General features: G+C 48.0%; 1 pseudogene; it reads left to right on the top strand.

Annotated features, from left to right (window-relative positions):
* Positions 1-34688: 34688 nt before the first annotated feature.
* Positions 34689-68716, top strand: LOC129072260 (L-lactate dehydrogenase B chain-like; annotated as a pseudogene).
* The last annotated feature ends 3373 nt before the right edge of the window (positions 68717-72089 follow it).

The raw sequence follows: 72089 nt of genomic DNA, 5'->3' as shown, positions 1-72089 counted from the left end.
ATTTGAGAAGAAAAATTTTTAGTCTCTTTCTAATGCTTTGTCTTTCACATATAGAGACAATGCTCCTAACCTGTCCCTTGTCTCAAGACAGGGGAACACGGAGTGCACAGAGTCACGTGGACATGCACACTTGGTGACAGCCGCAGGGATGCATTCCAGGGCTCTGTCCGGGTATAGATCAGGGATCCTTTGATGGCCAGAGCCCTAGTCCAGATGGAGGCTGGGGCCCGGGCCCAGCCTATGGCTTGATGCAACTACTCAAACCTCACAGGCATCCTGTGACAACCCGGCGTCCTCGGCCCTGGAATCTCCCCGCAGACCGAGGAGACCCAGGCTGGCTCTTTCCGACCCATGCCCTCCGGTGTGGATCGGCAGGGCTGGATCGGCAGGGCTGGATCGGCAGGGCTGGATCGGCAGGGCTGGCCTGCCTGGCGCTGGAGCTGCCTCAGAACCCACACTGCCGAGAGGCCTGGCCAGCACCCACCTCCCTCGAGAAGCAGTCTGTATCCTGCCCTGGCACCTCCTCTTAGGGAGGTTGTCTGAGTGTGTGCTGGGGATGGCAGTGTCTCCTGTCAACATCCAGGGACGCGACAGCCGAGGCATGCCCACTGGGTTGTCTGACTCTCTGCCTGGGCCCATAGGTTGCTTTTCACAATGGACAAGAATTAAGGAAAAGGAGGGAAAAAAATCCCTTGGCTGGCTTATTTTCCCATCAAGGACCCCTGAGACCAGCGGCCTAGACGCCCATTTATGAGAGACCTGTAAGAACCCCCGCTCCAGCCAGAGCCCAGCCCTGCGATGAACGATCAGCCCTGCGGGTCCTGGGGTAGAAAGTGGGCACTGAGTGGGATGAGGAGAATGAGGGAGAGGGTACAGTTCCCTGGGGGTAAGGGAAATGTGCCCCTGTTTTGACCAAAGATGGAAGACATAGCAGATTTGGGCTGTGCTAAGGCTGCCTCATTCTACAACCAGGCATGAGCTTCAAAACATGGCCTGCGGCCACAGAAGTAGTGTGCTCTCTACTGGTAAGCCTGCCTCCTCCTGGTAAGCTGGCATGTTTTGTACTGACTGAATCTCATCGCAGCAACCTCCCCAGTGTTTTGAAATCATGCTGGGAAACGTTTCAGTGCAGCTCTGCGGACAGGAGCAGAGAGTCTCCAGGGAAGGGTATACACAGGCTGCTGCTTCTACTGCAGGAAGTGGGAACCTGGGGCCCTCAGGCCAGGTCTGTGAGCTGAGAAAGTTCTTACATTTTTAAAGGGCTGATAAAAAAGGAAGAAGGAGAAGGAGAAGAAGAAAGGAAGGAAGGAGGAAATGAAAAAAGGAAGGAAGGGAGGGAGGGAGGGAGAGAAAGAAAAAAAGAAAGAAAGAAGGGGGAAAAAAAGACATGTGTCACCATTATGTGGCCCCCAAAGCCTGAAATATTTACTCTGCCCCTTTAGGGAAAAAGTTACTGACTCCTGATCTCAAGCAAAGGGCTTGAATTTTAATCGTAGTTCATAAATTTAGGCATGAAGAAATACATAACTTAAATTGTTTGTAATTTTACTTCAAGCTTCTTTGCCAGGGTGGCATAAGCTATTCTGCTAAGTTAGAGGCCCCTTCCTTACCCTGGGGTCACGGCCACACTCTTGTGTAGCCCCAAGGCAGCTGGATGAGTCAGCGTCAGCTGGCCACACCAGCTTCCCCAGGCGCCCTTCATCCTCTCTGCTCCTCCCAAGTCCTGCATCCTGTGCATCCAGCCCTTTCCCGTCTGCCAGCTCCCTCCTGAGGCTCTGTGGCTTGTCCAAAACCCAGGAACTATTCGGCCTCTTCAGGGGCAGGGATGCCATCATACCTGGATCTTCTTTCTCTGTGCTTGGGACCACCCAGAGAATTGGGCACAGGTCTGCTCTGCTCCCAGATCCCCAGGGAGGGACCGGGGATGTTCCACCTGGGGCACGTAGGCAACTATACTTTCACCCCTTTCTCCACCATTTTGTTGTTGTTTTTTTTCCTTTCCTCAGTATTTGGAATTTATTCTGTTTCTCATACCAGATGGTCGCTACTTCTCTCAGCCTCCTAGACTTGAACATTTTGGTCTCAATGTCCAAAAGTACTTTCTTTTCTCTCTAATAGCATTATTTTAGAACATAAAATCCAGGAAGAGAACTTGCATCTATTTCCTTCCCACCATATCACATCTTTTCTCTGAGACATCGTACACAGAATTGAGGGCTGCTTAGAACTGGAGGGGAGGTCATACTGAAGGAGGAAAAGAGAGGTCTGTAATGTTTCACAACTATTTTCTGACTGCTAAGCTCTGGTAATTGATTGGCCTACTTAGGCAGTTGCATGCTAAAGCAGCTCTACTGGCTCTCAAGAGCCAATTCTTCAATTTTCAAAAGTTTACAAGCTGATGGTTAAAGCATTCATAATTTGAAATCAGTCATGGTGAAGTATTTACACCATGGATAGTGGCAAATGCTGCAAATCAGGCATCCCCTTCCCTCCAAAGAACCAGTTGTTAAACACTGACCACCACACCACTGCTTATACCCTGCCTCATTCCTTAAAGGTTTTAATGTGCATTTTCCAAAGCTTAGTGTATTAGAGAGGCTAATCACTGCCAGTACCACTTACGCCTACTTCTAATGGAATTTTTTTCTGCCCATGGTTTCTGTGAATAAGCAGCTATATTCCATAACTCTTGACCCCACAGCCCTGCCCCACTCGTCTCCACACACAGCATGGCTGGCCAACTGGACTGGGGTGGGCACTCAACACAATGCCAAGCTATGCACTGACCAGAGAACCATGTCTTAGAGATGCCGGCTCAAAAAGATGAGCCTGTAGAAGATTCAGCTGATGCGTCCCACCCCCAGATCAAGGCAATTTGCCTTGATTTCTGGCTGGAACAGCAAAGCAATGGCTTGTCCGATTCCTGTGGGCTTACAGTCAGATGGTTGCCTCTGCCATGGCAGATGAAGGGTTCGCTCAGTTCCCTCAGGGGGCTCCCCAGCGGCACCTCACCTTGAGCCTGCTCTGCTGCCTGTTGCCTCCGACGTCAGGATAAGAGACATCACCAGACCCAATGGGAGCCCACGTCAAAAATAAAAACCGGAAGTGTCAGGAAATAACATCCCATGGAGTGGGCAAATGTTAACCAAAGGAAAATGGGCACCAACATACCAATTCTTATCTCTTCCTCCCCTTTGCATCTAGCCTAGATCAGTGTTTCTTAACCCCAGCACTACTGAGATTTTGGGCTGGACAGTTCTTTGTTTGGGGAACAGGCAGTCCTGCACATTGTAAGATGTTTAGCAGAATCTCTGGGCTCTAACCACCAAAGGCCAGTAGCACTCCGCTTTGTCACGACTGTCAAAAATGCCCCCAGATGTTGTCCAATGTTCCCTGGGGGACAAAATTACCATCCTGTACTCCTGCCATTGAGACCACTGATGTAGCGAGACTGTTGGGAGATGCTGTGGTTTCATATGACCCCCTTGAACGATAACCTTCTATACCAAGAAAGAAATCAGCCTGTCGGAAACTGTGGCTCCTTTCCCTCCTTTTCTACTCACTCCCCTTCCCCCTCCCCTCCTGCTTCCTGAGATGGCACTTCCCAAGAACACAGGAGCTTTTCGCTCAGGTGCTGTTTCCTAGAGGATGTGGACCAAGGCACTTGCTAATCAGATTCCACCTCAAGAATCTGAAGGAGCAGACCCGGAGGAATGTCGGTGCTTGGTGAGGGAGGCTGCAGCCGGAAGTGTTCCCGTGCTGGGCTGAAGGAGCCCTGTGGGCGGAGATCAGCGTGCAGGAGCCCCGGTGAGCACAGCTGAGTCAGCCTGCAGAGAAGGAGCGGAGCAGGAGCACAGAGAAGCCTACCTGTTCGGAGAGGGAGGGCAGGAGTGAGCGAGAACAGGGGTCCCTCTCACTTCCTCGCTGAAAATCCCCTTCCCTTCGCTTAGCTTAGATGGCTCTCCATTTCTTACAACAACAACACCAAAAAAAAGCCCCAACTGAAACATTTGGAAAGACCCTAGTTTCCCACAGGAAAAAGGCTGATTACAGGCTATTTCAACTGATTTCATCTCAACTAAAGGAAGGGCATTTTAACAATTAGAATAATCTTTCCCAGAATGGAAAGACACAAAACAAAACCCAAGGAATTCCCCTGTCCCATGTGGGCTATTCCGAGAGAGGAGACAGCCAGTCTTACATCAGGGACACAGCTGTCACACCGGTGATTCTGGGAAGAAGTCTGGGTGACCCTCACTTTCCTTCTCCCCCCGACTCTGAATTTCCATGATTCCTGGACTTAGATTCAGAAAACCAGGTTCTTTGTGCAGACTCTCTGGCCAACTTGTCATGTGCCCCTAAGCAAACCTCTTCCCTCCATCTAGGTCTTATTTTTCTTATCTGTATAGAAAAAGGTTTAATGTTACACTTTAGAAATATTTGAAAATCATTACATTCTCATGACGGATGTCAGAATTAGGAGCCCAAATAGCACTCGCAGGTAAGAGCATAAGGGTAGTCCATGAAGAAAGAAGACCAGCGTCTGAGTCCAGGAATCTGGCTGTATTCGCACAGGTTGCGAAGAACGTGACTTTGCATCAACAGGTACAGAAAAGAACTAGGAAAAGACAGTTACCTTAATTTCATTGCATCAGGAGTGTGATGTGGCTGTCAAGAAACACAGGCCACCTGGCCCACTTCGATAGAAACACAGGGTCCAGAATATGGGAGGTGCTACCTCTCTCTCCTTTACATGACTCCTCACCCATCTGGGGTACTGAGTCTCCCACACTCTCCAAGGGATGCAGATAAACTGGACTTGACCAAATGAGGATGGCTTAAGGCAAACCAGGCAGCAGCGTCCACTACATTGGCAAACACGTGGAGGAGCAGAGAGCGCTCCTCCCAGAGAAAGGAAGACAGGGGAACAGGAGCGCTGACTTTGGGGTGCTGAAGGGTGGCCATGGGTCAGAGCGAATGGGCTTTAGTTGTGTGGCCCCATTGTCCAGACCTAGTTCAAGAAACCCAAAAGGGTGGAAACTACTGAGAGATTAATTGTCTCTGAAGCTGCGTCTGGGTTTCCTGTACTTGTGGCTTAGGCTGCCTTAAAAGGAAGGGGACCGGAAGGATTCTGCAGAGCCCCGACTGAAGCAATGACCGTAATCACACAGCCACCGCTTGCTGAGTGCTTCCCACATGGTGAGAACTGAAATAAGCACCTACCCATGTTTTATCTTTCCAGCAACCCTGAGAGGCAGGTATTACCCTCTCCAGTTTACAACGAAGGAAACCGAGGCTCGAAGATGTTAAACAATTCGTGGATAGAAGATGTAGAAATTAAAACCCTGCCCTCTGCCTCCACGGTATGTGCTTAAATGCCACTGAACTTGGCCGAGGTACCACTAACCAGATGGAAATCTCAGCTCAGACCAGAAAAATGATAATAGCCGATGCTTGCGTGGCACGTGGGATGGGCGGGGCTCTGTTGTGCTCGTTTTCCGTATATCACACCACCTGCCACAATAGCCCTTGGTAACAGTGACTGTTACTATTCCCATCCCGAGGAGGGGAAACTGGGGGACCGGGGATTTAAGTATCTGTCCAAGGTCATTCGTTAGGAAGTGGTGGAGCTGGTGTGCTCTTAACTGTCACGCTGCCCTGCTCCCCACCAGAACTCGGGCTGGAAGATCTCTAAGTGGCCATCTGGATCCAGCATCGGTTATTCCCCACCAAGGAGAGGCACAGACCAGCCCTTTCCCCAGGGTTTACCACACGCTCTTGACAAAAATCACAGTTTGGGAGGGGGTGCTCTGCACCCCTCCTGTAGCTTTCCAGCTCCAGTTCCATTGGGACACAGACACCGGCTTCCCTGGCCAGCCCTTCCCAGAGCCGCCGCCTCCAATGCCTGGCCCTGCCTCCTGCCGCCTCGCTCCAATCTCCAACAGGGGCGGCTATTTTGGGTGAGAAATGGGGCAGGCAGAAAAAATTTCACTCAACCAATTAAAGAATCACTGCATTTTTCATGATTAACTTCACGTTCACAGATTGAATGCAAAAAGCTGTTAGCAGAGCATTTCCATTCCTGTACCTGACATGAGCAATGGGAATATTTGTTCTGCCCGGGAGGATTACACCTTCCATTAATCTTCGTTTTATTGAAAGTTTAAATAACAGACAGACACAATGTGATCAATTAGCTGTGTAATTCCAAGGAGATGTCATAGTAAAATTAAATCTCGAGCACATTCGCAGCGAAGATGCCTGCAAGTTCTCTCCAGTCTCCCTTCACCATCTCAGTGTGTATATTTTAATTGAAAGTTTATTCTGCTATGTGCCTCGTCTACTAAATTTTAATTTAACATTGTAATGAGAAGGGTGTTTCTAAGGAGCTCTTCACACACAAGTTGAGGAGGTTCACAAATTAAGAGAACAAGTGAATTTGCTGCACTTTCCAGGGAAGCTGTGAGGGGAGAGAAGACCCCCAATCCTTCGGAGAGGATCCCAGAGCCTCGAGGGCCAGCGTTGAGGACATTTAGTACGTGTGGCAGGTGGGCCAAAAGGTGACTGCAGCATAAGAGCAGCAAGGGTCTTGAGAGGCTGGAATCTCAGGCCAGGCCACTTACGGGGGCAACAAGCAAAACATAAAGGCTCCAGTCTCTTCTCTCTAAGTCTGCCTTCCTGTAAACCTCTATCGTCCCCTATAGGCAAAACCCTATAGGAAACCAAATGGCCAAGCGAAAATATGGTTTGCAGAGTCTCAGCCCCAGCTTTGCAGAATTCAGAAAGACAGGAAGTGATAAGCAGTAGCTTAGCAACCAGTATAATACTTTTGGGAACGTCACTTTGTCTCTCTGACCCTTAGCTTCCTCAACTGTAAAATGGGGATAATGATACCCATTTGGGGACTGGGAGGATGGTTTAGAAAGTACAATACAAAAGTAGGAAAGATTGTTGGTTTCCACGGCCCCAAGGAAACATCACAAAGGAGCCTTACCGGAGAGGCGACCTCAACCAAAAATAAATAAATAAATAATGATGTCATGTAGCTGAGGTTGCAAAAAGGCCTTGACTTAACTGGGAGGTGGTCTGAGGCTCAAGCTGAGGACGATTAGGAACAGAATCTGCATTGTCCTCAAGAGTAGAACAGCGACCTGGTCTGTTCCATCAAAGTCAGAAGTCAACCATTGCCAAGGTCGCTTCCCTGGAACCTTGAATTTCAATTCCCCCAAACTGTGTCCAACACTCTGTCATGGCCCAGCAGCCAGTGCAGCCCCCGGCCCCCGGCACACACTCGGTAAATGTGTGGCTCAGAAGTAGAGGGAACGAGAGAACTGAACGCACAGGCTGCACTTGAAGCAACTCCTGGTAACAGGGGGTATTGCAGTTCAGCTCTATTAGGCCACATACAGGGTGGGGCAAAAGTGGGTTTACAGTTGTTCACATAGAGAATAATACAGTACTTAAGAACACAAGAATAAACTGTGTTTTGTGTGCTCACAACTGTAAACCTTCTTTTGCCCCACCCTGTACATGTCCAGGAATATGTTCATGTCTAGAAGCTACTAATATGGGACCAAGGGGTTCCTACAAAAAGGGAGAACATGACAATATTCAAGATTTAAAGAGCTCAATGGCAAAGAGGCGGAAGGAGAGGCAGCCTCTCTGACTTTGTTGCCTCCCACTTCCTGCCTTGCTCACTCTGTTCCAGCCCCACCACCTTCCTGTCTTTCCTCAAACACACCACGGAGACCCTGTGTCCTTGCTGTTTCTTTTGCCCAAAATGCTCTCTCAGGCCTCCTAACGACTTGCTTTGTGGTCCCTACTGAAATGTCACCTCCTCAGATGAGACTTCTCTGACCACTGAATCTAAAATAGCAATGATTTCTGTCACCCTCGCTTCACTTTTCTTCATTGCACTTATTACCTGCCATTGTATTATATTTCTATTCATTCACTTCCATCTGCGTCTCCAGAATATAAATTTCCTGAGGGTAGATGTCTTTATTGTTCTCTATTATATCCCCAGCACCTAGGACAATATAATAGTCATTCAAAAATTATGTGTTGAATTATTAGAGAAAAAAGAATGTGATGTGAATTAATGACCATACTTTGAAAGCAATTCCTATACCTCCTAATAGATTTGGTATAAGTTGTACTGTGAAGACATTTCTCAGTTAGGACTTGGCAAGGGTCCTTGTGAGAAAGAAGCCGCACAATCTGGAAATCAGGGATCCATCAGGATAATTGGTTCTGCCATTGCCCTCCTCTCTTCTGGTCCTCAGTGGTGAAGTGCACTCCACGGCCCAGAAGAGGACCCGTGTCTGCGGTAGAGGGAGTGTCTTGCTCTCCGGCCAGTGGCCACAGGCCCCGAGAACTCTGGGACAGGCTGTGGAGCATTCATCAGTGCCCCGCATCCATTATATGGTTACCCTCTCTCTGTGTCCACACAGCGAACAGCCATTAAATCCTCATAATAATACATCTCTGCCTTAATAATAGAAGATAATGGGGAGCTACGATTCACTTTACAGAAATTTGTTTTGCCGCAAAACTTGGCTAAAACAGAACTCATTCTGCAAAGCAACAACCATCTGAATTTTCTGTCATCGGTCCCAGTCTAATTTTAGGTCATTCCAGACAGCTAACGAGCAAAGTATTCAGTAAGCTGGTGACATAAAAGATTTTTTTTTTTTTTAACAATTAGGCTGGAATATACTTGGAAGACCAGTTTTCCTCTTGAGTATGGTTGACACTGTGTTCATCAGACATAAGAAACATGCTAAAGAACGCAGCACCCCTTTTAGGAACTCCAGTCCAAGTTGACGAAGTCAAGACCAAGTCTGCGATGCCTGTCAGAGTCAGGATCTCCCAGCTGAGCCTCCTGCGTCAGTGCTGCAGCGAGTGCCTGGCCGCCCTGGTTAAAAGGGCGGGTAGGAGAAGGGAAAGAAACAGCTCTCTTCATTCCAGGCTTCCTTCTCCTCCCTCAAGCAGATGCTGTCACGCCTCGCGGGTGACATGCCTCCCATGCCTCTGGCACAAGAACCTCCTGGATCTTTGATACATTTGGCCCCCACATGAGTCCCTCCCCAGAATTTTCATTCAGGGCAGGACAGTTTGCCCCCCACGGGGTCTTCCCAGCCAAGCCATCCCACAGACCAACCACTTTGTGATGAGCTCACACACCTACCATTTATCAATTTCAGCCTTAATTGCTTGTATTGTGCTTCTGGCCTCAAGGGAAATGTTTCCCATATCAGAATTCTTTGGCAGGTCTCTGATTTTCTTATCAGAAATGTCACTCTGACATTGTAAATACCAACTGTGCCTTTCCCATCGGTTGCTTGGATCTGGGCCTTCCTCCTTCCAATGAACCTTCAATGATGACAACCTGGCCTGTCAAAAACAGGACACCACACAGCGTCCTCCTGAGAAGCACTCTGCAGACCCCACTGAGTCTGGCCCTGAGTGCTGGCCTCGACGTTTTGCCCACCGGCTCTCCTCCCTAAGCCTCTGCCCACATAGCCTCCACCTGAGCCCTTCATTGCTCCGAGAATTTCCTCAAGGTCAGAGTAAGGCTGACCCAGTTCATCACCTGAGGAACAAAGTCATAACTAAGATGACGGGGCCTGGGGAACAGGAGCCCAGTCTCAATCAGGTCTCAGTGGTCACAGAATCCAGCTGAGAGAATGTAACGGAAGAGGCCCGGCTGAAGGGACTTCTCCCAGGGCTGTGACTGATAAGGGACCAAAGTCTAGCTACAAAGGAAGACATTACCACCCATGAGCCTTAAGTGGCAGAAGGAGGGAAGTAAGGTTACTGGAGCCCAGTAAGAGCTGGAGCCATGGAAGAGGGCCACCAGATAAGACACGGAAGGCTCCAGTAACGTCTAGAAACATTGCCCAAAGCAGGGAGGAAGATACACTCCATTTCTCTTTCTCTCCCAATGCTCTCCAATCTTCTTTTGGCAGCTTGCTTATCCAGCTCAACAAGGGAATCCTGGGTGGTGTCCTCCATATGGGTCAGCCGCCTGGGGCACAGAACAGGTCAGAGAAGGGCAGAGTATGGACCTAGGATGTAGGGCTGGGTGCAGCGGTGGGCACAGAGAATAAAAACCACCAGCAAAGTCTGGTTATAAACACCTGCTCCCCTGGTCTCCCTCCTGCTCCCCTGAGTGTGTGTGCCTACCCACCGCCACAGTCCCTATCCACCTGTCCTAGCTTAAGCCTGCAAGGACACTGGCAGACCTGGGTGCTCAGAGCCTCCTGTTTTCTCTCCTTCTTGAAAATTCCTCCCCATTGTCTTTCGACAAAAATTCCTCCCATTCCCTTAAATACACTTTTTACCTAATTTGTTGGTCCAAGACAGCTTAGCAGAGCCTACAAGCACTTCAGTAATGTCAGCAAAGAAGCAGAAGGCAAGACACATGGAATCCTCTCCTAAGATTAGAGACATAGGAGCCCCGATAGGCACCAGGCTCCACAATGTGCCCCTGCCCCAGAGCCAGGACTACAGAAGCACGGGCTTCTCCACTGGGCAGCAGGCGAGCTGGGTTCTCCTCCAACACTGACGCCAGCTGCCTTCTAGTGCGGTTCGTTCCCACATGCTAACGTCCTGCTCAAAGGAGCCTCCTTCTAAAGCACGCACAGGGACTGGAAGAAGCTGCCATTTTGCCCTTGTGGTAACTGGGTTGGCTGCAAATCTGGCACCGAAACACAGACATCCAGCAAATGTGCGTGGAACTGAACTGAGCTCTGTAGAAGCCCCAGGGGTGGGGCCTCCATCGTGCCGCGTGCCCCATCCCCAGGTCGAACCCTAGTTCCTCTCTCCTCCTCCACAACCCAGCACATTCCTGGGTTGTGGGAGCCCTTTCGTGGGGTGCTCACACGGTGAGTCGACTGTGAGAAATGAGCCTGCTGGCCATTCCACAAATGCCCAGCTTTGCCTGACAGCTAACGAGCTCTGTGGCCAGGAAGTGCAGCAGAGTGAAGGCCCAATTACGGCAGAGGAGAGCCTCGGAGAGCCCTGTGCAAAGGGTTTAAATGTGCTAACAAGCCATTTCAGAAGGGCAGGGAGCCCCTAATGGCCTGCCTGCTGTCAGAGAGGCAGCAAAAGGCTGGAAGCGATCTGCCGCTCCATGCTGTACCGACGATTTGTCATGAACTGTTCTAGTTCAGAATCATTCTTGCTGACCAAAAAAAGAAAAAGAAAAAAAAAAAGTAGGGACAGGGGTGGGGGGAAGCACATCACTAGGCAAGGAGGCAAGCACAACCATCAGGCAATTTTTGTAAAGCACAGCGCTGGGTGGCTTCCCTTCTGCTCCTCAGACACCTGTAGTGGCTCCCCATTGTCCACAGACTAAAACACTAATGATGATCAGGAAAGTCCATTCCCTAGCATTGGGTTGCTCAGAGGTTGGTCCCTGGGTCACCGGCATTGGAACTGCCCTGGGAATTTGCTTTAAACTTAGATTTTTACGCCCCCACCCAAGCTCCTGTGTTGGAATCTTGGGGTGGGCTCTGATGTTTAACGAGCTGCCCTAGATGATTCTCAACCCATTCATTCATTCATTCATTCATTCCCTCCCTCATTCAGTGAATCAGTAAGTTGTCAGTGAATAGGTACCCTGTGTGAAGCACTGCTGTGCCCTGGGGAGAAGAGATGAGCAAAAGACACTCACTCTCAGTTCCCCCAGGGGGCTACCGAGGGTGGACGTGAATGCAGTCACCACGCAGGTGAATTCACATTAATTACAACCTGAGGTGCAGCTGGAGGGCACGCCCAGTGCCTGTGACGCCAGCACTAGGTGGGGTTAGAAGCTCAACATCAGAGCCAAACCTGGGTCTCTCTCAGCTCCACCTCTGACCCTGAGCAAGTTACTGCCCTTCTCTAAGCCTCAGTTTTTTCCTCTATAAAATGGGACTAAGGGTGCATACCTCCTACTTTTGAGAAGAGAGAGAGAATCCACGGGAAGTGCCCAGCACCGTGTCTGCGGGACCAGTGTTGGCGTCGTGGGGTTCAGGCGGGTGTTTGTGGTCTTGCACCACGGCCTGAACTGATGCTCAGGAGAGCTCAGTGGAACTGACCTCAACTGCTACAATTTCTCCTTGTCATGCTTGTATCATACTGATGATTTGAAGAGAATTTCACTTGGTTTTCATGGTCCCTTCCTTGCTTTCTTTGGAGGCAGCCACTTTAAACCCAAAGACAGACCAGGTCTTCCCCTCACATCGTCGGTGGGCTGAGATTCTGTCTCATGACCTTGGCCAAGTTACTTGCCCTTTGATCAGGGCCTCTTCACAGGAGAACGAGTAAGCTGGACTACGCGGTATCTACGACCCTCCACGAGGCGATTGGCTCCTTCTTTTGCCAGACAGGATATTTTTAACATCTGCAATTATTTTATTTAAGAATGCCATTTGGCACTAAAAGAGTAGGAAGGACGTTATTTTTAAAAACAAAAAAAGCTAACCTTCCAAAAATAGAAATGTTGGTAACATTACACACGTATTATATAAACGTTTGTTTTTTATTTTGACTGGCTGGTGAAAGCTTCCTTTACAGACCAGCCTCAGTGCAGAGACCCACATTTGGGACCAGTGGCCCAGTCTGCGGATGGCGGTGACAATGACGGTAATGGAGATGCCTATAGTGAACAACTACAGAGCTCTCACTATGTTCTAAGCACTTTACGTATAACTCATGCAACCCTCACCATAATCCTATGGAGTCGGTTTAATACTGGCTCCACGCTGAAGAAAAACTTTCCAAAGGTCTGACTGCTAGAAAACAAGCTGGGATCTAAATCCAAGCCATTTGACCTAAGAGTCCATACCCTTCACCACTCTGTTCTGCTGATAGGGAAACTGAAGCCCAGAAAGGAAAAGGAGTTGCTCAAGGTCACAAAGCAATACAAGGACTGACACGAGCGCTCCTCCCTTCTCTCTGTCCCCTGAACCACAATGGGGCGATTTGCTCCTGCCTTCCGTGAACCCCAAACCAGCTGCAAGTGCCACTGCAGGCCCCTCGAGTAAACTCCTGGAAGGAGCCCAAACAACTTCTTTACAAAGAGTTAGCCCATTATTTGGATTATCTGATAGCTTTTTTTCTGCCCGAATGCTCCATCCAGCAGATCACGTTGCCTAAGTAAGGCCTTCAGGAGCCGGTCAAGCCTGCCAGGCCTCCTCTTCACCACCAGGCAGGTGAGCTGTGATGAGATGGGCCGAGGCTGCGGTGCCCTAGACAGAGAGGAACAGTGTCCAGTTCGTCACCTCAAAGCCATTACCAGACACCCAGCCACCTGGCATCACCCCAACCTCCCTGCAACAGAGCCGCATTTCAGCCTCACCTGGAAGTCAGGTAGGGCCCCTCGGATGCTGAGGGGGAAGCTGTTTCCTTTCCTCTCCTCGTGCCTCCACCTCTTCATCTGGCTTTCTCCGAGCTTCTGCTGTGTGTCAGGGCACCCAGGGATGCACCAGAGCCAGGCCTGGAGTTGCTCATGGCTTGGAAGTTGAAACAGATAAATACACAAGTAACTCTGTGTCACAGCAAACAGGTGAGCAAACACCTTGGCAGCCCAGAAGAAGATGCACTCTCTTCGGTGTGCAGGCTTCGGTGAGGATCATTCCTCCTGAAACCTGAAGGATGAGTGGGTGGGTCCGGGCGAGGAGAGACCTTTGGTAGACTGTCCCCTGCTGAGGCCAGCAGAGCCTGCTGAGTCATGGAACTTTCCAACGTCAGAAGCAAGGTAAGAAGCCCTGTGAGCCCTCTCCCGTCCCGTGGGGGATGACCAACCTCTGCGCCTGTCACAAGCGAAAGATGAATGTTGCCCGGCTGGGCCACGTCAGGCCACCCCTTGAGGGGGCTTAATGGTGGGAAACAGTGAAGAGACGCAGCCGGCCGGCCCCAGGACCGGCTTCTTCAGCGGGCAGCATTCTTGCATCGTACTTGGATTCACGGAAGCATAAAACAGGCAATTTGGGTTTGACCTCAGAGGTTACTCTTCTAGGCTGGGAAGTAGCAATCTGGCCCAGTAGAAATAACAATCCTTTAAATTTGCCTAACATTATGTAGTTACACTTCATTTCGTTTGGCTGGTACCTGCAGATGTAATCAGTGTTCACGCTCACCCCTGTGATTGCCCAAAGTAATCCTGTGTGGAACATGGTGCAAACCAGGCATCAGCTCCCCGCCGGGACTTGTTGCCCTGATCTCATGGGGCTCCTGTGCCCAAAGCCTCTGGATTTGAGGCTGGGGGATGCCACAGTTCTGGTCCCTTAGCAGGAGAATGAATGGCCCTGAGTAACTGAAGGGGATCTGAGATAACAGGCAGTCTTAATGAACAGCTCACACAGTGCCCAGCTCAGTGGTGCACAACGGAACTGACAGGAAATGCCTCATCTCTGAACACAAACGCAATGTCCAGCAAAAAGCAGGCTGCACAGGGGACGTGCTCGGCTGAGAAAGAGAAAAATGACTGTGACTGGAGGCAAAAGCCCAATGCCCCCCAACTTGGCAATTGATCCTTCTTGCACACATGGAACCCTGGCCAAGCATGGGACCCAAGGGATCTCTAGGCAGAGGGATGGGGTAGCTAGTGAAAGGCGCTTCAAGACTACCTGCTGCACACCCCCTGTGGAATGGCGGGGCACAGTGGATTGGTGTCTGACTTGTGTCTGAGCAACGAAAAGGGCAAATGGTTGGCCTGTGGCAGCGATGTGAAGAGCTGAGGTGAGAAGACTCAGACTGGGTCTACAGTCCCCAGAGAGCTGCCTGCAGGGACGAGGGGACTGCAAAGACAGTCTGTGGGAGCGAAGGTCACCAGGAATCGGAGGCTGAGGGAGCGCCATGCTGCCCACCAGAGAGAGGCTGGTAGGAGATACCGCAGAACGGGGATGGGGGAGATATACTGAATTACATGTAGGTCCCAATTATTCATGCCTTTGTAATGGAGTGATACAGTAACTCCCTGGCTATGGCCTCATGGTGAATAGAGGTGACTGTCTTACCCCTCAACTTTGAGCCAGGCCAGTGACTCGCTATGGACAAAGGTTTGTTACTGAAGCAAGGACTACAAGTGTGCTGGCTCAGTTAGACTTTCTCCCTTGCCCCTTGGTGATCCACCATGGAAAGGACATGTCTGGGTGGCCGCTGGACCTGGGCCTGGGCCCCAGAATGAATACAGAGGAGCCATGAACCAGGCTCACAATCTGGGGCCGACCCACCAACTAAGCACCGCCTATGGTGACAGAATCACAGTCGGCCTGCAGACTCATGACGCTGAGAGTTAAATGCGGGTTTTTAAACCACTGTTTGGAGCCTTTTGTTAGGCTGCACTATCCTGCATAGTTTGATGTTACCAGGGCTCTGAAAAGTCCAAAGCACTGGAGAAAGAAAGGACTGGCTATAAACAGCACGCAACACCAGAGAAAATAATTGCGAGAGTGCCCCCCCATCCCCCTCCCGTCATAAAGACCATTCCTGCCCTCTGACCCCTTCTTTTGCCCCAGGCCACACCTCCTGGCCCCACCTCATTAGCTAGTAGGATGAGCAGGGGAGAGTGAGAGAGTGTGACGGTCAGATTTAGGTGTCCTCTTGCCTAGGCTACAAGCCTCAGTTATTCAACCAAATACTGATGGAGGAGTTGCTGTGAAGGTTGTAAGCTTGAGGAAAGTCCACAATCCACTGACTTTAAGGAAGACTGTCCTAGAGCATCTGAGTGGGGCTGATTCCATCAGCTGAAAGCCTTAAGAGCAGCGATGAGCTCTGGCTAGTGTGGCTTAGTTGGTTGGAGCATCAATCTGTAACTGAAAGGTTGAGGGTTCGATTCCTGGTCCAGGAATGTACAGTCCCCAGTCTGGGAGCATACGGGAGACAATCAATTGATGCTTCTCTCTCGCATTGGTGTCTCTCTCTCTCTCTAAAGGCAATGAAAAAAATGTCCTTGGGCAAAGAGAAAAAACAAAGAATGTTGAGACTTCCCTACAGAAGGAATTCCACGTACAGAGAGCCGAGATCTCACGCCGGCGAGTGTCCACCTGCCACATCTCCTTTGGCCTTGCCTACCCAGTTCCACAATGATGTAAGGCAATTCTGAGTCATAAACCTCTTAACATGTACTTACTATCGGTTCTGTTTTTCTGGCTGAACTCTATCTGGTACAGATTTTGGTCCCTGGAAGTGGGGGTCTGCTGTAACAAATGTCCAAAACTTTAAAGTGGCTTTGGAAATGGGCAGAGGATGGAAGAAGATTGAGGAACGTGATAGAAAAAGCCAAGATTGTCTTGAACAGACCATTAGTAGAAATAGAGATGTTAAAGACTCTGCCAGTGAGGGTCTCGAAGTGGGGAGCTGCCCACATCATCTCAGAGGACACTTAAATCCTCATGAGCAGGTTTTACTTGCCTTGTTGGCAGAAATACGAACACTAAGGATCCTTCTGTTGAGGGCAAAGGAGGGGCATGTTATTGGACCCTGGGGGAAAAGGGATCTTTGCTACACAGTGGCAGAAATGGTGGCTGAATTGTGTTTGCGGTTGTGTGGGAAGCAGAACTTGTAAGCAATGAACTTGCATGTGCCTATGCAAGCCTATGGTTGAAAGTGCAGCCTTGTACCTTTTTGCTGCTTCTAGTAAAATGAGAGAGAAATTGAGCAAAGAATTGTTAAGAGAAATGATTTAGAAAAATCTCAGTCTATTCACATTGCAAACGATGCTAAAATTAGGAATCGCCGCCAGGAAAACGTGCCCTGGAGAGCAGGCGACGTGACGGTGGCAGCAGAGGCCGGAGTGACGTGGACCACGATTATATGGGCAGGCCCTAGAAACTGGAGAAGGCAGGAATTGCTTCTCACTAGCGCCCCCGCCAGGGGCCAGGGGTGCAGTCTGCTGACCCGTGTTAGAGTTCTGAGCTGTAAGATCGTGAAGTTGTGCCGGTTTAAACCATTATGTCGGTGGTAATGTTATAGCAGCGATTGGAAGCTGATACAGAGAGCAAAGGAGAATAATCTCTCCCAACTCCCCTTTCTCATGATGATTGTTAAATGCAGTTTGGAGCTTTGCGTGTTACCCCAGACTGGACATTCTAGTCCCTGAATGGAGGCTGGCCTGGGGGCAAAGGTGACCAGGGACATCTTAGGATCCAAGTTAAACAGAGATGGGTGGGGCCTCCTGGGTCTCCTCAGAAGCAGGGGAGCTGGCCCACTGAGTGGGGTTAAAGAGGGAAAGCTGGTGCTGCTTTATGAAGACACCCCTGACTCCTGCTTGTTCCAGAAAACAGCGCTTGGACGTGTCAGTGACGGAGGAAGATGTGCGGTTTCGCCCCGGTGTGGGAGGACACGGGGGAGCGGACAGGCCCTGCCCACAGCCAGAGCTCAGCTTGCGGAGGGCGAGGTGCCATCCCCGTGGCCATGGCGGGGTCCCATCCCACGGGGAGGAGGCTGGAGCCACATCCCACATGCTCTTCTGGATCCTCCTCTTGGACCCGTCACCTGGCTCTTTATTCTGTAAACTGTCCCCATCTTTCCTCTGCATGACATGTCAGAGCAGTGTCCCCACAGAGGGATGCGCCACACCAATCCCCCATGTCCGGGGGTGTCGGAGAGATGGTTAGCCAGGCAGCCCCCACCCCCCGGCCCCATCCGGGTCTATTTCGCTAAACACGAAAAAGGGACGTCTCGGGAGGCCACAGAGAGCAGCCGAGCAGTTTCTGTAACCGGGCAGGGCTGAGTCCACACCCGAATTCTGCTGATTCGCAGGTATGTATCATAAACAAGAGACTAAGCTTCTCTGGACCTCAGTTTCCTTGTATTGAGGATCATAATTCACATCACAGGGCTTTAGTGGAAGTTCAAAGGAGAACATTGGGTGAATGGTGAATGCTCAACAAACAGTAGCTGTAATAATAATAATAATAATAATAATAATTGTTATTGTAGTAATTATAATGTTATGATTAGCCAGGCCCACCCCACCTGCACCTGCAATGACATCGCCGCCTCCACCACCACTGCCTTGCCCTGCCCCAGCCCAGCCCAGCTCCCCCCCCTCCCCCCAGCTCACACAGGGTTGCCCACCTGAAAGCCCCCGGCCATAAACAGTTAATGCAATTATTGCATTTAGCCCAAAATTTGCAATAGCTTTCTCTCTTTAATCACTTTGAACTTGTTTCAAATTCCTTTCCTACGTGACTGAAATCAAAGTGGCACCTGTAAAGGCAGAGAGCCAGGCTGCCAGTGTGAGAAGGAGATGGAGCTGAGAAACAGTCAGGCTCTGATGGGGAGAAAGTATGTCTGTCTTTCTTAATTCCTTTCACCCTATAATTACCAGGCACAGCCGCGTGGGTTAACAGCAAAAATTACTTGCAGGTAAAGACGTTGTCTATAGCGTCCTGGTTTGAGTCTTCACGGAAGACGCCCAGGGGAAGCTCCAGTAGGGTCCCTGCCCCAGGCATTTGCCCAGGACCACAGTCTACCTTCCTGACTGGCTCTCCAAGGTCACGGACCCCACAGCCCCCTGTGGTCGACTGGAGGCCTCCGCTCTGCCTCCTCCTCCTCCCCTCTCAGCAGCATGTGACCGACAACACAGTCGTCTCTCACCCTTTCCTGGCCTGACCCCCCTGCTCCTTCTCCCCGCCTCCTCCCCACCTCAGGCACCGGCACCTCACTGGCCTCCACCCTCAGCCTCCTTCTCACATCTCCCTCCTCCTCACAGACCTGCGCAGCGGCCTCCCTGCGTCCCTTGCAGCATTTCTCTGGCCTCTTCTCTCATCTGCTCTCTCTCCTCTGCCTTCCCTCTCTCTCCTCTCTTCCCTTTCTCATCTCCTCACTCCCTTTGTTTTGGACACCAGGTTTACCCTGAGGACTCTCACCCCTACAAGTCATCTCCAGGCTCCAGGACCCAAACATCCTGAGGGTCCCACCGCTGGCTTGGGCCGCCACTGGGATGCCCTGCTGGCTCCAGACCTGCTCCTCCTGACTGACTTCTCTCTCACAGAGCAGGGCTCCACCACCAGGGCTTCGGCTGCAAAGCTCCTCTGCCTGGCCTTTCTCCAGGCACCCAGATCAAGCCTGGGGGTCCACGTGAGTGCTGTCCCGTGTGAAAGTGAGGGACTTGCAGGAGCTCAGGAGTTAGATAGAGCTGAGCTCACACCCTGGCTGTGAACTGGCTCCTGGACTGTGGCCTAGTTACTCTGATGTCCTTATCTATACAACGGCAATAATAATTCCTACTTCCAAGTGTGGTTTTTGAGAACTAAATTACATACGTGCATATGGTTAACACATCCCCCCACCCCCGCCCCGTTTCCTGCTCTCCCTCTACCCTATGCCAGGCATCATTTTTTACGCAGTCGGCCTCCGGACGCCCCCTACCCCATTGGTCAGCCACCCATCGGCCACCCCACGGCCGGAAGCTTCTTTTCCAACCTCTTCGTCCCTGCTCAGAACCTTCGGTGGCTGCCGGGAGCTCCCATGTTCAAGTCCACAGCGAAAGCAGCGTGAATGGAGTGGAGTGAGCAAACAGTGACTGGGAGTCGTCCAGACCGATTTTAAGTCTTCATTCTCCAACTAACAGTTTAGACTTTGGGCCTCAGTTTCAAAGGTTTTACAAGACTAGTATTTCCTAACTTGCAAGATAGTTTTAGAACGTAAATGACTGAGGTATGCAAAGCGCCTACTAGGGTTTCAACATGTAATACATGGTGAACAGCCGCTGGTCCACTTCCTTTTTCCCCCTCTCCTTCCCCCAAACCTCGGTCACTCTGCTCAGACAATCTGCACTCCTTTCGGCTCCTACGGTTTGCTTATCCACCCACTTCTCAATTTATGCACCACCCTTTAATGCTTTTTGAAATGAAGTGATGGTTTAAATTGTCCAACACATTTTGGGGGTCTGAGCTGGCAGATAAGAAACACCGCACGATGGCAGGACAGATCGAAAAAGTCCCCCCTTCCTGGGGCTTGGACACCTCATTTCAGGAACTCCTCTACTGCCAAGGTGCTTTCTTTTTTACTCTTTAAATGGAAACTTCTGGATGAAGAAAGCCTGATGCGGCCGCTACCAGAGGAAACACACCAGCTATAAGCCACCGTGCTGAAGGCAGAGACCTTAAATTCGGGCCTCCTGCCCCATCGTGGTGAGGCTCCGGGTAGAGCAACGGGATGTGAGTCCAGGCCCCGAGTGAAAGGGCATCTCGGTGTGGGGCGCCCGGAAGGGGACGCACCCCATGGGCGCGAACCCAGCGGGGAAAGGTGGGGATTGATTATTATTGCTCGACTTACTCAGAAACATACTTACATGTCGATATTTCCAGAAAAGGTATTTATATACTCTTCACAGTTTAATGCTCTATATCCGAAGTTAAGCTAAAGAATATCTCTGGTTCCTGCTTTCTCTTTCTCCTGAGGAAAAAATATTCTACTTTAAACAGTGTTTTACAAGGCCCTCAGCACCTCCGGGTTCACCGTTGGGAGCGTGAACTCGGCCTCGGTCTGCACCTGCCTGTCTTACTTCCTCTCCGTGCGCAGCCCTTCCTCTGTCCAGGGCCTCCTTCCTGTTGCTTTAAAAATTGTGATAAATTACCCAGAACATAAAATATATTATCTCCCTCATGTGTAGGCGCACAGCTCAGTGGCATTAAGCACAGTCACAGCAGCGTGCGACCGTCCCTGCTGTCCATCTCCAGGGCCTTCTCATCGTCCCAAACCGACACCCTGTCCCCATTAAACACGAACTCCCCGTTACCCACCCCCAGCCCCCGGCAACCACCGTTCTACTCCCTGTCTCTACGATTGTGACGACTCTAGGTACCTCCTGTAAGTGGCCTCATACAGCATTTGTTCTTTTGTGACTGGCTTATTTCACTTAGCATAGTGTTATTAGGATATTCCGCTGTATGTATAACCTCATTCATCCTCGGGTTGCTTCCACCTTTTGGCTGTTGTGAATAATGCTGCTCCAAACGTGGCTGTATAAATATTTCTTAGAGAGCTTGCCTGCAATTCTCTTAGGCTCAGAAATAGAATTGCTTCCCCCATTTTGTGGTGCATGATGGTTAATTTTTGACATGATTTCTCCCCTCATCCTCCACCCTTAAAACAGCACCCTGCCCCCACCACATGGTGCAAACCCTTCCTGAAACACAGTCTCTGTCATTTGGTGCGCACCTTTGCACCTGTCTGTGGGCCACCTAGATGGCCTGTGGTCAGCACTCAGTAAAGTTTTACTGACTTGAACTCAGTGCAAGGTGCCAGCTCGGCTGTGGGCCATCCCCAGCAGCCTCTCTCAGCCTTAAAAACAAAAGCAAATCAAGATTTGTCATTTTCTCAGTTACCCTGAACACTCAGCTCATCTCTGGTGCTTCCAGGTGCAGCTCTTCCCACTTAGCTGGGGATATTCTGGTATTTGGGGCCCTTGGAGGTTTGCCAGGGTACCTCACTTCAGAGGAAGCACCCTTTATGTAGGGCTGGGAAGCAAGGACCAGAAAATGAGTCAGAGGCCCGTGGGGGAAGCTAGTTTACCCCGGAGCATGGTATCAGAACTGGCAGTGCCCTCCCAGGCCAGCTACGCAGAGGACAGAGACCAAGGTGGCCCAAATCCACAGAACACCCAAGGCGAGGCATGGCCATCACCCAAGGGACTGGGAAGGGAGAGACAAGTTGCAGGAGAATGAGGGTTTCCCGAGCTCTGTACTCACTGACTTCTCGAGGGAAAAAGATCATGCCACAGGAAACCAGGGCATCTAGCCCAATGACTTGCCACACCAGACGTGGGCTGAAGAGGCAAGGAAACGCTCAGACTGCACAGGGTGGGACAGAGTGCCGGGCTGGGTGTCAGAGAGCACCGGGAAGGTCCTTCTTAAGGCTGGCCCACCCTGTCTGCCCACTTTTGCAACGTGCCCTTGCAGTCCTCGCTTGGGAAGGCAGTGCTGGCATTTCCTCCCCTTGAATCCCCACTGGCCTGCGACTTGCTTTGACCGATAGAATTCAGTGCAAGGGAAGCCCATGTCGGCCCTGCACCAGACCAGCAGAGGCCTTGCAGTTTCTGAATTATGAGCAGTTAAAAGGCATGGCAGTTTCATGCCTCTAAGGTTTGGCAAGAGATTGTTGTTACAAAGCAATGGTTAACTGAGGCTGAGTTTACTTCCCAGCTCTACCACCAATCGGCCATGTGGCTTTGGGAAGATATTTCTGTTTCCTGTGCTTTAGTGTCTCCCACAGTGAAATTAAAGAAGTGAGGGAGGGGAGGGCAATAGAAGAATCTCGTCAGCTAGAGCCCCAGCTCTGCCACTTACTAGTCGTGTGGCCTCGGACAAGTTACTTAAACCTCTCTGAGGCTGGATTTCCTCATCTCTCATATGGGATAAATAATACCTGGTAGAGTTTCTGTGGGGATTAATTGAAATAAAGTGTTTGGCACATAGTAGGTGCGATAAATAGCAACTTCCTTAGAAAGGCTTATTTATAGTTAAGTGTATAGACTCTGGAGCCATTTTATCTGGGTTCAAATCCTAGTGGTGCCATTTTTTAGCTGTGTGACCTAAAAAGGTAAGGGACTTTACTCTCTGAGCCTCAGTTTCCTCATCTGTAGGATGGGAAGATATTAACAGTACCTAGCTCATACGGTTAGTGTGAGAATTTAGAGAATTAATATATGGCAAGTGCTTAGAGCTGTATCTGACATTGTCTTAAGTATTATCTGGATGGTGTTCTTCAGTTTAAAGAGCCCATTCCAACACACCATCTACTCGACCTCTACCAGGTTAAGTAGGGAGGTCAGGAAACCTGCCAGAGGGTTTGCCCGGTGATTCATCCAAGGTCTGAGAACTAACAAATAACAGAGGAAAGATTCAAACTCAGGTCTGTGGGTCCAAGTCCAGACAGGTTAATATAATTCAGCCACCACTCACTATGCACCTGGCCCTGCACTGGGCTCTGGAGCTGTGAGAATGAGTGAGACCTTCCCACACCCTCCAGCCTCCTTGGGAAGGCAGACAGACCCACGCAGAGCCGCAGTGTGCCGTGGGCTGTACAGAGGGTGGGCGGGGTCGCTGGCTCTGCTGGGGCGGGTCCTGGAAAGCCCGGAAGAGGATCCCATGAGCTGTACGAGTGGGTTTGGGCCACGTGCTTTTGAGGGGGAAGGCACACTTTGCACAGGATGTGTGTGTGGACCCTGCTGGAGAGTTCAGGTTTCCTTTCCTCTTGCAAATAAAATGCCCAGCCAGTGTCCTAGAGATGGCCATGGCCAAGATCCCAGCCAGGTACCCACTACTTGTCCATGAGCACCTGTTATCAAAGTCACGGATTCCATCGGGCCCTTCCTAGCCTTCCTTCGAGAAGAAAAAAGTGGTGGGGGAGCAAGCAAGCAACTTGGTTCTCTCTCCACTCTCTCCTATCCCACCCTAGTCTGTCCCATCCCAGACCCTGACATTGGCCAAGCCCACCTACTTCCAGATTCTCCAGCCAACATGTGGGACACTGACAAGAAAGATCTGGACTAAAATGATGAGTTGGCGGTTGAACCCCAAATACCCAAATATTCCAGGATCAGTGGGTGCTTGAAGGCCACCGGGCCTGATTTGGCTCTGTGCAATGGTAGGAGGTGGGGAGGGGGTGGGAGGGGCTCAGCCCCAGGAGTGAAAGACCCAGGACCCAGCCGGCGGCCAGAGGAACCACAGCCTGTCCCGCTTTGAGACAGGCTCTCGCTCCGACTTTTTGGCCTTTGGACCTGGGCAGACCCGTGGCCGCAGGAGTGAGCTGCCTCAGAACTGCTGAGTGGACACCTTTTTCTGGTCCCTGAGTCCTTACTGAAGTGCCAGATAAATCATGCTGCTGGACAAGCACGCAGCCTGTGGGAAATAGCCGTCCCAGCTCTTGAGTTTCCATTTTTAATGATCCTCAGGAAATTATTGAGAAAATCAAAACACTATGTTTCGAAGTGCTCTTCAAAACTCACCACCGTTCAAATGGTCTCTATAAATCCAGAACGCAAGAGGCATTTTTCAAAGGTTTACTGTTCCCCAAATGACAATAATGCCATATTCACTGACTTTCCTGGGAGCTCTGGGAGTTTGGAAAAACCAGTCAAGCAAGCAAGAGCTTTAACTTAAAAAAAAAAAAAAAAAAGTTGGTGAACTTGATCTTGTTTTTGAAGACTGCGGCATTTCCCCACTTTAACAGCACTTCGGCAGGCGCCCGGGCCTCCGCTGTCGGGTCACAGCGCGCTCCCCTGCTCAGCGCCCCAGCCTTCGCCATCACCTGCACGCTGCCCTCCACGCAGCCGCCAGCGCCAGCCTTCTAACACACAAACAAACCGAACATCGTGGCTCAAAGCTCACCACAGCTTCTCTAAGTGATTTTTTGTTGTTGCTGTTGTTGTTTTTTGGTTTGTTTTTGTTTTTTAAATGAGACTGTGTGGGACCTTCAGCTTCCACAGACTCCCCACCCAGCCTTGGCCAGAGGAAAGCAAACTCTGGAAATGCTGAGGGTCTGAGGATCATTATAGTGTGCATCCATTCATACGACAACTATTTATGGAGTAGTTATTATATACACCAGACCCAGATGATTCAGGAGTTAAAAAAAGAAAAGAAAAGAAAAACAGGCAGAAGTCCATAACCTTGTGGAGCTTATATTGTACAGAGGGAGACAGACAAAGCAGGTAATTCAGTAAAATACATTGTATGTTAGATAGTGACACACCAAACATCCATTTCTGCATGGCGGAAGCAAAGTCACACCCATGCAGAAGCAGAAAGGGGTTCATCCCCTGTCCCTTGGACACCCACTGTGCACCGGGAGCAGACAGGTGGCTTACCTAACGGGGCTCCATGCCCTCGCTCACGTGTCTTACCCAAGCCTGGAGCCGTCTCCTCCCCGCTACACATCTGGGCTCAAACAGCCCTCATCTTCCCATGGCCAACACATTCCTGGTTCTCAGGAATGAACCTCTCATATCTTTCTCTGCTCAAGGCAACAGGCAACCTGACACAATAATGAAAGTCTTGCCCTGTCCGGTGTGGCTCAGTTGGTTGGAGAGTTGCTGTGTAGACCAAAAGGTCATGAGTTTGATTCCTGGTCAGAGCACATACCCAGGTTGTGGATATGATCCCCAGCCAGTGCATGTATGAGAAGGCAACCAACCGATGTTTCTGTCACATAATGTTTCTCTCTCTCTCTCTCTCCCTTCCTCCCTGTGCAAAAAGCAATGAAAAAAATGGTCTCAGGGGATGATGATGATGATAATGATAATAATAATAATAATAAAGTCTTGTGAAGAGAGTAGGGGAGAGGGTGACAGTGAGTTTCTGAATAATATGCAGGGACTGCCCATAGGGAAGTAGGAGGCGTGGGGACTCCCAGAAACAGAATCTTGGGGACGCCTTCTGGGAGCCCCTAGGTGGGAACTCAGAGAGGAGGTGAGCACGTGGGGGTCCCTGGGAACCTAGGCAGCCACACTGCAGCCCCCAGCGGTCTGGCCTAGAGAGCAAAGGGACTTGCTGTGTCTGCGCAGCTATTGAATAGCAGAACTCATACCCAAATGCAGGCCTTCTGGGGAGCAGTGGAGTATACGAGTTCAGAACCTGGGCTTTGGAGGCAGAGAAGCCTAAGTTCAAAACTTCGTTCTGCCTTTCGCTAGCTGTGTGGCCCTGCGTATGTTATCTCACTGTCCTGAGCCTCAGTTTCCCTGCCTGGAGAATGGGAAAGCTAATGGTGCCTATGTCCCAGGGAGGCTGCGAGGGCTAAAGGAGGCTATGGCTGAGTTGTTCCTGTTACTGCATCAGGCACGCGGTGGATACTCAGTAATGTCAGTTCTTGTGATTGTTGTGCCACAGAGACTCAATCAGCGTCTCTCTCTGTCTCTCTCTCACTGTCTCTGAGTGTCTCTACCTCTTTCTCTCTTTCATGTTTCTGTAAATCTTATTGTGTTTTTTTTTCCCCTGTGGGTCTGTGTGTGTTGGGTGATGTCTCTCTCTTTCTGTGTCTTTGCAAGTGTGTTTCTCTCCGTACATCTCTGCATGTCCATCTCTGACCATGACTTTGATGCACATGTGTGTCTGTTTCCAGATCTTTTGTCTTTGGGTTTGTGGGTGCCTCTGCCTTTTTCTCTATATCTCTCTTCCTCCCTCTGTGTCTCTCCGTTCCCCTCTTTCTTTTTCACTTTGTCTCTGTGTCTCAGTCTCTCCATGCATCTCTGTGTCTGTCTCTATCTCTCACACTTGCTCTTCTTCTCAAAACTAGGGGTGACCCCAAAGACTCTCACAGTTCATTACAGAGAAAACATTGAACAATCATTCTTTGCTCATGCAAGGAGCTCGACAGCTGGAGCAAACAATGAGAAATTCAGAATTAATTGGGTGCTGATTATTTGCCAGGGGAAAAAATGGTGAGGTATATATGAAACAAAAGACAACCTAGCAACAGTGAAAACCTCAGCACATAGCAACAAAAGCAGCCCTAATGAAGCATGACAAGGCCAGCACAGAACCAGCAGCCAGCCATTGCATACCGAGAGAAAGGAAAACAAATGTTAGCGGTGCCCAGGGCCCAGGAGAGGCAATTCCAGGGCCCTCTGGGTCCCCAACAGCCCAGCCACAGGCTCCCAGAATCTCTGTGTTGAAGACCCCAGAGAGCTCAACCCTGTGCTTGATACACGGACCCCCATTCACTCATTCTTCATGAAAAAAGATCACAAACACCTGCCTGGGCACTAGAGAGGTGAACTTGACACAGATAGGATCCCTGTGTGCAAAGAACACCCTGTTTGTCAGGTGAAGAAGGGAGAACAAACATAACATGCAGGAGGAATGGCTCATGGGAAGGCACAGGGAGGTCAAAGGGCACAGTGGGTCCAAAGAACATTAAGAAACCACAGCCAAGGTGATTCCTCAAAACACAGAACGACCGGGGGACCCAGCAATTCTGCACCTAGGTATATACCCCAGAAGAACTAAAAATGGGGATTCAAACAAATCCTTTGTGCAGATATTCATAGCAACACTACTCACAACAATCAAAATGTGGTCCCAAGTGTCCCTCAGTGGATGAATTAATAAACAGAATCTGACATGCACATATGATGGGCTATCATCATCTGGCCACAAAAAAGAAATGAAGTGTTGACACATGCTCTGATGTGAATCAACCTCAAAATACTAAGCTATATGACAGAGGCCAGATGCAAAACGTCACATTATTATATGCTTCCCTTTATATGAAATATCCAGAATAGGTAAATCCATATAGACACAACGCAGGTTCATAGTTTCCAGGGGCTGGGTGGAGGGAGGAATGAGGAGTGACTTCTAACAGGTACAGGGTTTCCTTTCAGGGGCAATAAAAATGTCTTGGAACCAGACAGTGGTGATGATTGCACAACATTGTGAATGTACTAAGTGTCACTGAATTGTACATTTTAAAATAGTTTGTGGTTAATTTTATGTTATGCAATTTGTACCTCATAAAATAAGATAATAAGAGGCCCTGGCTGGGTAGTTCAGTTGGTTAGAGCATCGTCACAAAATGCCAAGTTTGCAGGCTCAACCAACGAGTGCATAGTGAAGTGGAACAACAAATCAATGTTTTTCTCTCTCCCCCCTTCTCTCTATTCTTTAAACTCAATAAATAAATGTTTAAAAAAATAAAAGAAAGATAATAAGATAAAATAAAAATAAAGAAACTACAGCTGAGGTATATGTAGCCTATCCCGGGGAGAGCCAGGGCAGGGCCAAATCGCCCAGGGCCCTAAGGGATGTGTCCTCTGCCCCGTCAGCGACCGGCGGTGGGGGGGGGGGGCTGGAGGGGCCTTGACTCCACCTTAGACCACTCAGCCAGAGGAGTGGCAGCATCTCACGTGTGTGCTCCAGGACGATGCCGCGGGGCTGCATGCAGGAGCAGCCTGGGGGAGCGGAGCACAGGCACTGTGGCTCCTCGGATGCAACTCTCAGACAGGAGTGGTTTAATGGAGAACCAAAGAGACGGGTGGCTAACAGGCACATCAGGCTATTTCACAGCAATGTGGGCTTGACCCAGAAATACCCCTCAGAAACCTCGGGAATGCAAGACCCCTGAGCTGCCCGCTTCACCAGGGGAGGGTCTTGCAGGCTGTGCACTGTGTCTTCCCAAAGCCCTGGCCTCGGGTTCCCAGAAAGAGAAGATCAGGGGCCTGAGGTCCCAGGGCCCGTTGCCTCAGCAGCCAGGCTGCTGGGGGAGAGGCGGGAGGAGCAGGAGCCGGGGTGCGCGTCCCAGCCCCGTGAGCAGCCGAGCCCGGCCGGGCTGTCTGTCTCCGAGGCTTCTGTTCCCTCTGGTACTAGCCTCCAGGTTCTGCTCTTTAAAGATTTGTTTTGATTTGGCCCCCTCAGCCAGAGGCATTGAGCATTATCTCCCTCTCAGCTGGCTCCTTTCCTTTGCTTCCTTTATATTGACTTTCAGAAGCTCCGCCAGCCACATTTGGGCTTTGATTATTTTTTCATAAAGGAAAAAGCAAAGCAAGTTGTCAGAGGCAAGGAGCTTGCCCATCTGGAGAGTGAAATGGGGAATGGGGGGGTGGGCCCTGGGCTGACTCTTCCAACATTGTAAGACATTGCTCCACGTGTGGCCCTAATCCAGGCATGTCTCCGGCTTTGACCATGAGTGGTCCCGTCACTCATGGAGTGGAGGTGCCTGTCACAGGACAGGCCAAATTTGAGGACCAGAAACCAGTCAGACCTACCAGCACACCCTAGGCAGCTGAATAGAGGCACCAGGCAAAGGTACAGGCAGGTGGGCAGGGGCCTGGAACAGGCCGGCTGTGGGGAGATGCTAGGGCAATACATTGAAGTGTGACAGAGAGGGGCTGCCGGGGCTGCGAGTCGAGCCCATCATTGCCAAAATGCACCCATCTGTGCATGTGCCCACCGATGTATACATCCATCATTTATGCATCCAAATCACCGCATGACTCCGTCGTGCATGAGGAAGACCCAGATGGGAAGTGACACATGAGGGCAGAACTGGACCGCAAAGAACACCCTGACCCTGCATCCCAGGACAGGGGACAAAAGCGTTAAAACTCCTGTGGCTGTGCCCAGGATTGAGCCTGGAGCCTTCAGAGGGGCTGAGCCTGCCGGTGGAATGTGGCCTGAGTCCCAGTTGAGAGACTAGGCCTTCAGAACAAGACACAAGCAGGGACTTGGGCGAAGAGGTCCAAGACTTGGGGCAGCTCCCAGCTTAAGCTAGAGCTTGCTCCTGGCCTCTCTCCTCTGGCCAGCATCACTATGGTAGCAGGGACCAACTCTGTCCTATGTTCTGCCTATGAGGCCTCTTTTAGTACTTACACTAGAGGCAGGGTCAAGAAAAAGCTGTGCTTGGGGTCTTGGCCTCAGTTTGCTCAGGATTCAATAAGTCGAAAACCACGGAGGACCCAGGCAGGTTCTTGCTGATCTCAGTTATTGACTCAGTATCTGACTGGAAATTTCCTTCCTGAAGTGATGTGATGATCAAGAGGAAAGGGACAATTCCCCAGGTTCTTCAGGATGCCCCAAGCCATGTCCAGAGTTCACAGCAACTTGCCTGAGTGTTTGGGAAAGGGACATATGTCACGTATCAGAGCCTCTGTGGGGTGGCATAGCTGACAGGCAGGGCTTGAGCTCAGACCTCAGGTCCACTGTAACCTTTATAGATGTTTCCATGGTTCCCTGGATGCTCACCACCACCCAGGGAGGGAAGCAGAGCCGTTACAGGAGATGGAAGCCGGGACAGGCTATGTGACTTGTGCCAAGCCCTTTGGTAGTGACCCACCCAGATGGAGACTCAGGTCTATCGATTTCGCCCTCACTGCTCTGCCCACTGCAGGACAGATGTGATCAGAGATACCAACCAGGCAGGGCCCTAGCGATGTAAATGGAGAGAGGGGAGCAGGGCTGGAGGGGATGGAAACTGGACCTACCTGTGGGGCCAAGAGCCAGCTGAGTGGTTGTAACTCTGCCTCTGGCTTGAACAAGCCAGCAGCCTCCACCTGGAAGGTTCCCTGGGCAATCCATTCAATCTACTAATTTATTCCCCTTTGATTTCCTCCACGTATTCTATCCTTTCTTCTCAATAATATTTGAGCTCCCTCTCTGTCTCCCATACTCTCCCAAGACCAAGCAGATAGATGGTAGGCGTTCAATACCCACCTGTGAATGTCACCTCTTGCATGATCTTTAAATCCAGTCATCAAACAGAACACTCAGGCAGGTACATGCTTACTCTCTCCCAGCTTAGCAACTGCAGCATAAAGAGAGCTTCCCTTTTCCAACAGGACTGAGTCTCACTCAACCTCCCCATTCCCAAGCCGCTCCTCGTGGTCATGATGCTGCGCAGATGACGATTGGCAGGGCCTAACCCCCCAGGCTATCCCTGAAAGTAGGAAAATGTGTCACCCTAACCACCGGACTGAGAGGCAGCATAAAATGCTGTGGCTGAAGACAGTGCAGTGCCTGCAGGTAAAACAGCCAGTTCTGCCCCACAGACAGGCATGGGTTTCCGGGTTCTAACTGAGCATTGGGAGCCAGGGAGAGCTGAGACCCCGCCACCCGCAGTGTGGCTCCGAAGGAACCCCATGAGCTCATACTGGGGACAGCTGCCCCAGCAGTGGACTTTGATGCAGTCTTAGGCTCACTTAGGACCAAGAGAGACTGAGGCAGAGAGAAGAGAACTCTCAGTCCAGCCACTTGGTGTCCTCGTCAAACAAAGTCCTGGGACCCACTCAGGCCACTGCTCCCTCCCCACTAGCCAGGAGAGCTGTCCCCTGCGGACAGTCAAGGGGAAACAGCCCTCCCCTTCCCAAAGAAAGGGGGTTTGGCAATTCAGAAAGCCTCAGTGAAGCTGCAGGGAAAGGTCACGGTGAAATAAATGGCGAAGGTGAAAAGAATGCCCCGGTCTGCGGAGGCTGGGCCTGCACTGCCGCCTCTCGGTTTTCTCTTTAATCATCAGTCTCTAATTCTGAGACATAAAATTACAAGTTCATGGATAATGATCAGCGATTTCCCAGAAAAAGCCCAGCCTTAATTAAGAGCAGGAGAAGCTGACACTGCTTTTCAACTGCTCACCATGGTTCAGCCAGGAAATTACCTGGTTCTGCAGAGCAAATAACAGCAGTGGGCACTCGGGAGGTCCAGGCTACCTGACGAACATTCACTTGGTTGAATTAATATGCAGAGAGAGTAGCTTCAGGTGTTCGCATTTTGCTGGCAATTGGGGCATTGACGGGCGCTGGGAGAAAGCAGCCAAGCTGGTACACGAACACCGAGCTGCACGGTCTGCTCTTACTCCAAGGGAGATTCATGCACAAAAGCCTCACATAGCCCTCCTGGTAGCTGTCTACCAGGTCAGGGATTAAGGGCCAGTGTGCAGGCAGAGTCTCAGTATTAGATGACAGCCAGAGCTCAGTCGGAGGCCGGGGTGTGGTCAAGATTAGAGGTCAGTGAGTGGCCAGTGTCAGGTGAGTCTGTGGCAGGATCCAGTTGCCCTGTGCCTGGGCTGAGGGACTGAGGTTTCGCTGGTTCCTCCGCTCTTATTCCCTGCCCCGTCCTGCCTCCCGGCGCGTGCTCCGTGGCAGATCTCCTGTGCGTCTGATGTCTTGCTGCATCTTCTCTCTCTGACTTGAGGTATGATGAAAGAGGAGTTTGAGATTGACCTTACAGCTCTTGACTCTATAAAGGACCTATACGGGACTCTGGGGCAGAGGCTCCAACTAAATGAGAGCGACACCTCCCCCAGGCATGCTGGGCCCTCCTTGGAGGCATCACCGGGAATGAGAGGAGGCAGGCTGTGTCACTCACAGCGGGGAATGCCCCCTCCCCCAGCCCTGTAGCCCTGAGCACAGGCTCCCAGTGGGGGTCTTGCCTCCCAATGCTCTTCATCAAATCACGGATCAGATTAGCAGGGCAGTTGTCCGGCCAGGGTGGTGGTACTGCTAACTTCAGTGATGAGCTGCTCCCCTGCCGCTCCCATGGGGGTCTTCCCAGGAAGGCTCAGGGATTCCTTCCAGAACAGAATGCCCCTTGGGACATCCAGGCACATGCTTGGAAGAAGCTGATGCCTTGCTCAGCACTGTCAGCACGGGTTCCAGTGCGCTCTCCCTCGGTGCGGCCAGCCTGTGCGTGAGCAGAGACCACAGGCATCCTGCCCTCCCGGGACGCTGACAAACCCTCCTGGGACGAAGGAGCTCCCAGGACATGGGGATTTTAGGGCTAAAACTGGGAGAGTTCCAGCAAAGTCAGGATGGATCCCTGGGAACTTTGGCTCATCTCGTCCTGGAAACCAGGGCTGCCCTGGTCCTCTCACCCTGAAACTGCGGATGAGGGCACAGAGAGGCTGGCCAAACAGAGTGTTCAATTTAGGGTGGGGGAGGATAAACTTAGATCCCTGAGGGTCTGTCAATGGCCAGGTGGCCTTGGAGGCGGGTCCTGTATCTAGATCCAGGGGGGAGTTCTTTCCTGCTTGATTTTCCCTTGAAAATATGACTGATCTTAGAAATACCACCTCTGTAACAATCCTGACAGCTTGGGCCTCTTGTTAGGAAACTGGTACTCTTCCTAATACAAAGAATAAATAATAACAATGGCCACTGTTATTTTAGCAATAGTTAAAATATGTTGAAAGCTTACTAACCACAGTCTTGGTCCACTAAGCCTGCCGTAACAAAATACACAGACCAGGGGGCTTCAGAGGCAGAGTTTATTTCTCACAGTTCTGGGAACTAGGAGGTCCATCATCAAGGCGTCTGCCGACTTGGTTCCTGGTGGGAGCTCTCTTCCTGGCTGCAGGTGGCCGTCTTCTTGCTTTGTCCTCCTGTAGGTTTTTCCTGGCATGTGTACGCCAGGAAGGGGTGGGGGAAGCAAGCAAACTCTCTGGTGTTTCTTCTTATAAGGGCACTAACCCCATTATGAAGGGCACTAATCCTACCATTCTTATGACCTCATCTAAGCCTAATTATCTACCAAATACCCATCTCCAAATACGTGGGAGGTTAGGGTTGCAGCATGTGAATTTGGGGGAACACGATTCAGTCCACAGCATCTGCTGGATACACAGTAAGCATTTTGTATGCACTGTAACTTTTAATCCCTAAAACCCCCCTGTTTAAGAAGTATTATTATTCTCATTTTACAGATAAGGAAAATGAAGGTTTAGAGAGATTAAGTAACCTTGCTAAGGCCACACAGCCAATAACTGGAGAGCATGCAGGCTTAATCGAGATGCATGGTATCGCGAATGCTCAGTTTCAACCGAAGTTAGTTAGATTGAGGCCGGAACTTAGTCACAGCTGGGCCAGTCTGAAGGTCTTGTGCATCCTTCATCTAAGGGATGGAGGAGCTTCCTATGGAAGATCTCACGCCACAAAGCAGAGCCAGGCCCACATGCTTTATGCAAAGACCAAGAGCCTGAGTTTGGGAGAAGAAATCCTGAGTATGGGCCATGTCACTCAGTGACCCAAAGACTTATCCTGTGACTTATGGAGAGAGAGATGCACCTGAAGAGTAGGCAAACACTGGGAGAACTTCTCCACAGAATGGGGACATCAGAGCCCGGAGCATCCAGGCAGCAGCCCAGCAGCCACCGTGGCAGCAGAAGGAAGGACTGCGCCTTCAGCACCACGTGGCGCAGGCCTGACCCTGACTATGCGGCATCTGCAGCGCGGCTTCCACCTCTAGGGGACAGTGATGAGACATCACCGCTGTGCGCAGTGCGGGGAAGGAGAGCAATGCGGCTCCACAGGTCCACAGGCCCCAGGGGACTCCTTGCAGAACACAGTAAGACCGCCCACCGCCGGGCACTTACAGAGTTCGGAGGAGCTGAGCCCCGGCCCACTGGTGTTCCTGCACCAGAATGGGAACTGGCTCTTTTGAGGATCTCATTCTTCTGCCAAACAAGACCCAGGAAAAATGAGTTACATTTATATTGTTTTCTTGCTTTCAGACACACACATGTCCTACAGGTTTCGGGCTGCCATAACAAAATACCATATAGTCTGGTGGTGGCGCTTCAACCACTGTCATTTATTTCTCACCATTCTGGAGGCTAGGATGTTCAAGATCAAAGTGCCAGCCAACTCAGGGCCTGTTGAGAGCTTCCTTCCCGACTCGCAGACAGCTGTCTTCTTGCTGTGTCCTCACATGGTCGGGGGAGAGAGAGAGAACTCTGTTGTCTCTTCCTTTTCTTCTGAGGACACCAGTCCTACTGGATTAGGACCCCGCCCTTTCAACTTCATTGAACTCTTGTCACTTCTTTACAGGCTCTGTCTCCAAATGCAGTCATATCAAGAGCTAAGGCTTCAACATAGGGACTTGAGGGGGACACAAGCATTCAGTCCATCACACACACACACACACACACACACACACACACACACACACACCCCCTCTCCAGTTGGGTCATAGAGAAAGGTCAGGCAGGGAGGACTGTTCCCACTTTGGACAGGAGTTAACTGAAGCTCAGGGAGGTTCAATAACTTACTCAAGGTCATTAATAAATATAAATACATATTAATCAACTTGTTTGTAGACCCTGTCAGGCCCTGCCCACACCCCCTCAGCACCTGCCAGTCCTGAGGGCTCAGCTGCTGTCAGTGTGGAGGATGGGAAATGCCACAGCTGCTTTGCTGCTGATTCATCTCTTTGCAAGCACGTTCCACACAGCCTCCCCGAGCTGCCTAGCAGGACCAAGCCGCCATGGCCCACTGTGCTAACTCGCTAGAGAACACGCTCCATTTGCCCCGCTTCCTGCCCCACCCCGCCTCCCCACCTCCACCTGAGACCACCTCCCCGGTGATCTACTTGCACTGACATATTTGTCTCAATGTCTACTTCTAGGAAAACAAAACTAAAGACAATATTTTTGGATAAAATTTGGAAATTATGAATACCATACTCAAGTCCATAGATATTTTGAGTGGCTAGGCATTAGAAGTTAATAATGAGTAAGATAGATTATCTCTGACCTCATAAATTTTATATCTAGAAAAAACAAAAAAAATCATTCATATCTAGAAAAAAAAACTTATTAACTAGAAATAGATTTTGTTACTTTTCTCCAAATATATAACTCCAATCTTGCAAATTCATGAAATTATATACATATATCCCAGGTCTGTCCAGAAAGTATCCAGCCACTCACTATGAAAAATAGATACATTTATCGAAGAAGATAAAAGAAACATTGTACATAGGGCAATTATGTCTCAGTCCCCTTCAAAATAGGCACCTTGGGACCTCACACAGTTCTCCCAATTGCCATCAGCTGCTTTGTTGTATTTTCCTGAATCTAGTGGACAGTCTGAAGTCTCTTCCTTTTCGAAGGTGATTTCAGTTTTCAGAAAAGCCAGAAGTCATAAGCTGCCAAATCTGGGCTGTAGCAGGGCTCAGTCACCTGGGTGATTTGATGTTTCAACAAAAGACTTCACAAGACGTGACGCATGAGCGGGCACACTGTCGTGATGAAGCTGCCAGTCACTAGTTGCCCATTGCTATGCCCTTCTGAACCATCTGAATACAGAGGAATATTCAAAGTGTAATGCAAAATTTGATGCAGATTTGTTGCTCTGTTTGCTCGGTCATTTTGAAAGCAATGGCCACACAGTACACGTGCTCACTCAGTGGCGTCCCCCACCCCCACTGACTAGTACAGTGAAGTCGTCATGGCTCACGCAGGCGCATTCCAGTCCACCCCTTGGCTGTCGGGTTACACTGATACCGCACAAACCATTCTCATTATATTAACAATAGTTGGATTTTTTTCCAGACAGACCTCATATACAGTTACTAAATCTGTATTGTGCCATTGTTTTGAATCCATATTTTTCTCGTAAAATTATGACTATTTTTATATTTCTAATTAGTCGTTAAAACGGGAGAATATTATGCTAAGTGAAATAAGCCAGGCGGTAAAAGACAAATACCATATGATCTCACCTATAAGTGGAACCTAACTAACAAAACAAACAAGTGAGCAAAACAGAACCAGAGACATGGATGTAAAGAACAAACTGACAGTGACCAGAAGGGAGGGGGGAGGGGAATATTGGGGGGAAAAGGGGAAGGGCAAGTCAAGGAACACGAATAGAGGACTCATGGGCACAGACAATGGAGGGGGACGGATTGACTGTGGGAGTGGGGGGCACAGGGCAGGGCAGAGCGATGGGGGAAAAGGCGGGGCAACTGTGACTGAATGATAAGAAAATGTGAGTTTTAATGGCTATAAAATATTTCCTCATTTGTACCAGCATTTATTTAACCATTCCCCGCTCCTTTCCAATGTTCCATGATTACAGATAACACCATGATAAAATGTAAACAGATTCTAGGTGTGCTGTGATACAATCATATTAGCATTTTAGGAAAATCACCCTGGCAGCTCTGTGGAGGCAGATTTGAGGGAAATGGAAGCAGGAAGACTGGCTGGAATGTTCCAGGTCAGAGATGAGGAGGCCTAAATCCAGGTGTTGGTGCTGAGCATGAAGTGAGTGGATTAGAGAGGCAGGACTGAGCTCCTGAGCGGCTTCTCCACCTCCATTTACAACCTCTTTCAATCAATTCAGAGCTTACATGTTCTTTGTCACCTTGTCAGTCCTTCAGAGAGAAGCCTGTCTTGTCCTCCAGAGTCCCCGTGAGATTCTAATACCGGTCTAGACCCATATTACTGAGGTGAATGCCCTTTTTCCTTCAGTAGAAATAATTCTGGGGATGTAGTTGCACTTCATAAACTAGGCTTTAGATGAAGGAAATGTTACAAAGTCAACCAAGGCATGTACTTTGTGAGGAGGAGTCATCCAAGGAAACCTGGTAAAGTTGGCAGAGCAGCTTATTAGAGCAAGAAAGACTTGATTACTCATTAGATCCAAGGTACGCCAATCATCTCTTCTCCCCAAATAATCTGTGATCTGGAGGGTGCAGTGGGAGTCGGCAATGGGAATTTGGGGAGAGATGCTCCTGAGGCTGCTATCATGCACCTTGACTCCAGAGTGGTGAAAATGGGCCAGGGAAAAAGCAAGCTTTCCAGAGCCTTCCTTCAGGGCGTGCGGGGGAAGGCAAGGGAGGAAACTGTGAGTTTAGGATAAGTAAAATATATAAAACCCTGAGGGAGAAGGATTTCCTCCCCCAGGGAGGCCAGAAGCTGAGGGAACTTGCCAAGTATGTGAGGCAGCCGTAATGTGCAAGCCCAGGAGATTGTAATGCGAGGTCCAGGGCAGCACCAGGAACGCCATTCATTTCCTGAGGAGCAAGCGTATGCCAGGCCCTGTGCTGGGTGCTGAAGACATGCTGGGTGCAGAGCAATGAGGCGTCGTCCTGCCCTCATGGAGTTCACAGTCTACGGGGAGCAGGCTAAGGTGGATGAAGGAGACTGGGTGCTATTTCCTTGTAAATAATCTTGCCTCATTCTCTCACAACCATTCTGTGAAACAGGTGCTGTGGTGGTTCCCATTTTACAGCGGTGCAAGTCAAGGCTCAGAGAAGTAGGTAAAGAAGCCAATTTTTACAGTTGGTGAGTGATATGGCCAGGATATGAACCAAGACACAGCTAACTACAGAGTGCTCCCTGCCTTTGGCTGGAACGGTGGTTCTCCACCAAGGTGACCTCTTTTCCCAGGGGACATTTGGCACCGTCTGGAGCCAATTTTGGTTGTCACAGCTGGGAGAGGTGTGCTACTGGCATCTAATGGGTAGAAGCCAGGGATGCTGTCAGATATTCTGCCACGTACAAGGGAGCCCTCACAACAAAGCATTCCCAGGCCCAAGATGTCGACGGCGCTGACGTTGATGACCCTAGGTGAGCGTGTGTGCCATAAACACCTGGAAGCAGGGGTCTGGCTCCCCCTGGAAATGCTCAGGGCTTTTCTGAATGCACAGCCAGTCTGACCCGGGAAGCCAGCTCCAGGCCCCAGGTATGGGCGGCCCTGGCAGCCAGTGTGCCAGCCCCCAAACACAAGGAGGATGGAGATGGATCAATGCCCCAGATGCCAGATAAATGGCGCCTGCAGGAGGACGACAGGCCAGCTGGGGAGCTCCCAGAGCAGCTGCCCTCTGCACACCCACCCCCCAAGAGGTTTGTCCTCGGAGACACATTCATCAGCTCCTTGAAGGATACAAACACAAATAGTTCTTGGAGCAGCTTGCTCTCCCCAGACAGAGCTGGACTAATATTTGTTTTAGGAAATGGCTGAGCTGTTCATCTTCTCCGGCGAAGGGGATTTGTTTTCCTCTCAGGAAGTCACTGGGGTTCTCCGTCGGAAAAGCCTACATCTGGAGGGCCAGCGATTCCTTTCAGACTCGATGCACAGGGAGGCATGCTCCATGATGAAGGGACAAAAACAGGGGAGAGTGGAGGCCATGTTAGCGGTGGTCCTCCTGGGTGCTCGGTTTTGTATGCATCATCTCATTCACAAGTGCTCTGAGAGGGACGGGATTGATTTTTTTTTGGTGGGGGGGGCATTTTACAAAGAAGAAAACGTAAAGAAGTTAGGTAACTTACCCAAGGCCATGCGGTTTGTGAGAGACTTTGATAGGATTTGAACACTCCGGTGCATGTGACCCAAAGCCCCCACACATGCAGGTCAGTGCTGCTCCAACAGTGGAGCCTTGTCAGCAGGACCGAACCTTGTGCCTCTCCTTGATGGGACGGAGGAGATTTTCAGGGAGTGGGGACTAGGAAGCCAGTGATCAGAAAGCTCTACAGACCCTGATCCTGCCAGGAATTTTTATGTTGCAAGTTAAGAAACCCAACTCGGACTGGTCTAAATAATATGAGGACTTCTCAGGATCTGGACGTTATTGAGATAAGGCAGACTTCAGAGTTAGTTGGATTCAGTAGCTAAACAGTGTCCTCAAGGACCTCTTTCTTTTTTTTTTTTCCTTCTGTTTCTTCCCTCTGCCTTTTTTAGTGTCAGCTTTCCTTATGATGGCAAAAGGGCTGCAGCAGCTCCAGGTATTGCTTCTATATCCCACCACCTGGAGAGAGGAGGGTTAGCCTTCAGTAGATCTCTCAGGCCAGTAAGAAGTGTTCTTTTCCATCATCTCTATGGAAACTTCTTACATCTTGATGGCCCAATTTGGGTCACATACCCCTCCCTGAGCTAATATCTTTGGCCAGGGGAAGGGTTTGCACTGCCTGGCTTAAGCCTGGGCTGACTGAGCAAGACACTGAAAGAAGGGGTTTGAGGTTAGGAACCTGACCAAGTAAAAAGGAATCAGAATCAACTCTTGGAACTAGGGTTGGGTCAATGCTCTAAAAACAATGTGGCCATTGCACATAGCCATTTCATTCATGGACAAGAGACTGAGGAAATTTGGGGGAGTAGCCACCAGGTCTACCACAGGCAGTGAACATACCAGTTTCTGCGGGAAGGCAGTCTGGGGGTCAGGAGGCAGGAAAATATGGCTCTGACTTGAAGACGGCTTCAGGGGGTCAGCTAGGTCAGCAGGCACAACTGCATGTAGTGAGAGGCCCAGCGAGCACAGGCACGAGCAGATGCCATCAGATATCCACCCAGCCCCAAGGAGGCTCTTTCCTCCATGAGACAGAGGAAAGACCCCTTTAGGATAAGGATGTGGAATGGTCCCACAGAGAGAAAGAACGAGGGTCTGGAAGCTGGGGTGATGGTGTTGTTGTTGTTGTTGTGTTGCTATTATCGTTCTCAGAAGGCAGAGGACCTTTGTGTGAATGGATGATTTCTATAACCCTCATTATCTTTGTTTATAAAATTGTCAGCTCTATGAGAGCAGGTTCATCTCTGTCCCTAGAACCCAGTATACAGTTTGGCACACAGAAGGCACTCAGCAAATGTTTTGAGTTAATTAATATAACTAAAAAGATGATGTATATCTTATGCATATATATCAGGCTTTATACTCTGATGAGAACAAATATGTTTTCTTCTCAGGCACACATAAAACATTCACAAAAGTTGAGCATTATTAGGTCACAAAGAAAACATCAGTAAGTTCCTTAAAGTAGAAATATTAACAACACTCTCTGGTCACAGTGCAATAAAATTAGAACTTAGAACCAAAAATTTAAACAGACCTTTCCATCTAAATTTTAAAAACCTTCTTATTGGTTATCTGTTGCTGCATAGAAAGTACTTGGCAGTCCGGAACGACAAACTTCCATTATCTCAGTGCGCACACACCTTTCCTGGCACTGCCTGCAGAGAGGGCCTCGAAGAGGTGGCACCCCAGCCTCGGTCAGCACACCTACACACCGGATCCCGGTTTCTAAGTACCACTCTCCATTAAATGGAACGGTGGCTTCTTTTCCTTTTCGAGTTATCGAAGGTTTTATTTTTTTTTTTAAGATGTACAACATGATGATTTAATATACTGATACACTGTGAAATGAGGGCCACAATCAAGTTAATTAACACACACGTCACCGCACATAGGTACCATTTGTGTATATATGTGGAGAGAACGCTTAAGATTTACTCTCTTAGACCATTTCATTATTATTCATAGTTATCCTACTGCGTATTAGGCCCCTAGAACTTCATTTTATGCCTGAAAATTTGTACCATTTGACCAACACCCCCCCAATTCCCTCACTACCCCAGGTCCTAGCAACCACTGGTCTATGAGTGTGACTAGTGTAGATTCCATATATAAGTGAGATCGCAAGATATTTGGTTTTCTGTGTCTGGCTCAGTTCCCTAAGCATAATGTCCTCTAGGAAACCATAGCTCTTTTGGAGAATGGCTGGTTCTGAGGCTGGGCTGGGAAAGTACAAGATAATCCTGGGATATTTTGTGGTACTAGAAAGTAAGAAAATGATCAAACTGATGGGGTTTGTATAGGATATAAGTGCTAACTTGTAGAGGCTCACAATGGTCAAATTTAAGATTATTTGAATAAGATACATAATGATTATAAGGGATTATAATCTATAGACTAAAACATGTCCATGAGCCAATACTAATATGACTAAAACTGAATGAATGAAGGGATGAGAAGGGAAAGCCCTTTCTTACGGTGAAATCCCAATGAGAGTAGAAGAAATGATGTAAATAGAAAATCACCATTTGGCAAACACCATATTAATCACTTCTCAGTCAAGAATTATTCACGGATGCTAAAATTAGTGGGCAAAAACATGATGAGAAACAATGTATTTACAGAAGCCTCAGAGTATCCTCCCAAGGGATACTCACTGAGCACCAAGGGGAAGATCGTGACTTCACATCCGAGGCGCACAGCAGACGCCTGCTGAATGAGCCAGCTGAGGGATTAAAGAGAACGTCCCCTTGCGACGTCACAGCCTCCTGACAGGAAACACGAGGAAGGACACACTATCACTTCTGCGGTGCTCTTGCCAAAAATGTATAACCGGAATTAATGATGAGAAAACATCAGATAAACCCAAATCAAGGGACATTCTACAAAGCAACTCCTCGTCACTCTTCATTGAAGACGAGAGACTAATTAGTAGAGACTAAGGAGACATTACAACTAAATGCAACATGTGATCCTGGATTGGATCCCGGACCACACCGAAGACATTAATGGAACAACTGAAAAAAATTGAGTAAGGTCTACAGTTTAAGTAATAACACTGTGTCCATGCTAATTACCTAATTAATATCATTGAACTGTGATTGTGTATGATGTTAACATGGGAAACCTGGGTGATAGGTTCATGGAAATACTTGTAATACTTTTGCAGTATTTTGTAAGTCTGAAATTATTTCAAAATAAACAGCTTTAAAAATTAAAAAAATAAACTTCCCCCCCAAAGGTCATTTCATATTTTGAATATGAAATGTCTCATATTCAAACTTAAGTTGTTTGCTAGTCAAGGCTGCAATCTAATACTACACCTCCATTCCTCCTGAACCTTTACTAAAATGCTGCGACACCCCACTCCTGGGCTGGTGGTCTTTCTGGGGAACCAAGTTTGGCCTGACAAACAGGCGCGAGAGTGAGAGGGAGAGTCTGGAGAGGAGAAATGCAAGATTTAGGAAAAACTCCTCAAAATCTGGGACCACGACACTACGTTTCCCACCATACGAAGGATGGAGACTGTCTCCATTTTCTTACTAATATAATAAAGGCCAGAGTAGCCCCGTGGGGATGTAGAACTTGGAGAGACTCAGGTGATGAGCACCTGGTCCCAGGGAATTGGTAGGATGTGGCAGATGAGGAACAGCTGTGCCCAGGTGGCGGCGCCGGGCTGACTTAGGCAGGACTGCCCATGGTACGGGCAGGAAGCAGCTAATTCATCTACTGTTGAACCCCTACTATGAGTCACTCACTAAAAACCAGAGGGGAAGTAGGAAATTGGCAGAAAATGGGTCATAAGAGGGGAGACACCATCTGTCTGGGATTCAGCAGCGGAAGGAGGAACTGCTGGAGCAGAGGGGCGCAGAGAGGGGAAAAATATCAGGGGAGATTTGAAGAGGAAAGCACATCGGTTCTAGTCCTTGAAGAAGATTCTGACCTGTGAAAGGAAATAATAAATAGTAAGGTGGTCTCTTGAAGCTCAAGAGAGAAAGGAAAAAAACACAACATACCTAAAATATGCTGTGTGTGTGTGTGTGTGTGTGTGTCTGTGTGTGTGTGTCCCCTGCCTGATCCCTCCTATCTCTTCCACCCAGGCCTCTAAAGGCCGCGAGCTATTTCAGCAGACTGCAGTGCAAAGGGCTCTGAGCTGAGGCTCGCCCTCAGATCACGTCAGGAACAGCTCATTGCCTTTCTCCGACAATCCACTTGGAAAGTGGCAACCTGAAAATAATCCCCAAACCAACAAACATCCACCTCCCAGCAAAGGCCCTCAGGGACAGAAGAAGCCTGTCCGTCCCTGTCCATCCCTAGCTTCTGGGCAGCTCAGGTCCCGTCTCGAGTTCAAAGGTACCTCTGTGGGTGCAGGTCTTATCCTGGGAACCTGGAAAGAAAAGGAGGGAAGAGGAGACAGGGCAAGACAAGCCTTAGCAACAGAGCCGCGGTCAGAGCAGAGAGCAGCAGAAGAGGAGAGAGGTACAAAGACCATGAGAATGAAATTAACTAACAGGGGAGTCAGGGAGAAAACCTCTCTGAAAGAGGCTGAGTTTGGGCCAGGTGAGCCGCACATTTCTGTCTTGCCTGCCAGGCCTTTTTTCCCTGACTTAAACGGAGGGGAAAAAAGACAGAAGTAGGCAGCAGAGAAATAATGAGGGGGAAAGAGGAGCGAGAAAGGGGAAGGCGCAGAAACCAAGGAGGCAGAGAGAGAGGGAGGAGCTGTGAGGAGAAAGGAAGAGGTGAGAAGAGAGGGAACAGCCCGTGAACTTGGAGCAGGGAGAAGGGGATGAGAGCCAGGCGAGGAGGGAGTTGGCGTGCAGATGCAGCTCCAGGGTTCCTGGCACTTCCTGGTCGCAATAAGCACTCCCCAGCAGTGACAAAGGGCAGACACTGCCTTCAAGGGGTCTTCGGCTTCGCAGGTGTGGTGATGGGGCTTGCGGGTCCCCTGCAGCTGGGCCTGGGCACCTGCTGCGCTGGCTGCGTGCTAGCCCAGGGGCGGTGGAACGAGGTGGCGGACTTCGTTTCCTGACTCTCCTTCTGCAACCAGCTTTCCCCCACATGGTTCTGTCTAGCACTTATTATTTTTACATGAAAATGTATTAAAATTAATTTTATTTTGAGAATTATCTGAGAATTTCGCAGCCCCTCTCGGGAACGTCAGTGGTATCCTAGGAGGGAGAACCCTTCCGAGGCAGACACGCACCATCTGCCAGCTTCAGAGCTGCCGCTGCCGCTGCTGCTGCCTAGAGTCAGCGGTGTAGGCTCCTGGGGGCGGAGGGGGCTCGGAGCGCTGATAAGTCTCATCCCCAGGCAAGAGCCAGCAGGTGGTTGGCCTGGTGCAGGCACCAGGGCCAGGGCTTAGCCTGGGCTGTAGCAGCTTGGTCTGTGGTCTGTGCCATGGTCAGGAAGAGGCCAAGTCATGGAGTCACACAGATTCTTAGAAGAGCCTCTTCCTGGCCCAGCTTTAGGCACCTGCTTGTTATCCCACCACGATGTGCCCAAGCCACTGCAGGTGAGGCTCCTGTCACCAGCCGGTGCTTGCGATCCCGGACTTCCCAGGCACGCCTCCCCCAGGTCCCCGCCATCCGCCCCCTCTGCCACCAACCTCCCAGAAATTCTGTAGTTTTACAAATCAAATAGGCCCAGCTACAGGCGCGGTCACCCACGGAAGTCCCAGAGGCATCCGTCCTGGGCTGCGTGGGGTACTGGGACACGGCAGAGACCCTCCACGGTGACACAGTCAGCCGTCACTTTAATCGCCCATAGATTCTTGGAAACTACAGCTTTAAGAAAAACAACATACGAGAAATCACTTTTACCATAAGCCGATTGATATAAACAAGAGTTAAGTTCCTACAGCATATTTCAAAAACATTGCCAAACTTCTAAATGAGGACCCAAAATACTTCTAATGTTAAACATTGAAATAAATGTGAACCATACATACATTTAAGGAGATTAAGAAAAACAAGGTTATTATTTTCCAACCTGCTTATTCTAGTTCAGGGTCCCAGGTGCCCAGGACCTCTCCTGGCAGCTCAGGGCACAAGGCAGGACTAGCGCTGGACAGGACTCCCTTCCAGCACAGGGTGCGTGCCCCCCGCCCGTGCTCACTCAGACTGGGACGCTGCAGACACACCCATTCGCTCGCGGCTCACGTCTCTAGGATGTGGTAGGGAACCAGAGCATCCAGAGGAAATCCCTGCAGACCCGGGGAGAAGGTGCACACTCCACACAGTGGCCCCAGCCAAGAATTTTTTCCTCATCAACATTATAACCAAACGACATTGATTGAAATGATGTTATTCAAGGACCTACGGTACTGGCTGAAAACAAACCGGTGCAAGGACAGATCAGCTCAGTATGTGAGCACTGTTTGGTTTTATCTATCAGACCGGCTCTGTGATGGGACGGCAGTAGTGAGCGTGTACCAAGTGTGGAGCCTGCGCCAGGCTCCGCCACCCCAGCCATCCTGGCGGCGGCCCTGGAGGCTGAGGCTGGTCTATTGCCTCCTTCAAGAAGGTGCATAAATTGTCCCTGTGGCAAAATAAGCTGGACCGCCACTAACGCTGGAGGCTATAGGGGTGCGAGCAGGGTCTGTCACTGCTCAGTGACTGAGGGAGGAATTCGAGCATCCAGCATGGAGTTTTACTCGAGGGACTCTGGGGTCCCCCTCAGCCTGGACGTCTGTGAATATATGACTGGAAGGGCCACACGCAAGGAGGGAGGAAAGACGCAGAGTGGATCATGAGCTCTTCTCCTGAAGAGGAGAGTCTCGGTACAGCAGACCACCTCCATGGGTATTTGGTTTGGAAAAGAAGGTCCTCTGTGTGAGGCCTGGAAGCTCTGGGCACAGACAGATGTGGCTGATGGGCTCTGTGTGAACTGTCCAGGAAAGTGTGGGAGGAGACTGGAGGTTGAAGCCAGAGGGAAGGAGAGCAGACAATGGAGCCCAAGACAAGAGTACCAGTGGAGGTGACATATCCCACCATAACCCGGGGACTTCTGTGCATAAGTATTTTCTGTTTTTACTGCTCTGCTGTAAGAAAGAAACTTCTTCATTGCCTGAGCCTTGAGGAAGTTGTGTGTCAGACACAGACTTACCCCTCAGGCACTCTGACAGAGTGAAGAAACTGGGGAGATGCCCAGCAAGGTGATGTGATCCCCAGAGAGACAATTCGTGGGAGACAAGGGACAGAAGATTCAGGAATGCCATGGGGGGATCAAGAGCTCAGCAGAGGCAGGGGCTGAGAATCTGTACCCAGGAATCCTTAAGGCATTGGGAGAGACGCTGGGGTTCCCGCTGCCCAGGGGGTGAACTTGTAGTCTCAAGATGGCAGCCCAGGCTGCAGACCAGCCCCACCCTCGAATCCATAGAAATGATGCAGATGTTATAAAAAGACTTGCTGTGTACGTGGGGGGGCGGGGGGGAAGCGTTCACTGTGCTTTCTGCTTCATTTCATTGTGAACCTAAAACTGCTCTAAAAAGTAAATTCTGGTTAAAAAGTTAAACATAAGAATAAATAAAGGAGAAACACAAACACATATATACATCTTTACACTTGAATACTAAGGAGGGATCTGTTAGGGACCTTGGAATAAGGGGCCCTTCTACAAGAAGGAGATGGGATCTTCATCTCCAAGGTGAAGAGGGACCAGGGGCTGTGGTGCCCAGGAGCACACAAGAAAAACAACACGAGAGGGAGGGGGACGTGGAGAGCCGTCTCGAGTCACTGCAGTGGGTGTGGGCGGGGACATGGGGTGCAGGGAGCCGCACCCGGGTAGTCTCCCATGCCTTATCTAGAAGACCAGCCACTGCGGTACCCTGCCTGTGGGCATGGCCCTTCCAGACATCCTCAGTATTCACTAAAAGCAGTGAACTTGCCGCCCACCCTGATGTGGGCTGCACAGCCGTCTGAGAGGAACAGTCGTCTGAGAGGAAATCTCAGCTCCAAAGATGAAGGCACAGCCGAGATTTGCTATGCGCAAGAAGGGATTTGAACCACTTTCACCGAACACTTGAAGGACAAAGTCATCTTGGGCAGGCTGAGGATTTAGGAACTTGTAGGAAACAGTTATGTCTTTTTTCCTTTGTCAGTCTCAACAGACAGACGGTCTGGGGTGAGAAAGGGTGGAATAGGAGAAAAGCTATGAAATCAGCGTCAGACAGCGGCAAGTCTAGACACCTCATGGAATCTCTTCTCTCCTCGGGCAGAGCTCCCTAAGTGAATCTCTTTCATTTTTAGAAAACTCTTGGCATAACGTTAGCATCTTCGGGAACCCTCAAACGTGAAATGAAATCCTGGTGGTGAGCGGACCACAGTGGGGGAGGTAATGGATTGCATTTTCTGGATATCAGTTTCTATTAGTTGCAAGCAGAGACCTATATTGGAAATGGAGTTTGTCCATGAGGAGAGAACATGCCACGCAGTTAACTTGAAGCGCTGCTACAGACAGGGGCTTACAGACAATGACCAGTCACCACTGGGGTGAGATAGCTGATTCATGCCCTGAGGTCAACTTCACTGGCCAACAAGTGAGAAAGAAAGTGAACGCCTCTCTGCACTTTGCCCTCTTGCTCATTAGCACTTAATGGCTTCTAGCTTGCAAGCTGTGGCAATATTGGCAAGGACCCTTGCTTGAACCCAAATGTCCTCCAACCTCAATATATTACATGCTTACATATCAACGCACAACGATGTTTCTAGTGGTGATAGATGCTTAAGCATTACTGACTTTATGCCAGCTTTTTAAACATTAAGTGTTTTCTCAGTCAAGAATTACTACAAATATTGCTGCTAACATGTGGCAATCTATAACGCTTTTTGACAATACAAAGGAGTTCTGTTTCCCAAAAGATGGTATTCAGTGCTCTCCCCGGAGAGGCCCCCCGTGCCAAAGAGCAGTTTGGTTCATAAGAAACATGAGGAATGGAGCCTGGGCCATTAGACAAGGTTGGCTCTGAACAACTAGGTAAGGGTGGCTGCAGTGGGGACTGTGGCTGAGAAGAAGAGGTGAGGCAGGTATTGGGCCTGGGTGAGCAAGAGACGTTACGGGTGTGTAGGAACAGCCCGTGTGTCAGTGGGCAGAAGCGGGTGTGAATGAGAGTGAGCATGAAGGAGTACGAATGGGCTGGAGCGGGCAAGGGCAGTGATGCCCGCTTCATAGTCGATCTCGTCCCCCCAGCTTCCAGTCCCGTTTTAATTAGACAGGACTAGTCTATTGACTAAGGACTAGGCCATGGGCAGAAGCGACTGGTGCCCCTTCTGAGCTAAAGCCACAGGAGCCAGGATGTAATCCTCTGGCTGTCTCCCGTGGCTCTGCAGTGACCAGCAACATTCCAGATGGCAGAACTCCATCACTTTGGGTCCCTGAGTGACCACGTGAGTGTGACCCGCCCCTGCTAACCAAGGTTGGACGCGCAGCACCAAAGAGAAATTAATCTTAGTTACATGAAACTGCTGAGATTGCAGACTTCACTTTTCGGCAGAGGCCCTGACCTGCCCGGCCCGAGGCAGCGGCCTGGGGAGGATGGCTGTCTGGGTGGTGAGCGCCAGCGGCGATGGTGATAAATGAATGTGGCAGCTCCTCAGGAATTCCTTCCACTCCTCCGGCAGATTTTTTTAAGAGGCAGGTACTGGGGATTGATTAGTGAACACATGATCAAAATGCTGGTCTCAAGGGACTTACATTCTAGGAGGAGACAAACAATAAACAAAATGAATTAAATAAATAGTATATTGGAAGATGGTAAGTATTGCTTTAAAAAAAAAAGTATCTTGCCTGTAACCCTGGCTAACAACAGTTGTGTATTAGACCCTAAGAGAAGGGGAGCTTTTAAAGGGACACCAACACCCAAGTCCGCTTCAAGGTCATGGCCTCTGTCCTGTCCTGGGAGAACCTCCCTCCCTGTGTGAAACCCCAAGGGAAGAAATGAAGGCACCTTCAGGGACCATCAGTGAATTTCATGCCTCTGGCTTTTGAGAGTAAACCAGGAGGACAATGGGGCCAGACGGAACGGGAGCCAAGCGGGGGAAGGAAGCTTGATGTCCAGCGGGTCTACCAGACGCTTGCCTAGAACCTGGGACCCAAAGGTGAAGGATGCGAACGTGCTGGCTTGAAACTGTGCTGTTTTTTCCCTCCTTACTTTCTGGGTTTGGATCCCCAGGAACTGGTGGGGAGTGAACCTGTTGATTCTTCCCTATTCCACAGCCTAAAGGCAGTGACTGGAGCTCACCATTCCCAGATTCGCATTTATTTGCTCATAGATAAAGATCTCCCAGTTTGGTAACTGGGAGCAGCGCTGCCCTGCCCCCGCATCCCTCTAGAGCCTTAAGCAGTAACTGAAAGTATTGTTGAGGTGGGCTTGGGGGGCGGGGTGGGGGGCGGGAGCAGGAGGGGGTTTTGAGGTTGACATTTGAAACCACTGTGGCCTGCAGCGCCAGACAGACTGTCTCAGAACCCCGGGAGGGAGATGTAGCACATACGGTCACTAGATTGTGTGGAAATTAAGCACAGTTCATTAAAACACAATATTTAGGTGTAATAATTCTGTGGGAACAGCTTTGAATAATTGAGGATGCATTTAATTTACTATATTGCTTTGTTGTGAATAATAAGAGTGAGACAATAGCCATTTTTAAAGTTGAGTAAATATTGATTAATAAATTTTCGGCATGAAGTGCCTTGCTACCAGGCACATACATGGCTTAATTACGTATTTGTAATTATGTATTCACATATTTGGTGACTAAGTCCACTTTAAACTCTCTCATGCTCCACCTAACTTTATACTCATCATGTGCACCAGTTTCTATTCAACCACCACAGATTCTGCTCCCTACCTTCTTTGGTTATGGTTTTGTTGTTACTATCTAATTCTATTGCATTCTGCATATGAAAATAGATTGTTTGAATTGGCCTGTATGACAATGGCTTGTTTCTGCCTTTTAGAATTTATCACGATTTCCTTGGTGGCCCAATTAGGGTTGATTTTTAATATAGAACATAATATAAGTAATATAAGTGAAAAGAATACTATGTTCTCTGTTAGGCACAACACAAACAAAATTCAACTTGTAATTTTCTATTTGAATTCCCTATTTTCTTACCTCCTTTTTATTTATCTACTATGTCAATTTATGAGTGAAGCGGGAGGCTTTGTCAATTTTTTTCTCACTTTTCTCTTTTAGCTTTATACATAATTGTGACTTTGTGCATTTCTCTTTGTATTTCTATCTGGATTTGCTTTAATATTTCAAATCTATACTGTTGGAACAAAATGGTTCATAATGTTGATCACTCCTTGATGGATTATTATTTCTTTTGCCTATAAACAGTGCCTCAATTTGCCCTTTATAATACTTTTCACATTAAATTTCATTCAGCATGATATTAATATCACTATTCCAGATTTATTTGCTAATATTTGTTGATATTTTTCATCTTTATTTTCAATATCCTTTTGTCATTTTAAGAATTTCTTATGTAAATAACACGTATCTGGATTTGAGTTGTTCACTCAAACTGAGAGTCCCTGTCCTTTAATAAGTCAGCTTAATACCTTGTTATGATTGTCTGGAGTTTTTTGCCAAATAATTTTGTGTTCTCCATGCTTTCTTGTTCTTGTTTTTCCTTTTCTGGCTTAGGTCAAATTGATTACAACTGTTTTGTTTCATTTTTCTTCCAAGTTTGGAATTTACATATTTTCTTTATTCTCCCCCTGGCCATTCTTAGCTTTTCATCATATCTACTCAAACTCACATTTTAAAAATAATAACACCAATAACAAAGAGGGTGAGAGGAAAGTTTCAGAGGTGATGGATATGTTTTTGGTCTTGATGGTGGTGATGGTTTTATGGGTGTACACTTATCTCTTAACTCATGAAGTTGTATACATTAAATAGGTACAGCTTCTTATATGTCAATAATACGTCAATAAAATGGGTTTTTTAACTTACATTTTTTTCTAATGCTATTCATTAGCATTATGTAAAAGAAGAAAATGTAGAGTGAAAAATCCTTGACATGGCTTTGGCAATGATTTATTGGGAAAGGCATCAAAAACTCAAACAGGAAAAGCTAAAATAAACAAGTGGGACTATATCAAACTAAATGTTTCTGCACAACCAATATATTTTAAGAACTCACACAACTCAGTAGCAAGAAAGCAAAAAACCCAATTTTAAAATGGGCTAAGGAGCTCAAGAGACAATTTTTTCCAAAGACATACAGATGGCCATTGATAGGAAAAGATGCTCAATGCCACTCATCATCAGGGAGATGCAAAATCAAAACTGTGATGAGAGAGCCCCTCGTGCCTCTTAGAATGGTGGTTTTCAAAAAGACAAGGTAACAAGTGTGGAAAAGAGAAACCTTGTGCACTACTGGTGGGAATGTAAATTGGTGCAGACACTATGGAAAACAGTATAAAGGTTCTTTAAAAAATTTAAAATAAAACTACCATCTAATTCAGCAATGCTACTCCTGGGTATACACCCAAAGGAAATGAAAGCAGTGTATTGAAGAGATACTGCACTCCCATGTTTCCTACAGAGTTATTTATAATAGCCAGGTACAGAAACAGTCTAAATGTTTTTCAATGGATGAACGGATGAAGGAAATAAAATATGTATAATATATAACATATAATGGAATATTATTCAGCCCTAAGAAAGAAATCCTGACTTGTGCAAACTGCAGTGATGGACCTGGAGGGCATTATGCTCAGTAAAATAAGCCAAAGACAAATGCTATTTTGGCATCACTACTATGCGGAATCAAAAACAAAAAAAATTAAAAGCTGATTTTCACCGAAACAGAGAATAGAATTGTGGCTGCCAAGGACTAGAGGGAGTGAAAATGGGAGATGTAGGTCAAAGAATAAAAATGTTTAGTTATAAAAAGAATAGTTCAACCCTAGCTGGGTAGCTCAAGTGGTTAGAGAATCGTCCTGATACACCACGGTTGCAGGTTCAGTCCCTGGTCAGGGCACATACAAGAATCTATCAATGAATGCATAAATAAGTGAAACAACAAATAGGTATTTCTCTCTCTCTCTTTCTTTCCAAAAAATTCGATAAAAAAATAAGTTCAGAATATCTAATGTACATAATAATGACCACAGTTAATAGTACTGTACTGTGTACCAGCAAGTTGCTGGAAGTAGACCTTAAGCATTCTCACCACACACAAAAATAGAATTAACTGTGCGAGGTGTGAATTATCTTGACCTTGGTAATCATTTCACAATATATACGTATGTCAATTCATCACTCTGTACACTTTAAATATATTCAGTTATATTTGTCAATTACTTCTCAATAAAGTTGGAAAAGAAAGGAGCATTTTAGCTCTTTTTAAATGTACTAGTGTTCATTAAGTATATTCACACTGCCGTGCTATCATTACCACCACCCAGTCTCTAGAACTCTTTTGATCATCCTGAACAGAAACCCTGTCTCTATTAAACAAGAACTCTCCATTTCCTCACCCCCAGCCTTTGACAATCACCATTCTACTTTCTGCCTCTATGAATCTGACTACTCTAGGTATTTCATGTAAGTGGAACAATATAGTATTTATTTACCCTTTTGTGACTGGCTAATATCATTTCTCTTAATACCTTCAAGATCCCTTCATGTTGTAGCATGCATCCAAATTTTCTTATTGTTTAAGGCTGAATAACATTAAGACCTGATCATATGCACATACCATGTCTTGTTTAGCTACTTTTCTGTTGATGGACCTTTTGGTTATAGGAAATAATGCTGCTGTGAACATGAGTGTATTACATTGATTCTTGTGGTTGCAACATCTTCCCACATCTTTCCAAGGATAATAATTAAATGTGTTCAGAGTCCTGCTCTGCTTGCTTTTTTAAACTATTTTCAGAGGTAAGTTCCCGTATCAAGTTTGGTGCTCCTTTAAGGTGCTGGCTTCCCTCAAATGTTATAGGTCTTGGTTATGTGGCCGGCCACCTTTGTTTTTAAAATTCCCTGTGTGCCAGGCTGGAGAAGGCCAGCAGCTGACAACGGACTGCACATAGGAAGGGGCTGGATGTGCTCGCAGGCAAACACATCGCCCCCCTCCTAATTACGGCAGAGGGGGGAGGTGCGCTGAGGCCAGCCAACCTTCCAGGCATACGTCCGCCCCTCCACCCCCCTCCTCTCTGACCCAAACCGCCACTGCTCCCTCTTGAAACACTAACATTGTTACCTGACAAAAAGACTGCATCTCCCAGCCCTCACCCCATCAGGGGCTTCAGGGCCTGTTGTCATCCTGGCGTCTCAGTCCCTAGGCTTGCCACATCCTCCGACCTTCTCCTATTGTCTGCTGGCTTCCTCTTCTACAGGTTTTCTTTTCCCCCCTGAAGTTTCCCTGTTGAGTCTAAGGGACTTCTCATACTTACTGTCCATCAACAGCATCTCGTCTTCCTGACTGGCATATTCCTGTCAGTTCCAGAAGCTGGGGCCGATGTGGAGGAAGGCTGCCGCATGCACATTGTCAACTACCATGAATCTGGTTACTTTTCAAAGTTTCATGTTCTCAAATTGCCACCTCACATCGGCAGAGCCTGCTCTTTGGGGGCGGCAGGGGAATCATAAGCAGAGAACAGACAGTACTGTGGCAGTCATTCAGTTGTCTCCGTTAAACAAACAGAAACTTCTTGGTGGCCAAATATTTTGACAAAAGCTTTGCAGTTTCTTCTTTTACTCTCCCTAGGGAACAGCTTCTCTTACGCACAGAGAGTCTGTTGATAGTGGTTGGTTCAAAATGTGAATATTCCTTTGAGTAATTTGGATTTATGTTAACCCATCCTCCGAAGAGGCAAGCAGACAGTGGTTTTGCTATTCCTGTGCAAGGAGAAGAAGAAGTTATTCTTCCTTCAGCAGCTTGTATGAGAACTCCAGGGTCCAGAACACACACCTTTTGGCGACAATGCCTGGGTGATCTCAGCTGGGATGGAAACAGAGACTCGGAGACTCGGGAGGTGAGGGCTGAGGATAGTGTAGGGGAGAAAAAAACTTGCTCTACTCACTGAGATTATTTGGGGGCCCTGCAAATTAAATGAACATGAGATAGATTAGCAAGAGAAAAGAGTTTATTTACACACGCAATGTTCATATATGTAAGAGGGCTTAATGATGAGTAACACAAAAGGGTGGCTAGAATTTGGGGCTTATATACCTAACAGTGGGAGAAGGGAAGGGAGGGAAAACTCCTTTGAGAAGTTCAATAGGTTTCTTCAGGAAGACAAATGGGTTTTTTTAGGAGAACAAATGAGAGGTAAGAGAGTTCGTGATAAAGCTTGTCATACAGGTCTTCTTCAGCACTGTAAAACTGCCCCAAAGAACGGATTTATGTCAACCTCATTTCCCAGAAGCTGTGGCTTTCCTTCAGGCAAGGCAAGCTCCAAGAAAGCTTTTTCTCTGCCCTGGTTGAATCTCAAATGTCTTCAGTTTAAAATATCTTCCTAACAACCTTGGGGTTTGGAGTGGAACCCCACAGTAGACTCATACAAGCTTGAGATTCTGGAGAGGGAACAGTTGATCCTGAAAAAGAAAGGAAGGGAGAGGAAAAGAGTGAGGAGGAGAGAGGAACAGCAAAATGGTAGATGGCTCCTCAAATCTTGAGTAAGTACATTGCCCCCGTGCGTTGTCTGTTACAAGCAGCCTTTTGTAGAAACCACTGCAGACGCTGGCCTTTGCAGCCAAGATGGCAGCAGGCTGTGCTCTCAGGAGACGAGAGGAAAAGACAGGGGCATTAGGCCATCAGGGATTGTCCAGAGCTAAGGGGAAAAAAAAAAAAAAAAAGCTACAGGTTTTCACAGGCTGTGAACTGGGAGGTAGAACCAAGTTGATCTAAATGTCCAGGACACAGGGAAGCCCCAGTCGACAAGCAATATGCTATGCCAGTCCAGAGCTCTTCAGGGGTGTGGATTCAGAGCTGCGTGCCCAGCCATGAGGAGCAGAGTCCCCTCCTTTCTCTGCCCCAATCTCCCTATGGAGTTATCCCCACAAGGGCAACAGTCTTGATTCCAAATAGCCACTCACATTAATCTTTAAATTAGTGTATTTCAGCATATAAACCATATGTCCCAGACTTCTTCTACTCTTACTTCTTCTATTCCTACTCAGGATAAAAATCCTTTGTCAGGTTTTTTCCAACATCTCTTTAGAGACATTATTGGCATATGATAAAATGCACATGTTTAAAGTGTACTGTATGACCTATGTATGTATATCCATGAAACCATCACCACAATCAAGATGAGGACCACATCCATCTCCCCCAAAGTTTCTGTGTACCCCTTGGTAAGCCCTTCTCTCTGGTCCCTCCCCATACAACTACTGATCTGCTTTATGTCATTACGGCTAGCTTGAATGTTTAAATAATTTTATATGAATAGGTTGGCTATTTACTCTTTTCTCACTCAACGAGAGATTCATCCATGTTGTTGCGTGTATCAAGTTTGGTTTTTTTTCTATTGCTGAGTAGTATTCCATTGTATGGATGTACCACATTTGTTTATCCATTCACCTATTGAAGGACATTTTGGGTTGTTTCCAGGTTTTTGCTATTACGAATAAAATTTCTAGGAACATGTACGTACAAGTCTCTGCATGGGCGTATTCTTTCATTTCTCGAGTAAAAACCTAGGAATGAAATGGCTAGATAATATGTTTAATATTTTAAGAAACTACTAAACTATTTTCCAGTGTAGTTGTAGCATTTTACATTCCTACCAGCAGTCTATGAGAGTTCTAGTTCCTCCATATCTTTACCAATACTTGGTATATTGAGCCTTTTTTTATTTTAACTATTCTAATAGATTTGTAGTGATAGCTCCTTGTGGTTTTAATTTGTGTTCCCTAGTGACTAATCATCTTTTGCATCTTTTCATAGGTTTATCCACCATCAGTATAAATTCTTTAGTGAACTACTGTTCAAATATTTTATCCACTTTGGTTTGCTTATTTTCTTATTATTGAGTTTTTAAAGTTCTTCATATGTATAAATGGTTTATATAATTTGCAAATTACTTCTCTCACACTGTGGATTTTCTTATTCTTTTAATCTTGTCTTTTGGAGACCAAACATTTTTAATTTTGATAAAGTCAATTAAAGAAATTTTTCTTGTATGAATTGTGCTTTTGATGACCTATCTAAGAAATCTTGGCCTAACTTAAAGTCATAATGATTTTTCAATGTTTCCTTTGAGGAGTTTTATAGTTTTAGGTCTATGTCTACTTTAAATTAGTTTTTGTGAATGGTGCAAGGTAAGAATCAAAATTTTTTTTGCTTAAGAATATACTATTTTTTCAGCATAATTGGTTGAAAAGACTGTCCTTTCTCTGCTAAATTATCTTTACACCTTTTTTTTTTTTGTCAAAATATCAGTTGTCTGTGGATGTGTGGGTCTATGTATTTATTCTGATGCCAATATAATACTACAGCTTTATAATGTCTTACAAACAGGTAGAATTATACCTGAATATTTTTTCTTTTTCAAAGCTGTCGTGCTAGTCTGTATTTTTTGCATTTCCATATACATTTTTGAATCAGCTTGTCAATTTTCTACCAAAAGAGCCTATTGAGATTTTAGTTGAGGTTAGGCTGAACCTCTAGGTAAACCTGAGAGCTGAAGTCTTAACAATACTGAGTCTATTAACCCATGCACATAACATAACTTTCCGCTGAGTTTAGCTTTCTTTAAAATCTCTCAGCATTTATATTTTTAGTGTATAGGACTTTACATTATTTTCCAGACTTATTCCTAAGTACTTCCTATTTCTTGATCCATTGTAAATGATATTTAAATTCCCAATTGTCTGTTGCTACTATATAGAAATACAATTGATTTTTGTATATTGAAGGACATCCTGCCACCTTGCTAAATTCATTTCTTTGTTTTAGTAACTTTCTTATAGATTTCATCAAATTTCATGCCTAGACAATGGTGTTGTCTACAAATTAGGACAGTTTTAATTTTTCCTTTACAATCTGGATTAATTTTCTTGCTTTGTTTTTTATTTTTCACAGCTTTATTGAGGTATAATTGATACATATATATACATACACACACATATATATCTACACATATATAATGTATATAACTTGATGTGTTTGGACATACGCACACATTCATGAAACCATCACCACAGTCAAGGTTAAAGACACATGCACCGTCTCTAAACACTTCCCTTATTCCTTTTTCTCTTTCTCTTTTTCTTTTTTTCCTTTTTATCTCTCCTCGTGTTTGTGTGTGTGTGTGATAAAAACAATTAACATGAGATCTGCTCTCTTAAAATTTTAAGTGCACAATACAGTATTTTTCCCCAGAGGCACAGTGTTGTATAGGTGATCTCTAGAATTTATTTATTTTGCATTAAGCTTTATACAATTGAACTATAGCTCCCATTTCCCCTTCCCCAGCCCCTGGTAGCCACCATTCTATTCTCTGTTTCAGTGAGCTTGACTATTTTAGCCCTGTTGCAATGCCTAGAACCTTTAGTACAATGTCGGGCAGAAGTGGTAAGAGAGGCTCTTGTTCAGAATTCTAGGGGGAAGGCATTCAGTCTTACACTATTAAATGTGATATCAGCTGTAGTTTTTGTAGCTGTCTTTTATCAGGTTGAGGGTGTTTTCTTCTATTTAAAATTTGCTGATTGTTTTCACTAGGTATTCATATTGGATTTCATTAAACGCTTCTTCTGCATCTATTGATATCACTTAATTGTTTTATTTTTTTAATTTGTAGTAGGCATTATCAGATTTTCCTAAATAATAATAGCATTAGCTAACAATAGTTGAATGCTTATTATGATTCAGATTCTTTGTACACGCTTCCCACTTATCATTTCATAAATTCACACAACAACCCAACTATGTAGGCCCTGTTATCTTCATTCCACTTACAAGGGGAGTGAGATGCAGAGGAAGTAAGTAACACACCATAGGCGATGGCACAGAACTGGTCCAGAGCCCATGCCCCCTGAGCCACCACTCTGGCTACATACGGCGGCTGGTTGGAGAAAGACCAGAGTCAGGCAACATTCTGGGAAGAAGGGATAAGGCCCGAACCAAGGGAGTGAGTAGGGGTGGAGAAAGAGAGATACCTGTAGAAAGACAGGGCTCAGTCACCAAGTTGTTATTTGTAGGAATGAGACAGAAGGGGAGTTGAAAAGGAAGGCTCTCGGGTGGCGCTCTTCACTGAGATGGGAAGCGTAAAAGCCCAGGCGGGAGAAGGTGACGATTTTGTGCAAGCACGCTGGGTCTGCATTCCCGCGCTGCCTTTGCATTCCCGGGGGGCCTGTGGAAGAAAGTATCCAGGAGATGAACGCGTAGGTCTGAAGTTCAGAGAAATAGCCCAGGTAGGATTAGAGTAAAATCAATGGCCAGACGTTACTATTCGATAGATTACACCTCTCGGCAAGAGGCAAACAAGATGATTGGCTCTGTCTAAGGCTCCAGCTAGACACAGGGACATAGAACCCGGGTTAGGGCTTGAGTCTCAGGACAACTGTAATCCTAACCATATTCTTTATGCCCAACCATAGAACCTTCTAAGAACAAATGACAATGTGTCCTTTGTGACAGCCCATCACGCTTTGAGGATCTATACCACATCACGTAGCAGGCCTCCGAGTGAGATGAAAAGAGTCAGATTTCAGAGTCAGACAGACCTGAGCTTGAATCAACCGTTTACCAGTTACTAACCCTTAGATAGGTCATTTCATTTCTCCCCCGCTCCATTTCCTTAAAGAAACTGCAGGCAATAGTGCCTACCTCACAGAGTGCATGTAAGGGTTAAGTAAACAAATGTTTGGAAAGCACCAAGCAGATGCACAGTAGATACTCAAACAATGATAGATTAGCCATCTGTCTTCCAATCCCAGCAGCTTCCTCCTTCAGAGCGCATTGGGTGTCACTTCAGTCTTGGAATAGCTGCCACGTAGACCTTCATCAGCTCTGTCATTTTGCTGCTGGGAAGCAGGAAGCCTGCAGACCACATGCCAGAAAAAGAAAAAAAAGAAAACTCAGCCCTAGAGAAGTAGCATGTTAAATGGGAAATGCTTTAATCAGTTCTGAGTTCCAGTACAGGCTCTGACATTTGCTAGCTACCTAATCTCAAGCAAATCATCCATTCAACCAGCCTGAGCATTAGTTTCCCCAACTGTACATGAGGGTAATAACCTTACCTCATAGGACTGGTCTGGGACTTAGTGAGATCCCAGATTCAAAGCAGCCACCCCCAGGGTCTGGCACACAGCATGTGCTCAAGAAACATGAGTTCCTACCACCTGCAGCTTTCTTTCTCTTTGTCCACAGAAACAAAGTTAGGAGTCACTTTCCCTTATCTGGAAGTCCAAAGCTCCATCCATCTGCTTCTAATGGGATTCTCACATTCTGCCTCCTGCGACCTTCACTTCCGAGAAAATTCTGCCTTACTTCTAGCCAGGGAGCTGCCTGGAAGACAGAGCCTATGTCTGACCCACTTCTCTTCCCCAGACCGGCCAGTTCACACTAGGTACATAGCAAATGTTCCCCGAATAAAGGGATGAATGAAGAGCCGAATGAATGACATTGCAGTTATATCAGAAGCCATTAGTGAGAGAAAATTAATTTGCAGATGGAATTATTACATTGTGTACCCAATCTTGCAAAACAATGAGGCACAGCTTGTAGGAGTTTCAAACACTTTTTCAGAAATTTAATTGCCAGTTAATTTTCCTGCAAAACACAATCACCTCTATGGGCTCAGGGAAACAAAACACAGCTCTGGAAACCTCATTAGGCTCTGCCTGGAGCTGCAGTGACTTTTTCTGAGTTGGAAACCTGAGGATATAAGTGGCCCTCATGATCCTGAGCAGGTGCATTTCCCTGGGGTCTCCCACACCTCACATCCCACTGAGGGGGCAGGGCTCCCGCCTGTGGCTACAGAAGTGGCAGTGACCTCGGGTGAGCCACCCCCCATCGTTCTCTCGCTGTGTTCTCTTGTGATCAGAGCTCAGTCTGTGATGAGAGTGGAGGCTCAGTCTGTGAGCATGATCAGAACAGTCTGGGGCAAGATTGAGGCACAACCTCCATCCATCCTCACAGCTGTGGTCACGTATCTATACAGCTATGGCTGCAGGTAGAGGTGGATGAATGGCACAGACATGCCACAAACACCTGAAGTGTCTGCTTCCCAACTCCGTCAGGAATTGCTGAATTGAATTCAATAAATGCTGTACTGTTTCCTCAGAGTCCCAGGACGAGGTGGGACATGGGTAGGTGACAGAGGAATGGGAAGTTGTCATCAGCCCTGATGAGGAAGGGCTCAGAGTTCAGGTGTACCAGGCAGAGTTCAATCTTGTCCTGCCCATTTAAGACACTTCTGGGCCAAGGAGCTGGGTTTGGCCAGAAGCACCTTCTGCTGCGTGGTAACCCACACAGCAATCACAGAGCCAGCCTGGAGACACGTGCCCATGGGCCGGATTCCGTCAGCTCCAGTAGCTGTCACCTGCTTGGGTAACACAGCTAAGTGGGTCAGCATTTGCTGGCCACTGCGCTGATTAATAGTGTGTGCGGTGGCTATCTCACGGTGCGCGGGCACCGAGGCTCTGGCCTGGGAAACGCTGCTGCGCCAGCAATGAGCTCACTCCATGAGCAGCAGTGAGGCTTTGGGAGGGTTCATTCACAGTCACTACCTTTTCTGGGAGCTCATGAATTCTTTGTGTCAGTATGTCCCCTGCTAGGTCTCCCCTCTCTGCTTCCTCCAGTGTCCCACCTGAAGGACACCATTGAAATGAGGAATGAAATATAATGAAGCTACATATAAAATTAATCAAGTATGACACAAGAATTGATGTGAAATGCAACCTCGCTGGCATATTACTTACCTCCTTGGAGTGGAGTCTTTGTTTACTGTTGCAGAACTTGTGAAGGACTCGGGCAAGGAGCAACACCAGGGCTTATTTTTCAGAATGAGGACTGGAGAGACAGAAAACAATTACGGAGGAGGGTGGAACCAATATTTAAGTGCTCTCAGATTCTTGGAGGTTGATTTTGCTTGTTTTGATCTAGTTATAAGAAGTACTCAAAGATGGTTTCAGAGAACTTGATTGCTATGTATCAGAGTAGAAGTAATTCATTTATTTGTCCATTTATTTATTCATTTGATACCATATACTGAGTATCTGTGCCTGACCCTGTGCTAGACACAGGAGCAAGCCAACAAAAATAACAGCAGTTGTTGCAATAAGAGTAGGTGGTGTTGTTAGCTAACATTTACTGAAGATTTGCCATGGGCTGGACCTTGGGCTGAGCACCATGTAAACATTACCTATTTCATTTCACAGAACCTAGGAAGTAGCAACTATTAGTGTCCTCATTTCAAGTTGAGGAAACTGAGCATGAAGCAATTAAAGAACTTGCTCAGAGTTAAGCACGTATTAAGTAGTTAAGTTCATGGCACAAGCAAGATCATTCACATCTTCCCTTCCCAGCGTTTGAATGGTAAACATCAGTTGGGATTCACATCCCCCAGGCAGTGTCTAGATGAGACATCCCTGCTCTTATGTCTCTGGCACTGGGCTGGTTTTTTGTTTTTTGGTTGTTGTTTTTTTTATGCCAATCCTTCAATACCCCTTACCTTGTGCCATAAATTCTCTGTTGTTCAAGTTACCCAGAATTGCCTTCTGTTGCTTGCAATCAGAGTCATAACTGGTCCAAGCAGTGAGCTCCCCATCAGAGGAGCGGAGGGGGTATGAATGTGGTAGGCTATGAGGGAGGGATCCATGTGTGAAACGGTGCAACAGGTTGTGTTTTCCAAAGATGGCTGCCAGGATGTCTGCTGTCCCACATTCTCTTCTTGAACCTCACCACTTCCCCATTGAGTGGTGGGGTCAATGTCCCCTCCCCTTGAACCTGGGCAGACCACTGTGAGTGCTTTGGTCAACAGAGCATGACAGATACATTAGGTGGCTTCCAAGACTAGATCACGAAGTGCCATGCACTCTGCCTTGTTCTGCTGGGACACGCACTCTAGGAACACAATCACCATGCTATGTGCCATCCCAAACCAGCCTTTGTAGAGAAAAAACATGAGGAAGCCACGTTGAGGTGCTGTGGCCCACAGCCCAGATGACAGCCAGCATCAGCCTGGGATATGAGTGAAGACATCTCCAGACGATTCCAGCTCCAGCCAGCGAATGGCAACCCCACCACCACCAGCCTTCACATCCGCTCTGTTGAGGTCCCAGGCATTCTGGAGCAGAGACACTCCATCCCCGATGGGTCCTGTCCAAATTCCTAACACACAGAATCTGTAAGCATAATGAAGTGCTTGCATTGCAGCACTCAGTTTTGCAGCAATAGCAACTGGAACTGATGGGTGTTTGCAAGAGAGGACTTTTAGAGCCATGTCTGACCCAGAAACTCTTAGCTCAGTCACTTCCCACAGGAACTGCTCCCCACACCCATGCATGTACTGAGACAGGGCTACGTAGGGCTGGCGACCTTTCCACCCTGGGAGAGCAGAGCTTCAGAGCCTATACTCTGAGTGACACCCCAAGCCCAGGATCTGAAAACCTAAATCCACATGTTCAGCAGAAAACCCATTTGCTACGAAGACGTTTCAGGTGTTGACTGGAAAAGAAGCACTTCTGGGCAAGTATCCTATTTGGGAACTGGAAGAACAAGAGGGAATCATCAATCCCTCAGAAGGGTGCGTCCTATTTGCTATGCAGGGAAGGACCATTTGTGTCTAAGGAACATCAAACAAACCAGCCGAGCCTCCTTTATGGGCCAGGGAGAGATGGAGCGGGGGAAATAAACAGGGTATGCAAAAATGATAGCATCAGGAAGTTATCGAGAGAGAAACAAAATGTCCTGAGCCAGCTGAGAATTTCATTAAAGTAAGTCTTTGTTAAAGGTAATGCTCTGTTCTTGTCACCGCTGCAATCAGGCCATCTCTTTCCTGAAAATGGAATGGTATTCACGCTGGGGACAAGGACAATGGAGACTCTCTCTATCTCCATCGTGCACGCGCACATGCACGCACATGCCTGTCCCCATCCCCAGCTCTCTGTCGCCGTGCCCTTGTCCTTGTGGTGTGGCTAAGAGGACAGCCTCCTGAGTTAGGATGCCTGGCTCATGTCTGGTGTGGCCTTGAAAATTGCTCTCCCTCTCTAGGCCTCAATTTTCCCACCTTAAAAAAAGAAAAAAAAATGGATTATAATAGTATATATCTGGTAGGGTCGTTATGGGGTTTAATGGAAAATTGGCTTAGTCCTTGACACAAAGAGAATTTCTGTCTTAATTTTCATTTATTATATAGTATTAATTGTTTATATTATACATTATTATTACATTTATTATTATTTATTATCATTGGTACTAAGCTCTTTTCTGGGCGTGTGCAGGTACCTTGGCTGATGGGGCTTTGCAAGTCTGTGTATACATACATTTCTGAATCTGCATGACACTATCTTTACCTCCTTATCCACCCCATGGACACCAAACAATTCCTCCTCTGCCATGTGATCCTTCACTCTTCCCTGGATCAAGAGTCAGAAACCACCGAAGTGCCATGGAAGAGGCAAGAAAAATCTGAGCCCAGCTGATATATGGTAGGCTCGGTAATTAACATCGACTTCTGTAATTAACAACCTCAAAATCTCTGATTTACAAAACACACTTTTGTCTCTCATTGGTGCCGTAGCCTGCAGCAGGCAAGGAAACTGTCCTTGGGGGCTCTCTTCCCAGTGGGCACGCAGGAATCCCGCTCTTTCCATGTTATAAAACGACCGCCCTGGGAGGCTGGACGGTCCTGTGGGATGTGTTTAATCCAGTCATGGGAAGGCTTACATCTCTTGGGCCCATACTCCATTTATCAGAACTCAGTGTATTAACACGTAACACTAATTTTGCCACGAAGAATACATTCTGACTTCAAGAAAAAATGTTACTGCCTGTCTGTAAAAACTGATAGCGGGCTTAGGAGCGCTCAGAGGCGGTGTATTTCCCACGCTGTTATTCCTGGGGTTAGGGTGGCACTAAATACCGGCTGTCAATTCATTCCCTTCTCTCCATCCCACCCGAGTCCGGACCATGATCGCCTCTTCCCAGGACTTCTGCGTGTCTGTCCCCACACTCATCTTCTTTTCTCCAGACTGCGCAGCGCAGCCAGGTTGGCTGCTCTGAAATGAACAGCTTTGACAACACATGAAGCCAGTTGGTGAGTGAGCACCTAGAAATAGACTCAAAACCGCTGAGCTTCCACAGCCCTGCCCACCTAACTCCCCAGCCTCCCCTCTTCTCTTTGAACTCTGGGCTCCGATTTGACCTTCCAATGGTTCCTCAAATTCACCAAGTTACTCTCATCTCTGAGCGTCATGTCCTGCTCATGTCCACCTGAAGCAAACCTACGCCACCTCTGGCTCTTCCAGCGGCATAGTCCTACCTGCCATTCAAGTCCCCACTTGAAATTTACGCCTCACCCCCACAGTGGATTAGGCCTCCTCCTCCTCACTCCCTTAGCGCCCTTTCTCAAACCTCTTCGGTCTTCATTGTTGTTATCGGAATGTCCTCTAAACTCCAGGCTCCAAGAGGGTAGAGCTTCTACCTGTAGTCCATTCACTGCTGCTTCCCCGGCAGCAGCCACAGTGCCCGTATGTAGTGAATACTCAAGAAACAGTTGCTGAGTTAATGAATCATTCTATCAGAGCATTGAATCATATTCTCTTAGACCCATTTGTTCATTTCCTCAGCTTCTCCCTAATTGATAGAAACTCCTCAAAGTCTCCTATGCATTTCTAGTTCCCAAACCAGGACTTTGCATGCAAGAGAGAACAATGAGGGAATGACTCATGTTGACAAAAAAAAAATCATAATTAACTTATTTTCATCTTCACCTGTCAGCTTTGACAACAAATGAAACCAGTTGGTGTGTGAACCAGAAATTTGGCAGAGGTGATGCTGGGAGCCAGATTCAGTGGGAGTTGAGTGGTGGGATCCATTTCAGATCTTGAAATCGTCTAAGGTGTCCCTGGGGAGCCCTTGTGTCATTTAAACAGACCCTAGGGAGAGTCAGAAATTTCCTTCTGAGATTCAGCCCTCTGCTGTAGTTAGTTAGTCATCACTTCCAGTGATTGGCTTTCCTCCTCAGGACAATGTTATCTGAGGCCTGAGCCAGCGCAGGCTGCCCAGGCGCCAGCAGCAGATCCAAGTCCCAGCATCTTTCTCCAGCTCCAGGGAGAGAGGCTGGGTGAGGTGGAGGCCAAAAGCAAGGTTTCTTCAGATCACGGAGGGAAGAGAGGTTGTGATTTCACAGCACATTTTTAAGCTCGAAGGGAAAGAAAGTCAGACAAAGCAATGCTTTGGCAACAGATGGTGAGCGAGATCAGTTGGGAGAATCTCATTTGGGGTTGAAAGGAAAAACTGCAGAGACGCCTCCGTCGAGGGTAAGACGACTCCCGCCTGCCTGGGATGTCTTTATTTTCTTAGCCTAAAAAGCTTCATCCAAGGGAAGATCAAATACAAAGAGCCGTCTCACCCTGTTCATCTGAGCCAGCACGAGCATATCTCAGGAAGCACCAGAATGAAAGCCAAACAGAGCCTTAGCCCAGTCACCACTCGGCAGCAGCTGCAGGGAGCAGGGGATGCGAATACAGACACCGCTGGTCTCCACAGCGGCCACGGTGGACCTGCCTGGGAGTCATGACACTGGCAGGGGACAGCCAGCCTCCTCCTAGAGGGCCTCGCGGGGGGCTGGGAGGACTGTCAGGCAGATAAGAATCCACATCACAAATGCCACAAAGAGACAGCCACCGACAACCTCTGCCTGGGGAAGGGTTTCCCAAACCTCAGCCGCACCCTTGTCCCCAAGACATAGTGACATTAGGTGCCTCCAGGTGTCATACAGTGAGTTGGGCAAAATGTCACTTGTGTGGTCTTCATGAGAAGACATCAGACAAACCCAAACTGAGAAGCATCCTACAAAAGAACTGGCCGGTAGCTTTCAAAAGGGTCAAGGGCGTGAGCGATAAAGATGGAGGAACTGTCACAGATTGGAGGAGGTTGAATGGGTAGGACGACTGAATGCCGCGTGGGCTCCCGGACCAGAAAAATGATATTAGTGGGGAAAATGGCAGAATATGAATATAATCTGTAGGGTTAGTCAATAATATTGAGTCAGCATCTATTTTCTGGTTTCAATAATGGTGCTAGGATTATGTTAGATGTCAGCCTTAGCGGGAAAGCTGGGTAAAGGGTGTATGTTAATACTCCATACTCTCTTCACAACCCTTCTGTAAGTCTAAAGTTATTTCCAAAAAAGTAGAAGAATCTGACCACAATCTTCAAGTTTTTAACTGATTTTTTTTTCCTGCTAGTATCTCATGGTTGTGTGAAAATTAAGGGAGACACTATTGTAGAGCACTCAGAATGGGGCTTGGTACAAAAGAGGGTGGTCTGTGATGTTTTGGTTATTTTTTAAATTCTGAGGCTGATACAACTGATGGGACCCGCAGCGGGTCAACGCTTGCCAGGTGGTTCCTGCTCGGGAGGGGCGTGGGGAGGGGTGGTGCTCCTTCGGATTGCAAAGTTCCTTTTGCACAGGGAGCTTTGAGATACTGTTTTAAGAATTTGGGTTTTGTTTTATGATTTTTTTTATTATTCTTAAACTGTATAAGTTACATATACCCTTATATGTACATTTTATAACTTTTCAAAATCATGAGATAAATTTTTATTTTCAAAGGAAATGTGCTATCTTTACCCAAAAGGAAAGACCAAGGTCCTTAGCCACAAAAAAAGAGTTAACTGGCCTTGGCTGGATGGCACAGTTGGCTGGAGCCTCATCCCATACACCAAAAGGGTTGCAGGGTCGATTCCGGTTGGGGCTGGTACCTACCTTATTTTGCCACGTATAATGCGCACCCACATCTTTGTGGGCAGAAAGGATGGATCTGCCACATGGGAGCTTATTTCTTCAGACACCTAAAATTGTGGCAGATAAAGGTTACTCTTTGACCGCCAATTCTAAGATTGTGGTGGTAACTGCAGGAGTTCACCAGCAACTCCTTTGCATATTATACACAGGATTATTATACCCATGGTATGTAATCATTGTACCCATGTATAATACACATCCTTATTTTTCCCTTAAAAATTTGGGCAAAAAAAGTGTGCATTATACAGGGTAAAATACATAGGTTTCAGGTTCAATCCATGATCAGGACACATACGGGAGGCATCCAATTGATGTTTCTCCCTCACATTTCTCTCTCTCTCTCTCTCTCTCTCTCTCTCTCTCTCTCTCTCTCTCTCTCTCTCCCTCCAATAAAAACACATCTTCAGGTGAGGATTTAAAAAAAAATACTGTTCACTGGTAAAAATGAATACAATGACAGCTGGGTACTGCCGCCCACCAAAGGCTCTGAGCTCCAGACCTCTTTCCTCTTTGTTAAGGAAGAAATTAGCAACTGCTAGAGAAGTGTTGAAATATATCAGCATCCAACTGGGACTTCCTCCTTGATGTAGTGAGAGGAGTGAAAGATTTGAAAAGTGAATAATTGTTTCACTATGTGATTCAGTGCTAGTTAGTGTCTTGTCTACGCACCTTCGAACATCATTTCTGGCACCACCTAAAATCTCATACCACTCTGGGGAAACACAGCTTTTTTGGAAGCCTCCTGAGGGGGTCTGAATGTGACGGGGCTGCAGGATGGAAGTCACAGGCTGCTGCTGGAGTGAAGAGTGTCCTCAGGGCTGTCCCTGGGGTGGGGAACTAGCCATTGGCATGTACTGATGGTGGGAATATAAACTGGTTCAACTTCTTTGAACATACCCTTTGAACTAGTAATTTCTCCTCTTAGGTATTGGTCCTACAAATATAATTATGAGTCATTACCGTATTTTTTTAGTAATAGGAAATGACAGAAACAACCTAAATGTCCATCAGTAAGAAATATACTACCCAATAAAAGATTATGCAGCCATTAAAAAGAATGAGAAACATGTACATATACGAACATAAAAAAGTTTCCAACGTATATTATTTTTTATTAGACGTATTATGTGAAGAAAGCAAGCTTCATAATAGCATACCTAGTATACTCCTATTTGAGTTTGTGATGCAGTGATGAAGGCACAGAGATGACATTGTCTTCTTGGCAGGATTCTTACTATGATCTAGAGCGCCCTCTCGTTCCTGTGCACCACGGCTACTCTTAAGGAAAAACTGTCTGCACCGGTTGCAGAAGAAGAGGCAGCAGTCCCAAAGAAGATCAGTGCCCTGGGCGCCGGACAAGTTGGTATGGCATGTGCCAACAGCATTCTGGGAAAGTCTCTGGCTGATGAGCTTGCTCCCATGGATGTTTTGGAAGATAAACTCAAAGGAGAAAAGATGGATCTGCCGCATGGGAGCTTATTTCTTCAGACACCTAAAATTGTGGCAGATAAAGATTACTCTGTGACCGCCAATTCTAAGGTTGTGGTGGTAACTGCAGGAGTTCACCAGCAAGAGGAAGCGGGTCGTCTCAACCTGGTGCAGACGAACGTTAATATCTTCAAATTCATTATTCTTCAAGTCATCAAGTACAGCCCTGGGTGCATCATAATTGTGGTTTCTGACCCAGTGGATGTTGTCACGTGTATTACCTGGAAACTAAGTGGGTTAAATTACCCAAGCACCGCGTGTTTGGAAGGGGATGTAATATCTGCATTCTGCTAGATTTCACTGTCTTATGACTGAAAAGCTTGACATTCATCACAGCAGCTGCCACAGATGGATTTGGGGAGGATAGGGTGACTCGAGTGTAGCTGCGTGGAGTGGAGTGATTGTGACAGGTTCTTCTCTCCAGGAACTGAATTCAGAAATGGGAATGGATAATGACAGTGAAAATTGGAAAGAAGTGCATAAGATGATAGTTGAAAGTGCTTACGAAGTTATCAAACTAGACGGATATACCAAGTGGGCTACTGGATTGAGTGTGGCTGATCTTGTTGAATCAACATTGAAAAATTTATCCAGGATTCGTCTAGTGTTGATGGTGGTGAAGGGGATGCATGGCGTTGAGAATTAAATCTTCCTGAGTCTTCCACATATCCTGAATCCTCAGGGAGTAAGTAGGGTCATTAACCAGAAACTGAAGGATGATGAGGTTGTACAACTGAAGAAAAGCACAGACACACTGTAGGATATCCAGAAGGACCTCAAAGACCTGTGACTTCAGCCTTCTAGGCTGTAGAAATTTAAAAACCACAATGTGATTAACCATGAGCCTTTAGTTCCCATCCACTCATGTGAATTACAGTTTGCTTTATCCTCCTAAATATGTGAATCTGGGCTCACAGAATCAGAACTCATGTTTAGTTTAATGCTTGCAATAGGACTCCTTGAACAAATAAAATGAACTATTGTAGTGTGGGAAAAAAGGGGAGGTATACATCATATCAGTCAGTTATTGCTGTGTAACAAATAACCCCCAAACTCAGTGACATACAAAAATAAGCATTTATTATCAGACTCAAAGGCAGGTAGCCAGTTGAGGCAGCTCTCCTTCCCCAGACTACAGAGAGGCCAGAGCAGCTCTGATCCACATGTCTCTCATTCCTCTAAGACCAGCCATCTACCCGGGGCTGCTCCTCGCATGGTCAGAGCAGAAGCACAAGAGCAGGCCGTCACCAGGTCATCATATTTTAAATCTTTGCGCATGTCACACCTACTAACATCCCATTAGCCTGAGCAAATCATGGCGAAGCCCAACATCCACAGGGCCAGGAAGTGTGCTCCTGGGAGGAAGAGAGGTCAATATTTGCTGAACAAATATTCTTAAAAGCTCTAAAAATTATTTTTATATGAGATAGATATGAGATATCAAGTGTATATACTTGATATGTCACATTTTTTATATAGATGTGTATATATATATTCAACCTACAGAACATCTAACAAAAAGCTCACATGAAATTAAGAATGGGTTGTGTCTGGGGGGCGGAAGTGGGAGACTACAGTCAGGATGAGGGTGAAGTTCATCTTTCATTACCTTATGCAATGTTTGAATTTTGTACAATTTGCATACATCATTTTTACACAAAAATAACCAGACACCGTCTTTACATCCATCTGGTCCACAAGGCATTTATTTTCATATCGATTGTCTTATTTGTCTCTCACACAAGATAAAGTGAAGGAGACAAAAAAGGGATTAATTATGACCCCACTTTGTGGATGAGAAGGAAACTGAGATCCAACCACATAAAGTGACTTGCCCAAGGCCAGACAGCCAAAAAAGAGCCAAGCCAAGGCTTGAAGCCAGATCTTCCTCGGAAACCACCCCACCCCACCCCACCATGGCCTGCAGCTTGCCCCAGGCTAGTGCCCACAAGCGCTGTCCAGGGCAGAGTCCGCCCTGTGGACGGGCCTAGGGATCAGACTCCTCAGTCCCGCACACACTGTGTGGGAGACACTGAATGCAGGCAGCCCCTCAGAGAGCACCTTGTCCAATCTGGCCATTCTGCAGATGAGCCAGGAGAGGCCCAGAAACACAAAGCAGGTCCCTCTGTCTCTCTGTGTCTCAGATGGGATCTTACTAACCACCTGACAGGCTGTTTGGGGGGTCAAAGCAGACCATGCATGTGAGAGGGTCTTGCACTCCAGAGAGCATGCGGCGTGATTTTGAGGACTCCCTTGCCCAGCATTCGTTCCCCACAGGAGAGCCAGGGGACCGTCTGGGAACCTATAAACTGACCCCCGCTGGAGTGGCGGAGTTCTCGGAGTGACAGCAAGTGCTCTCAGGACCAGCCAAAGGGCTCCGGGCCGCCGGGGCAGAGGGCAGGCTGCTCAGCGATGGCCCATGTTAGTTTTGGACAGCAAGTATGTTCCCGAATTGTTCTGCCACAGACTTCATGCCTGAGCCAGGACTGCGTTTATGTGAGCTCCTTCGCAGCTCAGCACATAAATCGTTCCTTTAGCAAAGCTGAGTCCCCGTCCCCCCGGGAAGGGCCCAGGTGGCTGCGGCGCTAAGAGCTTTTTCCTCCCCCTCCCACCACAGGCGGGTTCCCCCCCATGAGCCTCCTTCCCCACCGTGTCCCCAAAGGACAGCATCCCCTCTCATTACAGTGCACTCTGCTCCCTTGTCATCATCCCTCAGAAGGCAACAAAGAAGCGGGTGGAAGGGGGCCAACGGAGGCGCCAGATGCTGGTGAGCGAGCAGGAGCGAGGGGGCCCTCGGAGTCCCACTTAAGCCATTTTCAACTTTGCATCAAATGGAAATTTCCGTGAGCTGCACTGAAAGCTCCTACAATGACTAATGTCACCAAGTGAGCTCTAGGAACAAATGGATGCTAATTATTTTGTGGAAGGAGAGACAAGCGGAGAATTTAAACAGAGGGTCCGACTAAGCAGATGGTGGGAAATCTGAAGGCTCAGAGAAGCAGGGCCTCCCCCCACCCACACTCCTACCCTCCCCCCACCTCCTCCCCCCACCTCCCACCATGCTCAGCAATGAGCAGGGAGCTCGAAGGCCCAGCATTGTCAGATAGCCCTCTGCACAGACCCTACCCACCCTCTAGCTCTGGACCCCCACGGGCTTTGCAGCTGGGCTTACTGAGTCTCCTTCATGTGTGGAAGTCTAGAGGGATGGTATGAAGGTGGGCAACACCCAGTAGCCCCCCAGAGAGCCCTGTAATTGATATTACAGGGCTTTGGAATAAGATACTTGATGCCTTTTGTAAGCCCACCCCCAGGAAGAGGTCACAGAACACACGTGTTTGGTTTTCCAAGATAGGCCGGACAGGACATGAAACCAGAGGCGGAGTGGGCCTGGCGTCCCATCTCCCTTACCCAGCCCGACCGAAGGGACTGCCTCCCTCCCCCGGAGCCATCCTCACAGCCTGGGCAGTGCTGTTCCGGGCACCCGATTGCCCAGCCTGCTGGGCGAGTGGCCATTCCCAGCTCTCTGCTCACAGCGCCCCCGCTCCAGCCTCGGCTCCAGCCGTCCCACGGGCCTGGAGGGCTCTCCCCTTCCCCTCATCTGATTACCTCCTGCTGGACCTTCACAATTCAGGTGTCACCTCCTCCCAACGGCCTCCCCACCCTCAGCTGGCATCTCACAGTCCCCTGTGCCTGGCCACACTGCACTTAGTGCCCTGAAGTGCAAAATGACTATGAGTCCCTCAATGACAGGGACCGGGCCCTTTCACCCCCAACGTCCCCCACGAGACAGGCAGGCTCAGAGTCGGCGTGGGAAGCACATGTTCACAGAAGGTGAACTGGTGCCTAGAGAGCAGATCAGCACCAGCCTCTGACACCAGATGGGGCCCAGGCTGCCCCACACCCACAGAGAGAGTTGGTGGCTCATTAGGAAGACGCTGACGTGGGGGCGACTCTCAAATTCATTAACTTTCCATCTACTTGAGAGGTTTAGACCCAAAACAGTCACAAAAGCAGCAGAGGAGAGAACCATGGGTGAGTGAATTGGAAGAATCCCTGAGAACATGGACCCCACCCATCCTGACCCCGGGCCCTGAGGGAGTCAGGCACAGAGAGACCAGGGACCAGGCCTCCGGATCGCTCATGCTGTGCCCTTTCACCCACAT

This window comes from Pteronotus mesoamericanus, unplaced genomic scaffold (assembly GCF_021234165.1).
Source record: "Pteronotus mesoamericanus isolate MK-2021 breed Mesoamerican mustached bat unplaced genomic scaffold, CSHL_Meso_final contig_317, whole genome shotgun sequence".
NCBI lineage: Eukaryota > Metazoa > Chordata > Mammalia > Chiroptera > Mormoopidae > Pteronotus > Pteronotus mesoamericanus.
The sequence above is the reverse complement of the archived record's forward strand: the minus strand, read 5'-3'. Positions and strand labels throughout refer to the sequence as shown.